At 44.6% G+C, this 71,767-nt stretch overlaps 2 protein-coding genes and 1 pseudogene across 17 annotated transcripts in view; 2 read left to right on the top strand and 1 right to left on the bottom strand.

The window, feature by feature from the left end:
• Window positions 1-21,078: 21,078 nt before the first annotated feature.
• Window positions 21,079-46,853, top strand: ERRFI1 (ERBB receptor feedback inhibitor 1). 13 transcript variants are annotated; one of them, XM_032637105.1, is made up of 7 exons: window positions 21,079-21,253; window positions 26,885-26,950; window positions 28,565-29,252; window positions 30,077-30,346; window positions 31,380-31,577; window positions 31,687-31,760; window positions 32,626-35,308. In XM_032637105.1, exons 5-7 carry the CDS (start codon window positions 31,456-31,458, stop codon window positions 33,807-33,809), a joined length of 1,380 nt encoding a protein of 459 aa, XP_032492996.1. In that variant the 5' UTR covers window positions 21,079-21,253; window positions 26,885-26,950; window positions 28,565-29,252; window positions 30,077-30,346; window positions 31,380-31,455; the 3' UTR covers window positions 33,810-35,308. The 13 variants fall into 13 exon arrangements, 12 of the variants coding, with proteins under 12 accessions (XP_032492996.1, XP_032493007.1, XP_032493034.1 ...); XM_032637116.1 differs by lacking the exon at window positions 26,885-26,950; XM_032637143.1 differs by lacking the exon at window positions 30,077-30,346 and having other exon boundaries at window positions 28,565-28,621.
• Window positions 46,854-51,757: 4,904 nt separating this feature from the next.
• Window positions 51,758-52,676, top strand: LOC116740757 (annotated as a pseudogene).
• A 10,239-nt stretch (window positions 52,677-62,915) lies between these two features.
• The window catches only part of PARK7 (Parkinsonism associated deglycase), a 16,220-nt gene continuing 7,368 nt past the window's right edge, over window positions 62,916-71,767 (bottom strand). For all 4 annotated transcript variants that reach the window (XM_032604992.1, XM_032604983.1, XM_032604974.1 and 1 more), the window contains exons 6-7: window positions 69,253-69,339; window positions 62,916-63,285 (exon numbers count right to left, since the gene is read on the bottom strand). In XM_032604992.1, the coding sequence (XP_032460883.1) occupies window positions 63,125-63,285; window positions 69,253-69,339 (248 nt within the window). In that variant the 3' untranslated portion in view covers window positions 62,916-63,124. The remainder of the gene's footprint in view (window positions 63,286-69,252; window positions 69,340-71,767) is intronic.

Below are 71,767 nucleotides of genomic sequence, written 5' to 3'. Positions count from 1 at the left end.
CAGCTCTCTCTCCTAAAAAGTTTCCAAATTCTAGAACAGAATTTGGTTATATTCTTAGATCCAAATAAAAACCAAAAAATGAGCAAAAATAAAAAGTACCTTGAAGTAATCTAAACCTACACACTATGAAACAGCATCTAGAATGGGATAAAATTCAGAACATGTCAGACTATTTTCACAGTGACTAAGGTACATATAATACCTCAATTTATAAAATGCTGTCTTAAGGTTTAAGTCTTGTTCATTAGGCTCTTGGGGGTGAGAATAGTCTGCCTGGGAACACTGTCATCCATCCCTCAGACTGCTGTGGTTGGCTCGGCTGACTGGTCAGGCCCTACGCATCCCTCCCCAGAGCTCAGGCCCCATCTGGAGGGAGCAGGCTAAGCTTTTCCTGGAGAAGCTGTTGTTCCCTTTACAGAAACTTTACTAAGTTTTCCTTTTTCCTTTTCTTTTTCTAAAATGTCCCTGAAGATGCTCATTTTTAACGAAATCTCATTGTATCTAAACACCGGGTCCAAATTTTTATTCCAGCAGCCTGATAATCAGATTAAAAATGGTGTAGAATCCGTTTTAACAAACAACGATTCTCAGACTCCAGTGAGTGTAAGTGGGTGTCTGGCAGCAGGAGGGATTTCCTGCCTCCTGTGTTTGATGAAATCTCTAGTTATGACATTGTTATGTCACTAAGACGCGTAGCTTGCCAAACCTCATCCAGGACATTTATGTGGGTTTTCCCGAATTCCCTTCAGCAACTTAAATCCTCGATGTGATTGCCAGCTACCAGGGAAATTAAACAGGGAATATTCAGGAAATATAAAGTGACTAACAGTTCATAGTTGCACAATTGTTTCTCACGGGCATTTTCCACGGCTGGGAAACAAACCTGAGGATACAGCAGAACCCCATAAAGTGTTCACAGACTCTGAGGTTCGGAGTCTACGGACGTATGCAGACATTTCTGGTCCTGTTCCTGGAAGGACGGGGTGTTTCTGTCATGATCGTCTCTGCCTGAGGCTTGCTCAGTGATGTCCTAACAGTCACGATTAAACACAATCAGGACTGTGTTAGCAAAGGTCAACGTTTGAAAGTTTTTTAGGTACGTGATCACCGTTCCCTCCTAACAATAATGAATTCCTAATCATCTGAAATCAAGAACTGTCAAAAGAAGCAGAGTAAAATCTTTGCATTCAAGCTCAACATTCCACAATCATTTGAGATTATGTCGTCGTACCCTCAAGACATAAACAAACAAAACCCAGAAAATCTGAATACGAAGTGCTAATTTGTTACACAGAATGGGGGAAATGTTAGGAGTTAGCCAAATCTGGACATTCCCTAACAGTGTGACACAACTTCTCGAGATGAAGGTGCCCAGGAAGGGAGTGTGATTCTTAGGAAAGTAAAGAGATGACCAATGTCAGCTGTCTAAGCTCAAGCTCAAGTGTATGCAAACAGAACAACTGAAGACCCGAAGACACAACATGTCCCTGTTTGAAGTGGACTGAAAAGATATCTTCCACAAGATGGAAAACAGGATTTTTGGACCAGGATCATAGACTTCTGGAATCCCCTCTGTTTTTAGACAAAATAGGAAAAAAAACCTTCTGTGAAAACTTTACTTTTTAAAGTATATATTTATTTATTTATTTGGCTGCGTCAGGTCTTCGTTGTAGCACGTGTGGGTCTTTCATTGTGATGAGCGGGTTTCTCTCTAGTTGTGGCACGAGGGTTCAGTAGTTGTGGTGTGCGGGCTTAGTTGTCCCACAGCATGTGGGATCTTATTTCCCCCACCAGGGATCAAACCCGCATCCCCTGCACTGCAAGGCAGATTCCTTACCACTGGACCACCATGGAAGTCCCAAAACTTTACTTTTATAATAGGCTTGTTTTATCTCAGACTTTCCTGTGGCAGTTAATTTATATTTATATATAAACTGAATTATATATTAAGGTGTTTATTTGCAAAATATGTAGCATGTGCTTTCTCTGTCCCCATTCATCCTGTAACTAACAAAAAGAGGGGGAAAACTCAGAATCTCTAAAATCCTGCTTGGGTGGAGTGTTTTTGTATCTATGGACCGATCCCACAAACTCATCAACTGTTTCACTCCATGCTTGTCTACCCTCCAGGATATATACTGGAGCCAGATGGAAATTCCACTGACTAAATTAAAACACACTAATTGGGCATCAAATTTCTCCTGAAAGTGTTCCTTCCCAGCATCATAGATGAGGTATCGTGTGGGTGTCGGATGTACGACTAAGAGGAAATTGACTCTTTCTGTACAAATAAATCATTCAGATTCACTTTACTCAATTTTCTTATTGACTCCTGGAAATGATCAAACATAGAGTGTGGGAATTTAACTGCTCAAACATTCAAAAGGTTTATTCAGTGAAAGGGAAATAAGAATAATGGAAACAAGACAGCTAAATGGTTTCTAGATGAGATGTATTCCTTTGCAAAACAATACTGAAAATTGAAGGCTACATCTGGGATACAGAGGTGTACAGATGCTCTTACCTTCAGTGGATGCACGCAAGTATTTTTGCAGTTCAAATAATTTGCTAAATGTTTTGAAGAACCAGTTTTAAGACTTTCCGTTCCAACATTAATTTCTAGTTTGTAGTTTCACCAAAAACACACTGTATAACATTAACCTTATAGTTAAACAATTCCCATCAATATATTATTCAGGCCACGAATTGCAATGAATATAACAGTTCTTTAGCTATTGTACAGTTTTTATGATGACTAAAAGATAACTTGAGGGCTTCCCTGGTGGCGCAGTGGTTAAGAATCTGCCTGCCAATGCAGGGGACACAAGTTCAAGCCCTGGTCCGGGCAGATCCCACATGCCGCGGAGCAACTAAGCCCGCGAGCCACAACTACTGAGTCTGTGCTCTAGAGCCCACGAGCCACAACTACTGAAGCCCATGTGCCTAGAGCCCATAGTCCACAACAAGAGAAGCCACCACAATGAGAAGCCCACGCACCTCAATGAAGAGTAGCCTCCACTCACAGCAACCAGAGAAAAGTCCATACGCAGCAACAAAGACCCAATGCAGCCAGAAACAATAAATAAATAAAATAAAATAAATAAATTTTTTTAAAAAAGATAACTTGAACCTCCAAGTTTTGTTCAGAATAGTTGACCTGATCTAAATGCCACGGAGGGTGTTTTTTTTTTAATCTTTATTTTATATTGGACTATATTTGATTCACAATGTTGTGTTAGTTTCAGGTGTACACAAAGTGATTCACTTATACATATACACATATCTATTCTTTTTCAAGTTATTTTCCTATTTAGGTTATTACAGAATATTGAGCAGAGCTCCCTGTGCTATACAGTAAGTCCTTGTTGTTTATCTATTTTATATATAGTAGCGTGTTTCTGTTAATCCCAAACTCCCAGTTTATCCCTCCCCACCCGCTTTTCCCCTTCGGTAACTAAGAGTTTTATTTCCATGTCTGTGAGTCTGTTTCTGTTTTGTAAATAAGTTCATTTGTAACTGATGATATTTATATAGACGTTATAAGGCTCTGTATTCCTCAGATCAAGGTCAACATCAACAATGACAAATCATGTTAATAGCCTGTATCCTTGATAGGAAGTGATGCAAATAGCACTTTCCCTCCATGGTCTTCCTCCCCCAAACCAGTAACATCATAAGAAAAACATTAGATAAATTCCAATAGAGGGACATTTTACAAAATACCTGACCAGTCCTCCTCAAAACTGTCAAGGTCATCAAAAACAAGAAAAATCTAAAAAACTGTCACAGCCCAGAGGAACCTAAGGGGACATGAAGACAAGGCTATATGGTGTCCTGGATGAACTCCTAGAACAGAAAAAGGACATTAGGTAAAAACTAAGGAAATCTGAATAAATGATGGACTTTGGCTGATAATAACATATCAATACTGTTTCATTCATTTTAAGTATGATGTTAATCATAGGGGGCCCTGTGTGCGGGGTAAGTGGGAACTCTGTCCTACTTTCTCAGTTTTTCTGTAAAAATAAAACTGCCCTAAAAAATAAAGTCTATTTTAAACATCTTTATGGCTATTTTTTTAAATGCCATAGCTTCATGTCCATAACTTATAGTCCAAATAAAAATTATGTAGATAGAGAAAACCGAAAAGGAAAAGAATAAGATGAAGGTAATAAAATGTTAATGTTTGAGGACTCTGGGTGAAGGTACTAGGGAATTCCTTGCACCGCTCTCACAACTTTTCTGTAAGTCTGAAATTGTGTCAAAATTTTAAATAATTGTCGTAAATAAAGAGACATATACTAAAATGTATATACATGTATTTGTAACATATGTGACAGACAATGAATTAATTCCTCAATATATAAAACGTAAGAAAAAACAAATGCCACAATAAAAAAGAGAACAAGTATAAGGGCCAATCATCGTATGCGTGTGTATGTATGTATATATGGGTACGTATGCATACATACATATATATTCAACTTCAGTACCAATAAGAGAAATGCACATTTTCTTAAAACTACGATAAAATTTTGCCTAATAAATCAACCCTCAAAAACAAAGAAACAAACTTTAAAAAAAACCCTGAAACTAACCCAAAACTCCAAAGATGGAGAGTGTCACTAACTGAGTGTACTTCTACTAGGTGTCCCGACAATCTGGTTGCCATTTGGCAACTGGAAAAGTTTTGAAAGATGATTTGTCTCTTTGATTCAAGATTTCCTTTACTTGGTAGTATTTATCCTGAGGAAATAAGCAGAGAGACGGAAAATTACATACAATGCAGTTCATTATAATATTATTTATAGTAATATTATGTTCAAAGTCTAATACTCAGGACAGGTCAGACATGAGTCATGCTATATCCGTATGATGGATTACTAAGTCGCTATGAAAAAACCCTGTCGTGAAAGGGTGCTTATTGACAATGGGAATAATATTATAATGCTAACAATATGTACACTGTTAACAGCAGTTATCTTTGGGTGGTGTTATTATTTTGCAAGCAGTAACTTTCAGACACCATGAAAAGAGATTCTACATGCGTCTTAGGGCATAAGCACAGCTGTGATTCTATTCCCAATGGAATGCAATGGCTGTCATGGAGGCTGAGCCTTAGGAAGAGCTGAAGATGAGAAATGGCATGGACTTTACAATAAAATACTGAGTTTTCCCAACTTAAAAAAAAAATTCGGGCTTCCCTGGTGGCACAGTGGTTAAGAATCCACCTGCCAATGCAGAGAACACGGGTTCGAGCCCTGGTCTGGGAAGATCCCACAGGCCACGGAGCAACTAGGCTCGTGTGCCACAACTACTGAAGCCCGCATGCCTAGAGCCCATGCTCTGCAACAAGAGAAGCCACTGCAATGAGAAGCCTGCGCACCGCAATGAAGTGTAGCCTCCACTCGCAGCAACCAGAGAAAGCCTGCACGCAGCAACAAAGACGCAACGCAGTTAAAGATAAAAAAGAAAAAATTCTAGGGGCTTCCCTGGTGGTTCAGTGGGTAAGACTCTGCACTCCCAATGCAGGGGGCCTGGGTTCAATCCTTAGTCAGGGAACTAGATCTCGCATGCATGTCGCAACTAAGAGTTCACACATTGCAACTAAAAGATCCTGCATGCCACAACTAAAGATCCCATGTGCTGCAACTAAGACCCGGAGCAGCCTAAATAAATAAATAAATAAAATTTAAAATAATAATAATTTTAAAATTCTATATATTCATCCATTTTGCAAATATCTGAGTACCTGCTCAGAACAGTAGGATAGGGGCTCTGTGAGAGAAGGAGAAAAGTCTACAAAGTTGGATAAGGGATGTTCTCTGTCCTCAATGAGCCTACAATTTAGCAGGGATGATCAAAACAATTTTATAAATAACTATAATACAAGGCACAACATTGGAGGAGGGAGAGAGTATATCCAGTTGAGATGAAAATAAAGGAGGGACTTCCCTGGTGGCACAGTGGTTAAGACCTGCCAATGCAGGGGACACGGGTTCGAGCTCTGGTCCGGGAAGATCCCACATGCCACGGAGCAACTAAGGCTGTGTGCCACAACTACTGAGCCTGCGCTCTAGAGCCCGCGAGCTACTACTACTGAGTCCATGTGCCACAACTACTGAAGTCCACACACCTAGAGCCCACGCTTCACAACAAGAGAAGCCTCCACAGTGAGAAGCCCATGCACCACAACAGAGTAGCCCCTGCTCACCGCAACTAGAGAAAGCCCACGTGCAGTAACAAAGACCCAACCCAGCCATAAATAAATAAATAAACATTTCAAAACAAGGAAAATACTACCCAACGCAATCTACAGATTCAATGCAATCCTTATCAAACTACCACTGGCATTTTTCACAGAAAACAACAAATTTTAGAACAAAGCAACAAATTTTAGAACAAAAAATTTCACAATTTGTATGGAAACACAAAAGACCCCGAATAGCCAAAGCAATCTTGAGAACGAAAAACGGAGCTGGAGAAATCAGGTTCCCTGACTTCAGACTATACTACAAAGCTACAGTAATCAAGACAGTATGGTACTGGCACAAAAACAGAAAGATAGATCAATGGAACAGGATAGAAAGCCCAGAGATAAACCCATGCACATATGGTCACCTTATCTTTGATAAAGGACGCAGGAATGTACAGTGGAGGAAGGACAGCCTCTTCAATAAGTGGTGCTGGGAAAACTGGACAGGTACCTATAAAAGTATGAGATTAGATCACTCCCTAACACCATACACAAAAATAAGCTCAAAATGGATTAAAGACCTAAATGTAAGGCCCGAAACTATCAAACTCTTAGAGGAAAACATAGGCAGAACACTCTATGACATAAATCACAGCAAGATCCTTCTTGACCCACCTCCTAGAGAAATGAAATAAAAACAAAAATAAACAAATGGGACCTAATGAAACTTCAAAGCTTTTGCACAGCAAAGGAAACCATAAACAAGACCAAAAGACAACCCTCAGAATGGGAGAAAATATTTGCAAATGAAGCAACTGACAAAGGATTAATCTCCAAAATTTATAAGCAGCTCATACAGCTCAATAACAAAAAAACAAACAACCCAATCCAGAAATGGGCAGAAGACCTAAGTAGACATTTCTCCAAAGAAGCTATACAGACTGCCAACAAACACATGAAAGAATGCTCAACATCATTAATCATTAGAGAAATGCAAATCAAAACTACAATGAGATATCATCTCACACCAGTCAGAATGGCCATCATCAAAAAATCTACAAACAATAAATGCTGGAGAGGGTGTGGAGAAAAGGGAACACTCTTGCACTGCTGGTGGGAATGTGAATTGGTACAGCCACTATGGAGAACAGTATGGAGGTTCCTTAAAAAACTACAAATAGAACTGCCATATGACCCAGCAATCCCACTACTGGGCATATACCCAGAGAAAACCATAATTCAAAAAGAGTCATGTACCAAAATGTTCATGGCAGCTCTATTTACAATAGCCAGGAGATGGAAGCAACCTAAGTGTCCATCATCGGATGAATGGATAACGGAGATGTGGCACATATATACAATGGAATATTACCCAGCCATAAAAAGAAATGAAATTGAGCTATTTGTAATGAGGTGGATAGACCTAGAGTCTTTCATACAGAGTGAAGTAAGTCAGAAAGAGAAAGACAAATACCGTACGCTAACACATATATATGGCATTTAAGAAAAAAAAAAATGTCATGAAGAACCTAGGGGTAAGACAGGAATAAAGACACAGACCTACTAGAGAACGGACTTGAGGATATGGGGAGGGGGAAGGGTAAGCTGTGACAAAGTGAGAGAGAGGCATGGACATATATACACTACCAAATGTAAAGTAGATAGCCCGTGGGAAGCAGCCGCATAGCACAGGGAGATCAGCTCGGTGCTTTGTGACCGCCTGGAGGGGTGGGATAGGGAGGGTGGGAGGGAGGGAGACACAAGAGGGAAGAGAGATGGGAACATATGTATATGTATAATTGATTCACTTTGTTATAAGGCAGAAACCAACACACCATTGTAAAGCAATTATGCTCCAATAAAGATGTAAAAAAAAACAAAAGCCAAAAAAAAAAAAAAAAGGAAAATAAAGGAGAGGGTATCTGAAAAGAGAATCTTTTTATTTTTATTTTTTGGCTGCACCATGTAGCATGTGGGATTTTCCCCGACCAGGGATCAAACCCATGTCCCCTGCATTGGGAGCATGGATTCTTAACCACTAGACTGCCAGGGAAATCCAGAGAGAGTCATCTTTTAACTGACTGCTGTTGCCATGGGAAATACTAAGGATGAAATGTGCAAGGATAGTACAGGGAACAGCATGAAATAGGGAGAGAAATGGGGAAAAAAAAAAGCTTATTAAAGAAAGGGAGTAGAGGGAGCTAAGAATTGGAAGATAGCTAAAGGCAGAGAATAAAAAGCCTTAAATGCCCACCTGAGAAGTTTGGACTTAATATGTTAAGCAAGTTGTGGTTATTAAAGGCCTCCCAGCAGTTTGAAAGTCTGAGAAAATCTGCACTAATAAGATGAATTTGACTCCCATTGGCTGACTTCCATCCAGAGAAACCCTCCTGGTGCAGAACAATTCAACTGCAAACAAATATTCTAAAACATCTTTAGAAATACATTGCTGGAACTCGCAAAATAGTAAGTGAAATATTCAGAGACCCTGACAAAAGAAGAAAACATGACTCCAAATAGGTAAGAAAATGTTGAAGTTGGCATCTGCTCTGAGGACATCTGCCAATTCCTGAAGGCCTAGAGCAGAGGTCAGAAAACTATGGCCCAGGGGCTACATCTAGTTTACCTCCTCTTTTTGTAAGTAAAGTTTTATTTGAACCCAACCCCACCCATTTATTTATGTATTGTCCATGGCTGCTTTCATGCTATAAGAGCAGGGATGAGTAGATGCCACAGAGACCATATGGTCTGCAAAGCCTAATACGTCTACTCTCTGGCCCTTTACAAAAAAAGTCTGCTGAATCCTGGCCTTGAGTTTTAATGGGTTGAGTTTATGGGATTTGGGAGACAAAGCCAGGCACCTGCATAGGGTGGGATGCCTTATGAAAGACTGAATAAAGTGACACTTTCAATAGATGAATTAGGAAAATGTTTGCAAGGAGGAGATACTTGCTTGTTCATATCTTAGCTGTGGTAGAAAGGAAAATGTTTCCCCTGAGAATTTCTGCCATAAGCCCATCCTCACACAGGTTAGAACCCACATTATCTATGTGGTGACCAAAAAAAACTCTTAGCCAAAACTTCAGTTTATTCAAGTGATCTTGGCTAAGAAGTGCCCCTAGGTGTCCAGCATAAACAAACACCTATCCTTGAATTCCCATAGATAAAGAGCCAAAGAATAAAAGCTTCAAATCAAAAAGCACAAAATGCATGAGGAAACAAGTTACTAAAAGTAAAGCTAAGCAGAAAAAACAAACAGTAAGAGTAGACCCACAGACTGCAGATATTGGAATTATTAGATACCAAAAATAAAACATTACGTTTACGATAATTAAAAAAAATAAAAGAAAATATCAGAGAAGGAAAAAGATTATTAAAAATGAATGAGCATATTTGAAATAGAACCAAATACAACATCTAAAAATGACAAATATAATAAATGATATCATAAAGTCAATTAATGTTAAGTAGCAGATACAATGAAAGAGAGTAATAACCGACTGGAAGATAGATTTGAAGAAATTACGCAAAATCCAGCACAGAGAAACAGATATAGAAAATAAAAAGAGGGCTTCTCTGGTGGTGCAGTGGTTGGGAATCTGCCTGCCAATGCAGGGGACATGGGTTTGATCCCTGATCTGGGAAGATCCCACATGCTGCAGAGCAACTAAGCTCACAAGCCACAACTACTGAGCCCATATGCCACAACTACTGAAGCCCACGTGCCTAGAGCCTGCACTCCGCAACAAGAGAAGCCACTGCAATGAGAAGCCCACACGCCACAACGAAGAGCAGCCCACACTTGACGCAACTAGAGAAAGCCCACGCACAGCAACGAAGACACAATGCAGCCAAAAAAAAAACTCCACAAAAATCTGACAACTAAGTTTTCATCAATTATGATAATATTAAAATACAATGAAATAATACTTTTAAAGTTCTGAGGAAAAAATTGTCAACATAGAGTTGCATATACATGAAACTATCTTTTGAGAAGGAGGGTGAAAAAAAGACATCTTCAAGCAAACAAAAATTGATAGAGTTTCAACCAATATATCACCCCCTAAGGAACTTTCAAAAGAAATATATTGTAGAGAGATAGAAAACTAACCTCAAAATAACATCTGAGAGACCAAAAAAGCAAGAAAGAAGAAAAAGAAACTCCCTAAAACAAGACAAATAGGAAGTTCAGAATAATATAGTAAAAATGAATTCTAATCACCAGTAAATATATCAGCAATCACAATAATTATTAGTAATTAAACTCTCCATTTAGAAGACAAAGGTTTTTTTTTTAAATCTATCTCTGTGCTTTTACAAGACATACATAAAACTTAAGGGAACTCAAAGATTAAAAAGAAAATATTGGAAAAAGATTCACCAACATACTAAGTAAAAGAAAGCCAGTATGACTATAGTCATATCAAAGAAAACAAACTTGAAAGCAAAACTTATTACTAGAGGTAGAGGTTAATTCCACAGTAACAGAATGTTCAGTTTACCAGACAGGTTTAACAATCCTAAACTTGTGTGCACCGAATAACATAGTCTCAAAATATGTAACTAAAAAATCAACAAAACCACTAGGAGAATAGAGAGGAAGGATAGACTAAGAGCAGAGAGAATAAAGAAAGCTACTATGGTGAGCTATCCAGATTTCCCTTGAGCACTGAAACTCTTACTTCTAGGATTAGTCCCCATGCTTCTAGGATTGCAGCCAGAAAATAGCACTTAGCCATCAATTCTCTTTGCAGATTGCCTCAGCTGAAGAAAACTACCTCGCCCAAGGTTACTACTACTCCCAAGGGCAACTCACATCCAATGACTGGCTGATGAGGATGGAAGGAATACAGGCCCAGCTCCCTTGCCCGAGTTGGGACAATCTGGCTATAGAGCTTTCCATAGGATCAGCAGAGGTCTGTATCACAGCTCAACATCTTCTGCCCAAGTCTGCTTCTTCATCCTCTCTTCCCCAGATCCCAAGTGCAAACTCTAAAAAACATCCTGTCTCAAAGCCTGCTTCTCAAGGAAGGCAATCTGCAACGAATATCCATGGGAGAAGCACTGATAAGAAATTGAAAATATGGAATTAAAGGTCAGGAAGGAAGATAGGGTTACCATTAGATTTTGAGGAAGTTCCTATAGAGGTGATAAAAAAAAGTTCAGGAATTGAATGAGATGGCTAAATTATAAACAAGTAAAGACAGCTTCAACAGATGCCTAGAGCTAAGCATCCAATAAAGAGAAGCCTAGGCGACTTAGGAGAGGCATCAAAACGGTGTAATAGTGTAGTGTCACCAAGGTGAAAGGACAGAAAACAGGAAGAAATTTTAAGTTAATGTTAAATGCTTAATTTATAGGTAAGAAAATTGTTGTTGTGGTTACATAATGTGTACTAACAACACCCGTTTCTCTTTTCTCCTAGTCCATTCTCTAATTTTACTGTAGGAAACTACCACCCCCTCTACTCTTAGCTGATGTGATTTGGATGGCACTGATTCTACCCATGGTTCCAAAGGTGGGCTCATGTTTGGGCTTGGACAGTCAGAGCATTGCATTCCCTGGCCTTCAGTTTGAACTAGTGAGAGTAAAGCTCAAGGGTTTTGTTCAAACCATTAAATGAACTCTTTTTTTTAATTGGCTGACCCTAAGGTTTGCTGGCAGCCACCATGCCACTGAGGAACCTCAAGATGAAGTCAGTATAAAAGAGGACAAAGCCACAGTGAAATAAAGTCCTAATTGGGTGACATCATTTGAGCACCGGAATACAGCTGTGCATGTAGCTAGACATCCTTAGACTTTTCTGTTACTGAACCACTGAATTCCTGTTTTTTTTTTTCCTTTTAATCCAATTTGAGTTGGGTTTTCTTTCACTAGCAAAGTAAAAAATTCTAAGTGATAGCATGAGGATATCTATTCCATATTCGATTTTGTAGTCCACTTTTTTCACTAAACATGATAATGGAAGAATCTGGGGTGATTAAAAGTAAATTAACTGCCTAGGTTTGAGTCCACAGTTAGTAGCTGTGCAACCTTGGGCATATTACTTGACCTCAGTCATAAACTGAGGAATAGCATGTACCTTATAGGGTTGTGAAAGTTAAATTAATATATGCAAAGCCCTAAGACAGTGCCTAATACTTTGTAAATGGTGTAAAAATGTTAGCTATTATTAATTATTATTTCTAATTACAAAATCTTCATAAGCATCATTTTAATAGATGAATGGATATTTCATACTTAGCCAATTGTCCTACTAACAGGCCAGTTTTTCACTATTGTGAATAACACTGCGTTGAACATCTTTGAGCACAAAGCTTACTCTGTATATGATTATTTCCTTAGTTTAGAGTACTAGTGAAAATACCAGTTCAAAGAGTCTATTTGATTCTCAAAGATTTTTAGAGACGTAGAATCTACAGCCTTGCTCCAAAGATACTTCCTTTGCATTTTTTTTTTTTTTTTTTGGTACGCGGGCCTCTCACTGTTGTGGCCTCTCCCGTTGCAGAGCACAGGCTCCGGACATGCAGGCCCAGCGGCTATGGCTCACAGGCCCAGCCTCTCCGCGGCATGTGGGATCTTCCCGGACCGGGGCATGAACCCGCGTCCCCTGCATCGGCAGGCGGACTCTCAAACACTGCGCCACCAGGAAAGCCCTTCCTTTGCATTTTTATACCAATTAGTCTATTTACACTCATCCAAATCTTCCTTCCTGTAATTTAAGCTTAGACCTATGATCAAAAGGAGATATAAAATACAGGCAGACCTTGTTTTACTGCACTTCACTTTATTGCCCTTCGAAGATACTGTGTTTTACACAAATTGAAGGCTTGTGGCAGCCCTGCATCAAGCAAGCCTATCGGTGCTATTTTTCCAACAGCATTTTCTCACTTCACTTCTCTGTGTTATATTTTGGTAATTCTCACAATATTTCAAACATTTTCTTTATTATTATATTTGTTGTGGTGACCTGTGATTAGTGATCTTTGATAGTATGATTGCCAAAAGATTACAACTCACTGAAGGCCCTGATGATGGTTAGCATTTTTTAGCAAGAAAGTATTTTTTAAATTTATTTTATTGAGGTATAATTGATTTACAATTTCTATTTACAGCAAAGTGATTCAGTTATACATATACATACATTCTGTTTCATATTCTTTTCCATTATGGTTTATCACAGGGTACTGAATATAGTTCCCTGTGCTATACAGTAGGACCTTGTTGTTTATCCATTCTATATATAATAATTTGCATCAGCTAACCCCAAACTCCCACTCCATCCCTCTCCCACCGTCCTCCCCCTTGACAACCACAAAGTCTGTTCTCTATGTCTGTGAGTCTGTTTCTGTGTCGTAGATAAGTTTATTGTGTCATATTTTAGATTCCACATATAAGTGATATCATACGGTATTTGTCACAAGAAAGTATTTTTAATGAAGGTATGTACACTGTTTTTACAGACATAATGCTATTGCACGCTTAATAGACTACAGTGTAATGTAGACATACTTTTATATGTACTGGGAAACCAAAAATCACGTGACTTGTTTTATTGGGATATTCGCTTTATTACACTGGTCTGGAACTGAACCTGCAACATCTCTGAGGTCTGCCTGTAAATGAGTCTTTACTAGGATCGTATACTCTAATTAACGAAATGGAATAAATGCTTATAAAGTATTATAGAAATTTTAAAATAGAAACAATCAGAAAGCTCAAATAAGTGGATATTTTCTGAATTTTACTTTGAAAAAATAGAAACCATCAGAAGAATATAGTAGATTGACAATAAATATTTATTGAGTGAATGTGACGATTACCCTAATGTCCTGAAGTGCCTCCTGATGGATGCATCGTTATAGGATGAATTAATAGGGAGTAGACTTTAGTATATTTCTAAATCGGTGAAAACGAAGTTTTTGTTACAGTTTTCCTCAAACAGCCTTCATTAATGACAACACCCTAAAGTCAATTATATCATCACATGTGTTTTACAATGTAAGAAACTGAGCAAAGGAATGGTCACTTGTCTTGATTACACAGTCAAATATGCCTTTTTATTAAAAAAAAAAAACTGGCCACCTTTAAGATATCAGTGATTCACAATCATTATTTTAAGAAAAGTACAATCTGGAAAAAAGATGACTTTATCCCACAGTCTTAAATTGACTAAGGAAGAGATCAGAAACAACTCAGAAGAAATGACAGTGGCAAATTGAACTGAAGTATCAACCAACATTCACCTAACCTTTATAATAGATTTGAAGTTCACACCCTCTCTTATAAAAGGGTCATTGAACCTAAAGCCCTGAGTTCTAGTGGTGCCTCCACTAGAAATCTGTAACTTTTGCAATGTTGTAGACACTGAGGGATTTATTATAAAACACCATGAACCCCAATCTATATTTCCCCAAGCGAGGCCACCAGCCACAGATGCCATTCCTGTCACCCCAAGTGGCTGAAAACCAAGGAGTTGACCAAAAATCTATGCGTTTGTCTCTTTCTTTCTCTTCTTGTTTCCCATCCGCTTCGTAATTACTGCCAAACATTGGTGCAGCTCTCCATGTCCCAGGGTTAGAAGAACTAATGCCCTGGCCAGAATGATAATTCAGAACTAAGAAGATAACTTAGCACCCTCAGCCCCAAATTATAAATCTTCTGGTCGCATAAGGCCTGTGGCAATAAGAGTGACATCTCAACATGCAAACATTTCACTGTCTACTTTAAACCTTTTCGATAGCACCCTCCGCCTATTTTTAGCACCGAGTCTGAACTTCTTCACATGACATGACATATACAGTCAAGTAAAATCTGGCCTCTACTTAACCTCTCCAACCTCACCTCTTACCTTCTTGTCATTGAGAGTGAACTTGACCTCCTCAAATGTCAACATTCTGAACATTTTCTGTTTGCCCTGTTCTCCCTTCATCTTCCCACAGCTGAAGCAACCTTCACCTCTCAGTAGAGACCTCACATGGTCCGAAAAAGCTCTCCTGGCTCCCCCGGGTCTGGGTGGGTGCCTTTCTTATGATTCCCATAGCACCCTGCCAGCCTCTATCACCTTATGGCTTCCTGGGTGCTTGCTTACAGCTCTCACAACTGAAAGTTCTCTGAGGGGAGGGATTGTGTGTCTCTTGGTTACTGATGGGTACCTAGTATGGCCTGGAACATAGGAGCTCAAAAAACATTTATTGATGGATGAACGAATAAAAGTATTAGAAATACAAAAAGCGGGGTGAGGGAGGGTTGGATTGGGAGTTTGGGACTAGCAGATGCAAACTATTATATATAGAATGAATAAACAACAAAGTCCTATTGTATAGCACAGGAAACTATATTCAATACACTATAATAAACCATAACGGAAAAGAACATGAAGAAGAATATATACATATAACTGAATCACTTTGCTGTACACCAGGAATTAACACAATACCGTACGTCAACTATACTTCAGTTTAAAAAAAGGAGAAGAAATACCGAGAGGTGTTGGCGTTCATTCAGTTCTTACAGCCTCTAGTCACTGGGTATATCCCATTACCTTTGCATTCCAGAGAAATGGTAAAGCTGTTCATATTAAAAGTTCTGTAGGGACTTGAAGTTTATGGACAAACCAAACCTATTTTTTTCTAAAGGAAACATGCCTATGGATGTTGATAAGTATGGGCTTACAAGTAAATGTTCCTAGACTTATGACCACTTGTTATCTTCCCTTCAGAGTCACTAGGAAGATTCTCCCTGCCTGTAGATGATCTCTCCAAGAAAGGCTGATGCCTGAAATTTCATTATGACAGATCCCTTTCTTTGGCTTAAGGTTTTATAGCCTCTTAAGTGGAAATACTGCAAAGAAAGCAAAACATTTTATCTTATGAATCATTTATGCTCCTGGAATTTAACAAAACAACCTCCTGGATAAATTAAATCATGTATGCTAATAAGCAGTAGAGAATTTTGGAATCTTAGACTGAAAGGCGTTCAAAAACTCAAAGAATATATAACAGGTAATTCCGTGGCTATCCAGGGGTTAGGACTCCATGCTTTCACTTCTGTGGGCCCCAAGTTCAATCCCTAGTCAGGGAACTAAGATCCTACAAGCCGTACCGCTTGGTCAAAAAAAAAAAAAAGAGAGAAAAAGAATACATAACAACACTAACAATGAGAATAACAATTGATTTAAAAAGCAGCTAACATTTATTGACTCCTGATTGGAGCCAGGTTGTGATCTAAATACTTTTATGTACACAGTATCATTTATCTACCCTATGGAGCAGGACGTACTGTTATCCCCAGCTCACTAGGTGTTGAGAGGTTAGGAGCGTGCCTGAGTCATACAGCTAGTGATAGAATTGGATTCAAACCCAAATCCTCTGAATGCAGACCCTAAGCTCTTCATCCCTACACCATTTTCCTTCTTCTTCTTTTATCCGGAAGAAAAGAAAATATCTGCTACCAAGGGACCAATTTGGTAGAATGATACCAAGTTATTTTAGAACTAAATCCAAAGAAAGAAGCATCTCTGTTTTCTTGTTTTAATATAACAATTTAACTTTCCATATATGTTGTGTTTGCTGAACTATTCGCTTGTGTCTATGTAAACATACCTCACCTGTGTCAATGGCAATGAAGGAGTGAAATATATTTCTGAAATCTCTTAATGAAGAGTTGACCTTAATATTTTTAATTAATTAATTAATTTGACAAGGGACTAGAGCACACCCTACTGGCCAGCTAGTGGGAAATACAGCATTTACTTGGAAGAAAATGTCATGTTAAAATCTGAAGATAAAAATCAGATTAGTGTTTCAAAGAAATTTGAAAAAATTGTCTCGTAAACATCTATATATTAAATTAGTGTATCTATAGGACACTAAAAAATTTCTAAAGGTTATAAGTTCTAGAAATGGGATAAAACTAGAAATATATTAACAGCCAATAGCATCAAATGTTGGTTAAGGGAGCATTAAGTAAATGAAAAAGTGGCTCAGTTAAAACCAAACTATACAAATAGCCCTCCAAAACTCATACTAAGCAAAATCAGGTAAGCCCTGGCCCTAACACTTAAACTAGTAGACGGATAAGTTAAAACCAGTCTCTTCAGTCTTTTCCCGGGCTGAGCATACTCCATGTATTTTTTTCTTTCTTTTCTGTTTTCTGTTGTTTATTTTTTTTTAGGGGAAAAGCTAAGAAGGGGGAGTAATATCCCTAATTAATATCCCTGGGGAAAATGGAAGTTGTGAAGAAATCTTTTTCTGTGCAACTTTTCAAATGGCTGCTAAATTTGAAAGCTCCATGGAGACTTTGATTTGATGAGGCAATTCCCATGGGTGAACCTCGGCTCATATCAGTGCGAGAGTTTAAAGTAATCCACAAAGTTTATTGGAAATACAGTGTAAATATGTGTGTGTGTGTGTGTGTGTGTGTGTGTACGCCCAGATGTCTCCGAAACATAAAGTGACAATTAAACCAATGATCTTGGTGAAATGCAATTCTTCCATTCTCATGTATTTTTTTATTGCATGCATCTATAAATTGGTTTTTTTAAAAGTGCATAACTACATATACTGTGAATAGAAAAGGCTCTAGGACTAAGAGAGTAATGCAGAAAGTGTCTCACTTTAAAATATGTCTCTATAAACAGAGCCCAAACACAAAAACATCTATAATCAAGATGAATAAACACCAAGTTGCGATCCTCTTCTACAGTATTCGCATAATATCCAAATAGAAATTTGGAAGTGTCATAAGGCCCTGTCCAGCACATGTGTGCTTACACATGACTTGCAGGGATACTGGGGGAGGACAGAAAGAAACAATGTCCTTAGGAAAGCAGAGACTGTGATCCTAAGGTTTCTGAGCCAGAACCTCCCCCTGTTCTCACTCCAAGTACAGCCTCTTCTTACTCTGAAAGAAGGGCAAGTGCAAAGTGACAATCTGGGTCAATGTGAAGTAAGTCTAACATTTCAAATGTTACATTTAGGGTTTTTTAATATTAAATAACAATCAGCCAATATAAATTCCTCGGGAGGTGGCCTCAAAATTAGATGAATTGGGGAGATGTAAAAAAAAACATTGTCTGACTTTAACTTTCTTCCTTACTGGAGATAATTTAAAACATGCTAGATTCAGTACAAAGAGGGTATTTTTTCCCTAAACCTCTAGACTAGTGTTCTAATCTGTTAAAAGTCATGCAATGATCATTTGATAAACACAAAATGCTCATTTGAAGTTGCTTAGCATTTTCCTTTTAAACTGTTCCGCAAATACTCCACAATATTATTGACATGTCAGTGTTATTACAAACTATCATTAGTAGAGTCTTAGATAAAAGATATGTGGGGTATAAGTGTTCTCATGTAATTCATCCACAGCTGAGAAAGCCACATTGTATGAGTATTATTGTAAGCAAACTTCAGTAAGCCATCAGCTCTAACTGGTTTTTCCCCCAAAATGAATACATCAAGATGTTTATTTTCCAGGGCCGGGGGGTGGGGGGGGGCGGAAATTTAGGAGTTTGGGATTAAAATATACACACTAGTGTATATAAAATAGATAACCAACAAGGACCTACTGTATAGCACAGGGAACTACACTCAATATCTTGTAACAAGCCATAATGGAAGAGGACAGAAAAAGAATATATATATTCATATAGATATGTATAACTGAATCACTTAGCTGTCCACCTGAAATTGATACATCATAAATCAACTATATTTCAATAAAATTTTTTAAGATGTTTACTTTGCAAGTTTTAAATAGATCAGAAGAAAAAATCAGATTCATCAAGAATGACTCACGTGATTTTGTGATTTTTTTTGATAATTTACCGAAACATTAGCCATCATACAGCTCTCAACCCTATACTGAGTATTCTGTTGATCTTCTTTCTCTAAAGAAGGGGTGTGTTTGATGGTTGCTCTGGTGATTATCACTGTTTAATGAATAGGAGAATGTAAAACATGCCAATAAGGCCAAAGCACAAATTACAGCTGTATTGTGGTTACTTGAAATCGTGCAACCAGGGTGCCTTTTGGATGAAACTTGAGCTTGGCTAGGTCCCCATTCAGTAAATGCTGGACTGTGAGGTCTGAAAAGATGTTCTCTGGCAAGTTCTCAGGCTGATCCTTTTTTTTAATACTGATAGTGTATGGGTAAGCCGTAAACATAAATGAAACCAAAATGGGGAAAAAAAAATCTGGATAGATTGTCTGTGAATAAAAAACCTAGTTAATTTGGTAAGAAAATTAGCGATTAGTTGTGACTAATTTTCATCATCCTAAAATACTACTACATGAATGGCAGTAAGTAAGAAAAGTTAACAGAAAGATGGAATAACTGAGTTCTTAAGTAGCAGAGCAATGAAAATGACCCAAGAAGCCCTGTAGTCCAGAAGGAGCCCATCAGAATGAGGGATAGAGCTCTCTCTGCTAAATGTTTGTTTATCTTGCAAATAAAAGAGAGTTTTGTTTTGTTTTGTTTTTAGTTTGGGTTCCTAAGGCCTTGAATTCAAAATTAAGCCTTTGAATTAAATTTAAAAGAATGTAAGTAAATAATAGGGGAGAAAAGGCAAATCACTTCATGGAGTGTAAAGTTAATAGTTAACCTGATAATGAGGTCGGGAATCTCATTCCATATGTTAAACTACCCCAATTAGGTAGTGCTAAATGTCTAACTATTGGGCATTACTGCTGAAATGCAAGAAGGGCCTCTGAGGAGACCAAAGAGGTCAGCAAGAGGTCTCTGGCCTCTACTCAATAGAGTACCATTCAGGGGATTTCTTCTAGCTAAAACTGGAGGGTTTCTGTCTGTTTGCTTTTTTTCTTACTTTAGTTACTCTTGGTTTGTTATCATTTGTATTATTTATTTTACGGTTAAACTATAAGCCTAAGTTGCATCACCGGCGCCTCGAGAAACCTCCTCCTGCCGGCTTGCTAGTGTTTTGTCCTTGGGCATCAGTGGCTGCCCTGATGCCAAGAGATGTTGAGGTCTGCCTGGGTCTATTAAGTAAACACGAGGTCGGGAAGTCAAGCGGACGCTGTGTTGGGGTGAGGGGGGGCTTCTGGAAGCCCGTGGGCGGCCCTATCCGGGTCAACTGCCACCAGGGCCTGGCCTCCGTTGGCAAACGTGTGGTCAAAGGTGAGGTTGCCGGGCACCCTGCCAGGAAAGGCCCTCACCAATGTGACCTCGCTGCCCCTCGCTGTCTCACACGGTCCCACTCTGCCCTACGCTGTCCCTCAAGGTTCCGATGCCCCACTCTGTCCTTCCTTGTCTTGAGCTGTCCTTGATGTCCCATACTGTCCCACCCTGTCCCGCGCTGTCCCTCCCACGCCGCGGCCCGCGGGCCTCGTGGTGAGCGCGTGGCTGCAAACTGCAGACGCGCCCCCCCACCCTCAGGCCGGCCCAGCAGAAGTTCCGCTTGCCTCCCCCCGGTGCCCTCAGCCCACCCACGCGGCGGCGGCCCGCGGACAGGGGAAGACAAAACCCTCCCTGGGGCTGGAAACGGTGGAAACCCCGCGCGAGGCGCGGTGCCGCCTTTGGGTCGGGCAGGAACTGCGGCCGAGGCCGGGCGGCCCGCACACTTCAGAGGAAGATTCCCTGGAGGGGGTTCTCGGAGCTGGGCAGCGGCCACACGGATCCGGCAGAGGGGAGGCGCCCTGACCGCGGCGGCCCAGAAACACGGCCCTCGGGAGACAAAGTCTGCGTCCCAGCGGGGCCGCGCGACACTGGCGAACCCCACGCGAGCGCCTGCGGACCCCACGCGAGCGCCTCCGCCGCGATATCGCCCCTTTAAGCGGCTCGCGCCCGGAATTGGCTGCGCGGGGGAGGTGGGGCGGCGAGCGGCGACGTCACGGCCCCGCCCACTCGCTATATAGTGAGGCGGCGACGGCGGCCGAGTGCGAGTGGGAAACGCTAGTGGGAAACGCTAGTGGGAGCGGGTGGCCGGCGAGCGGCGAGGCGCCTGCGCGGTGTCCGGGCCCCTGAGCCCGCGGCGCTGAGACAGCCGGGACGGACATGCGCGGGAGGGCGCCGTGGGGCAGCCGCGGCTTCGCTGGGGTAAGGGGCCTGCGGGCTGGGGGGGACGGCGCCGCGTCCCTCAGGGCTCCGGGCGGCTCACTACGCGGGGCGGGTCTCCGGGGCGCGGAGAGGGTCGCCTGGCGCAGAGTCTCCAGGGACGGAGGGAGGGGCCGGCCCGGGGCGCCGGGGCGCCGGGGACGCAGCTCCGGGAGCGGCGAGCCGAGGTCCTGCGTCCGCGGGCTGGCGGCGGCCTCGGGGTCTTTCCTCCTCCCGCTGGGGGCTGCGCTAGTCTGGTCCGCACCGCGCGCCCGCAAGCTCTGTCCTGGGAGCTGCGGGGGGCCGGGATCGGCGCCGGTTCTGACCCGCGGTTCTTCTGCCTAGTCTCGGCGACGACGGTCATCCCCAGTCGGTGTTCTTAATTCATCCGAGCAGCCCCGCGCCCTCCCCCCCCCCTCCTCCCAGGAACGTGCTTCTTTGCTGTGAAGGTCCTAAATGCAGCCTCAGATGGAAGGAACTGCAGAATTCTGTGTTCGAAACGACAACACTTATTGGCCAGTTCTTGTGTGTGTACGTGTGTGTTTATATGTATATCATAGTCTTATACAAATTAGATGACTCCTTTACCAGGATTGATACTGGATTGGTGCTTGCGAAGTCTATATTAAGATTTCGTCATTGCTCGAAAGAAACCAGTGTCTTACCTGATAAAAAAATATGAGTAGAGTGTTAGTCATAAACGTAAGTGCAATCAGAATAGAGACTGTAGCTTTAAAAGAGATGTGTTGGTGACTTTAGGTGCACCTGCAACACAGGTAGGGCAGGACTGGTTTCTAGGCAACTGTCGGGGGTGAAGAAAGGTGAGGTTAAATGCCTTTCCCCCCCACTTCTGGAGAACAAGTGTTCTACAAAGTTTCAGGCTTTTATAAATCTGTTAAGAATGCAACGGGGATACGTTTGTTCAGGAGACTGAAGCATCTAAATAAGTTCACCATATCTAGTTTTGCCTTCTTTTTTAAACTGCATTTCTTTCGTTTTCTTTTTTTTTTTTTAATCTTTACTGGAATTATATAGTTGTAAGTGAAGTTTTCCTTAAACAAAGGCATTTTGGTACTCATTTCAGAAAATGACCAAATTTTGCGAAGACCAAAATAAAAGAAGTCGGTTCCTTGTTAACAGGCCGACTATGATTGGTTATCAGTATGTTATCAATCAAGCTTTTTCCCAGGTATTAGCAAATTTGAAGAGAAATACATATGGGTTTTAGCATGGAGTTCAGACACTGTTCATCATTGCCTTCACTTCATACAGAGGTTTCCTTTTCAGCTGTGTGTTCTTGTGGACACTCACTGGTAGGTGGGAGAGGTCTGGGAGTAATAATTTATAACCTAACAGATGTTAGACTGTAAACTCCTTAAGGGTAGGAACCCTGCCTTGCACAACTTCTGTCTTATGCAGCTTTGCACATAGTTGATGACTGATAAATAATTGCAGGAAAGCATATTTTACATTTTAAAGCTCAGCAGGATAGGACCAGTCGCTGATAAATTTCGGGAAGCAAATCTGTTGTTGTTGGTTTTTAATGGCCGTTATGAAATGTCTGAATTATTCATATTTTGGGCAGATAGGGAAAACCACTGTCGTGATGCACTGGGTTTCCTACTTTCGGTTCACAGTCGATTCTAGTTGCTCTTTCTGTGAGATTTAATTATACTGTAGACTTGAGTTTTTGTGTGAAAATAACTGCTGCTCCTCAGAGGAGCCAGATAATATTTCCTTTCTGCTAATAGTAATGGTAGCTTTTAAAAGCAAGTCACCTGGGACTTCCCTGGTGGTCCAGTGGATAAGACTCCGCACTCCCAGTGCAGGGGGCCCGGGTTCTATCCCTGGTCAGGGAGCTAGATCCCGCGTGCATGCTGCAACTAAGAAGCCCGCATGTTGCAACTAAAGATCCCACGTGCCGCAGCTAAGAGCTGGCACAGCCAAAAAAAAAAAAAATCAAGTCACCTAAATTACAGGTGCAATCTAACATGCTTGAAACTGACTTGAATGTCTACATACCGTGAGGTTGCTTTCAAAAGGTGACCAGAGGAGGGGAAAGGTGGTGCCAGGGGTAATTCCAGGAATTGGAATGTCACAGACTCCCGCCACGGAGGGAGTCTGCTCTTAAGCTAAATGCATTTGAGTGGGTACCTCATCATCAGGATTTCTGTAGCATCCTTTGGTGCTGGTGTTTGGCCATGCGTTATAAAAGCTGATCGGGATAACTCACCAGGTAAACGAAATCCAGTTGTGGCATTCTGGCATTATTCGCACAGTATAAACATGCTTTGTAAAGAGAGGTAAAACTGGTGAGTTTTGGGGTTCTGAACATACGTTACTAGCTTAAATACAGAAGTTCGTTTTAAGGTAGGGGGAAGTTAATGTGGGATTCAGATTTCAGAAAAGGAAAAAGGATTCTGTGATTTGGAGTCCTCGTTTATACTTGAATCCAATTCTTTATACCATAAAATTGGGCAGTATTACCGAAAGGCCATTGAATATATTTTTTAAATGTGGGGCTCTGGATACACGACGTAGCCCTTTTCAACTCCAAAGTGCCGTGATTCAACAAAAGATTACAGTTTAACAGAGGAAACAGTAGGAAGGTCAGGACGAGAAGACATTGTCCAAAAGCTCTTGTTAAAGACCCCCAGAATATGAAACTCGATGAGTCACAGATTGGGATTTGAAAATACTGTTCCTCTCTGCACGGAATGCTCTTCTCCTGACCCTTCTCATGGCTGCCTTTTGTTTCATCGTTTAGATTCAAATTTGAAAAGTCACCTGAGAGAAGCCTTCCCTAGCCACCTGTGTGAACAGGTTCTCCTGCCTCCTTGCCCTCTCCTGTTCTCCGCTCATTCCCTTGGAAGTGACCACAATCGGAAATAGGGCGCTTACCTCTGACCTCTCTCCTCGCTAGACTGAACCTTAGTCAGCACCACCTAGCGTCGTATGTAGTCCAGGATAAGCATCCATCCGATAACTATTTGTGAAAATAATGAAGCCCTGCCCTCTAAAAACCAGTGAGCCAAATGCATGAGCTGAGTTCAGTCTTCTCTGCGCAGCTGACCAGCGCTTGGGTCCTGTCCTTTGTGTCAGTTTCTCCATCTGTAACCAGGAATGTCAGGAGGAGAAACGTGGCTGTCGCCTGAAATGAAGACACTCTAGAAAGGAGAGGTGGTGAAAGTGTACTGGGGAAAATGCTAGATTACCGGGCAGAAGAGCCGCGATGGCCCTTTGCCAACAGGAAGATGCGTAACCTCACTTCATTTCCTCCTCTGCAAAATGGCGACTATAATCCCTGCCTCCTCTTACAGGGATGCCTTGGGGATCAAGTGAGATAACATGTTAGAAAGTGTTTTGTCATCTGTGGACCGCTTTCCAAATACAAGATATTTTATCATTAAATTCTGGATTTTACAATAGAGCCTGATTATCATGCCCCACAGGGATCCGTGCTGGGAGTGGATTAAAAGGAGGCCCCTTGGGTATATGTAGGGACCCCTTTTTACGGGTGGAGACAGACCCGCGTATATCAAATACCATCTTGTAACGGGTTATATCATGGTGGGGCATCCACGTGTCCCTGAAAGTTGATGGTTTCAAAGAACTGTTTGAAGTGGTCACAGAATATCAGACTGATAACCCACCCTTTCCAGAGGATACATAGGACAGACCTGCAAGTAATAACTTGTACAGGAGAAGTTGAGGGAGTTGAAGTATAATAGGAACTTTCATAGGCTAAAGGTTGCCCAAGAAAAAACTATTACCAGGCAGCGAAGCCCCAGGACAGTCTGTCTGAACCACCCTGAAACCTTGAGCATCGTACTGGGTCAGATCTTCCCCCGGTTTAATTAAGAGCTTGGAGAGCCGTGTGGTGTGTGGGAAGAGCCTGGCTCAAGTCTGGGCCCCAAGTTCCTTAGCTCTGTGCTTCCGGTTCCTGGGCTGTAAATGAGGGTGGTAATAGGCACCTACCTCCCAGGGTTGTGGAGAGGATTAAATTAGTTAATACACATAAAGCACTTGGAGCAATGCCTGTCAGATAAGTGTCCAGCGAACTAGTTATTATCCTTTCTGGGTTTCTGTTCACTGTAACAACCTCGAATTACCCATTGGGTGACTTAAACGCTCATTAATTAAATTTGAAGTTTTAGACTCGCTTCCTATCATTAGACTATTGTGCTCATTGTCCTTAAAATTTGAATAGAAATCACGTATCTTTCACAATTAGAAATCTACCGTGTGTATGTCTAAAAGGAATAATGTTTTTCCATCCAGTGTGTCTTTGTGTTCAGCTGATGCTAGTGCTGTGTAGGAAGAGGACAAAGGACAAAAGAATCCATTCCTGCTGTGGGGCGTTTCTGCTCTGTCACCAAAGCCGTGTAGGAGACTGAGGGAATCCAGAGGCTGTCGGTGACCACGGTAGTGGAGGAATACGTTTTCTGTTGGCTTGCCATTTCTTAAAATACTTAGCTGGAGAATATTCTGAATTATTTCAGAGCTTAGGTCACCTAGCTTTGACCGCCACAGTGTGAAGATCAAACATTTTCCTGGTTGCCGTGGTTTTTCCCAGCTACAAATGGGCCATCATGGGCCAGGTGCAGGGCTGCAGGAGGACAAAACGTCCATCCCCACCACACTGGGCCACATGCACATCTTCACTGAAACCACTGAGTTTAGTTACGTGTTACTAACTTCAGATAACACACTTTTAAGCCATCTGGGCATTTAACGCAGCGGCTGTCGATGCTTCCACAGTAGCGGGGCACTCTCCTACCTTGCTGCCCCTCCTCCCTTCCCCCAGATCATGCCTATTAAAGTGAAATCCGAGAAAAACCCTGAATTAGGGCCTGTGATTTTTGAAGAATCTTCTGCTTTTAGTAAATCGGCTCAGGCCACACAACACTGTAGCGATCATAAACACTGAATGTGTTAGGTGAATGTCAAATAAGTTTTCTCCTTTTATTAACGGAAATTAAAATCCTGTAAAAGAGCTAACCTGAGCGTTCAGTGCAGATCGCTTGGCCACCAGTGCTGTAGACACTAATCACAGTAAAAATAGTGAGGTGTGGTTTTGTTTTCTTTGCTTTTTCATTTTCCCGAAGGTGATTATTTTAGGCATCTTCAAAATGAAAGATGAGTTGGTTTACTTGGGGAGGGTCTAAAATCATGGTATTTGTCATGGTCTTAAGTCAGTTTCTTTTCGCAAATTTTGGCTGTGAATATAGTTACCTTATATCTCCCTGGGTATGGAAATAGGTAGGTAGGTAATTGTTATATGCAGCTGAGAAGACCATTTATCACCCTGAATAAACAGAAATCAGGTTCTTAAACCAGATTGAAAGAAGGAAATTACATCACACTTTTAAATAAGGAAGCACTGGGCAGAACTGGATGAGTTGTGTGACAAAAATGTGCCCCTCCCCCTCTCATGGATTGCCTCTGAGATTTATTAATGAGATCTGTGGCCAGGTAAGCCTATCTAGGTTATTGTCTCAAGGTAGCCTGGTTTTTAAAGAATAGTCTCAAAGAGGCTATCCTCAAGCAAAAGGCATGTGGTTTCACCTATTTGATAAAAAATGTGCAATGTGCTTTCGGGTGTAACCCTTTTTTTTTTTTTTTTTTTTTAAGGAAAATGACCTTAAATTTAGCAGCAAAAACACAGGAGGTGCGTTACCATCCAGAAGAGAGGAGAAGGTGAAGTTCACTGTTTCTAGAAAGCATCCCCTGATTGCTTTAAGTAGACATTTAGTAACAGATGCCAGTTGGTAAGGTTACATTGTTAACCATTTAAGCTTCTAATTTTTTTACCCAGTCTCAAACTGTCCACTTTGGATTTTGGAAATGAATTGAGTGAAAATTCCTTGCTGGCTACCTGTCCTAGGCTTGTTCCGTTATAATTGGGCAATGTCAGCAAATGTTAAGTTTATCCCTTATAACACACCTGTGTTCTTCCCCTTCTTCACTGGTTTGTATTCTAAATTACATAAATCTTTCATGTAATTACTTTTTTAAAAATGAGATGAATATTTTCTCAAAATCCACTTACTAAGTATGTGTCAGAAATGAATGAGGTCAGGATCTGTTGGGGCGGTGGGAGTGCTGTCCTAGAAAGTTAGGCTGATAGAAGGGGACCAGGGGCACAGAATAACCGGAGCCCTGGACATCCTCCTCTGGCTTCTCCCAAGGGAGCGGGTTCATGGAGAGGGTGGCCCTGAAGCAATTGATTCCTAACAGCGATTTGGGGAAAGGAGAAGCAAGAGCTTGAGAGAGGTAGATGGGGGCCTCGTTGTGAAGGCCTTCAATGCCAGACCGAGCAGCTTGCACTGAGCAGCCCTTGAAGACTTGGACGAGGTTGGAGCAGTGGGAGATGAGGAACAGTGATCTGGTGTGCAGGGTGGGTGGGGACTTTCAGACCCGAGGCAGATCTGGACGGAAGGAAGATAGGTTTGAGAAACAGCGTCGTAATAAGCTGTGGACCTTGGCGATTGAAGGTACATCTGCTGTAACTCAGGTTAAAAATGGTGCCTTTCGGAGACGTGTGATCTGCTTAGACTGTGAACTGGTTTGGGAAGGGGGAGGGGATGTGCAGTGGGTGACAGGAGGCTTTTGGTTAGTAAAGTTGGAGATGCCGGGGGACCATCCGACTGGAAAGGTAATCACCAGACAATAGGAAATGCAAAGTGGAGGCTTGCGCCTGGGCTGGACTCGGGTTTCGGGAAGCTGTCAATGTAGAGTTGAAGCCCTAGAGGGGGATGAGAACTCCAGGCAGCGCCGGGTTGTAAGGAGAGAAAGTAAAGGGACAGCCTCAAGAAACAAATGGCTTTAGGGGTTTTGTTTTGTTTTGTTTTCCTTGAATTAAAAAAAAAAAAGTGATGTGAACAGGAAAAAGTAGTTCACACCTGGGATGGGTATTTAACAGCATTTTTGACACATAGGCTAAAAATTAGTTCATGTATTTTAGAAAAGTTACTATGCCCAAGGTTATTGAGACCCTGGTCTATATACCAGGCTGAGTGGATTCATATCAGCTTTCGTATTGTTTGCATTTCATCACACAATGCCATCTTGGACTTATAGGTCCTGGTTTTCCCACGTAGGTATCTTTTTTTTTTTTTTTTTACTTTTTCCACGTAGGTATCTTTTTGCAGCCGTTTTCCTAATGAATTGTAAGGTAGAGCTAGTTTTACAGTTATAAGGGAACAAACTTCGAAACACGGCAGCATCAGTTAAATTTCACTTGAGCGCCGTGTTTCTTTTTGACTCGAGGTTGACCAAATTGATTGACTTTTTTTTTTTTTTTTTTTACAGAGGAGTATACATATTGAATACTTCCAGAGTTTTGAAAGAGGCATACAAGAATTCCAGGTGGTTGAGTTTACAACCTGAGGAACACACTTTAAAAGTTTGCTTCCAGACCCCCTGCAGGTTCCCTTTTTTGAGTCTACAGTTGGGAGTTATTTTCCAGAAGAAGAGAGCACACAGTGACACTGCCCTGGGAGCTCCCTGTGCGAGCCAGTGGGAAGTTTGGACAGTTTCATAACATGGCCCATTCACAATTCCCCATTGAAATGTAGAGGCAGGTCACCTTCGATGAATGCACAAAGACACTATTGTGGTCACAAGCGAGCTGCCTCAGTGAACACAATTCTTTTTATACTAAAAAAAAAAATAAGTTTTTTTTTTCTTAAGAAAGCTAACAAGGAGGTGATGGAAACAATGACCGAAAAATAACTTTTTCTAGAACGTGTACATAATGTTAAGGGACCACTGAAATGGAAGTCCAGAATTCCGAGGTCATTTCAAGCAGAGGCGATGGTTACACAATCACCCTGTTGAAAGCGAAGATTTAGATGGCATTCGGAGGCCGACCCACAGTAATTACTGGTAGTTCTTGCTGGCCTGCAGACAGGTGAGGGCTGGGCCTTCGCCATCCCCTGCAGCACTTTCCTGTAATCTGGATGGGCGATCTTCAAACGTGTGCTTTCAAACCAGTCAGGTACCATATTCTTCTTCCTATCTGGCCTTTCAGTTTTCTATCGCCACAGATCTGTCCCTGTCGTCCTGCCAGTGCTTGCAGATTGCTTAGAAACAGCACCCTAGACCACCAGGCAGGGACAGAGAGGGTGCGTCTAGCAATTTTTTGCTAAAGATTTTATCTTAAATTTTTCTTAGAGCTTAACTGCATTCAGGGGAAGTAAAAACACATTTGCTTTGTTCCTGATCTTAAAAACCAACCCTCAGGAACAACAAAAAAAGACCTCCCAATAACTTAGATTTCTGAAATGATGGGTTCCCCCCCCCCTTCTTAATCACCTATCTTTAGGGACCGATGAAAGAAAGATAAAGCTTGACTATTAGAAATAATATTTTAAACCTGTTGAAATCTCTGCCTAGTATATGAAAACAGCTGACTTCGGGAGAGTAAAAAGCTGAGAAGGGCTGATCGGACGCCGTCCTCCTTTGTCACTGAAGCATTAACTGTCTGCATTCCTTTTTACGTGAAAAAAAATGAATCATAAACATTTGCAGAGTACTTTTTTAGACCCTCAGCTTTAAAAAAAACAAAAAATAAACCCTATGCCTTACATATTGTATACATTCAGTTGATGCTGGCAATACTAATAGATGGCGTTGTACAAACGTTCACTTACTGAGCACCTGCTAACGGTCAGGTGGTGATAATTAATGAGTGGGGCGCAGCCTCTCTCCTGAGCTCACAGTCTTGTAGGGGGTGACGGATTTGACCCTGAAACAAAACTCTGACCTGTGTGCCCCTCCCCCAGCACAGCACCCATCTCACTCGTCTTGTGTCACCCACAGTCCTCAGCACGGCACCCAGCTCTCGGTTTGTGCGAAAATACTTGCCAAGAGGATGAGAAAGCGTTAGAAAGTGTATGTACACGTCGCACAAGGGGTCAATGTGACACGGAGACTTGACAAGTGACGTGCTCACCTTATTCTAAGCAGACATGCGTATCTGAAGACAGGGCAGACGTGGACGCTAAAAACGAATACACCGCGGTAATGAATACGGAAGATGGGGACTGGGGACTCCAGACACATCTGACGAGGGGGCGGAGGGGTCTGAAGGTGAGGAACTGCTGGGTTAAGAAAACTGTGATCCATGCCTCGCAGCTAGGCAGGACAGACATAAATTACTAGGCACTTCACAGGGGAGAATGTGGAGAATGCAGTCTTCAGTTTGCCTTTAAAAGGGAGGATGCTATCCAGGTCTCTGCCGAAGCCAGTCACCGTGCAGAACTTGATTTCCACGGGAGAATGGAAATGAGTATCTTCATATGTAACGAGTTCTTTTTTCTCGCAAAAGTAGTAACTGGAGAATTCGTCTTCCCGGGGCCCACCCCGAGATACAGAATCCAAGTAAATGCTGGGCTTGTGGGGTTGGTTATCAGGGGCCGAGTGTAGACTCTCCTGCTTCATCAAAGCGTTGGGTCTTAGAGAATATTAGTGTTGCAGATTGGAACCCAGTAATTTCTGAAATTACTTGTGTAGCTCGGGGGTCGGGGTGGGATGAGCTCCACTCTCAACACAACCACACACTGGAAGGTCCGTGTGTGTGCTCTGGCGGGTGAGGCCGCTGTGTTGTGCCACTGTCAGCGTGCAGGACCTCTGCCTCGGCTGGCAACGGTCTGTTTCCCATTGGCTGAAAGCATCTCACATCCTGGATTAGTACCCCCGCCCCCCAAAAAAGACTTATAATGTCTACATTTACGTACCCTCGTGAAAAGTTAAGAGCTAGGTAACATAAAAATGGAAGAACTGGGCTTCCCTGGTGGCGCAGTGGTTGAGAGTCCGCCTGCCGATGCAGGGGACGCGGGTTCGTGCCCCGGTCCGGGAAGATCCCGCATGCCGCGGAGCGGCTGGGCCCGTGAGCCATGGCCACTGAGCCTGCGCGTCCGGAGCCTGTGCTCCGCAACGGGAGAGGCCACAGCAATGAGAGGCCCGCGTACCGCAAAAAAAAAAAAAAAAAAAAAATGGAAGAACTGAGTGGAAGTCGGTCGTGGAACGTTTCTATTCCACAGCCCCCGAAATTCTCTCACCGTGGCGAGTTGCGCGTGTTTCGGGATTGTTCCCTTTACTCTCTCCTCTGTATCCCCTCTAGGAAATGAAAGCCACTGGCTGACCACACATCCCTCCCTGGGCTTCACGAGTTTTAAGACTTCCCAGAATAAGGCACAATGTCCATGGCCGGAGTCGCTGCTCAGGAGATCAGAGTCCCGTTAAAAACCGGGTTTCTGCACGATGGCCAAGCCCTGGGGAGCCTGAAGGCCTGCTGGGGGGGCCGCGGCGAGTTTGAGAAGTAAGTGCAGGACGTGGGGCCGCTGGAGCCTGAGTGTGTGACGTCCGAGTGAGGGCGGGGACGCGATTGCTGCCTGTTTGTCACCAAGGTGTCTGTCCTTTCCTTTCAGCGACTTTTTGAACATCGACCCCATAACCATGGCCTACAGTCTGAACTCGACGGCGGAGCACCTAACATCCATAGGTATGTGTCCTGAAAGCCCAAGCGCCCCTGGCACTGGGGGAGGAGGGTGGTGGCAGCCCCTCGCGTGAGCTTGGCCTCCAGCGTTATTTGCTAAATGAGGGAACGACCTGAGCTGTTTCCGACAGGAGCCAGTCCCCTAGTGGCGACAGATTCTGAAGCTAAGCGTGTTCTTAGCCGCCTTTGCACCTCAGCCTGAGTCACTGGGACTCCCTCCCCGTGGGGGTGTGAGCTTCTAAAGGCGTCCCAGCGATGAGACATAATAACTTTCAGTAACCCCAGACAGGATCTCTCTTCTTCCTGACGAGCCTCGAATGCCTGTTTGAAAGTGACAAAGCGGTATAAGTGTTGACAAAAACTTAGAAGAGTGTGTGTATGTTAGTCCTTCTAACGTGAACCTGGTGTTCCTTAGATTTTTGCCAAGGGCTGCTTGTCCCATCGCAGGCGAGTCTCTGGCTCGCGGTATCGCAAGGGGCCTGGTGAGGCTCTGTCCTATCTCAGGGCCACCCTGAGTGTGCTGTGTGGTCCACCTCTCAAAGGGCCAGGTTGGTGCAGGCTGGCACTCGCGTAAGTTACATGCTGCTGGCCTTCTGTGGATTCTGCACACGTCACGGAACTTGTCTGGGGCGTGTGGGTATGCACCGCGCACACGTCCAAGGCAGATAGAAGAGGTCATTTGTTCTTTGAACCAGATCAGGTGCGTTCCCCACCTCCGGGCCCTAATTACGCCCGTGGTGCTTGCCTGGGTGTGCTCGGCGTTCCAGCGGCTGGGTGTTTGGCCAGGAGCGACCCGGCAGAAGGTGGCAGGAGCGCGGGCAGCTGAGGGCGAGCGTGGTCGATCTTGGGTAACCTCTCGGGTTCCTTCCAGGGCGCGCTTCCAGGTCTGCTCCGATGAACGGCAGCCACTTTCCGGAGCACGGCCCCTCCGCCAAGTCTCGCCTGCCCCCTCTCATCATCCCCCCGAGTGAAGGCTGGGGGCAGCAGGAGGAGGGTCGGGTGGCGTGTGGATTGAAGAAGCTGGCAGTGAACGGGGTCTGTGCCTCCACGCCCCCGCTCACCCCCATCAAGACGCCCCCGTCCCTCTTCCCTGGCGTGGCTCCCTGCGAGCGGGGCTCTAGGCCCCTGCCACCACTGCCCATCTCCGAAGACCTCTCCCTGGACGAGACGGACTGCGAGGTCGAGTTCCTGACCAGCTCGGACACGGACTTCCTTCTAGAAGACTGCGCGATCTCCGAGTTCAGAGCCGACGGCCCTGGCAGGCGCAGCTTCCGAGGGTGCGGACAGATCAACTATGCGTATTTCGATACCCCGGCCGTCTCGGCCGCGGATCTCAGCCAGGCGCACGACCAGGCTGCCGAGGGGACGAGTGCCAACCCCCCTCTGCCCCAGGCCCACCGGAGACTGAGGAGGTCTCACTCAGGCCCCGCAGGGTCCTTTAACAAGCCGGCCATCAGGATCTCCAGCTACGTGCACAGGGCTTCTCCCAACTCCGATGACGACAAGCCCGAGGTGCCCCCCCGGGTCCCCATCCCTCCCCGGCCGGCCAAGCCGGACTACAGAAGGTGGTCGGCCGAAGTCACTTCCAGCACCTACAGCGACGAGGACAGGCCCCCCAAAGTCCCGCCGAGAGAACCCTTGTCCCGGAGTAACTCCCGCACCCCGAGCCCCAAAAGTCTCCCGTCTTACCTCAACGGGGTCATGCCCCCCACGCAGAGCTTTGCCCCCGACCCCAAGTATGTGAGCAGCAAAGCCCTGCAGAGACAGCACAGCGAGGGGGCCACCGGTAAGGTGCCCTGCATCCTGCCCATCATTGAAAACGGGAAGAAGGTGAGCTCAACCCATTATTACCTGCTCCCCGAGAGGCCGCCCTACCTGGACAAATACGAAAAGTTCTTTAGGGAAGCAGAAGAGACACACGCGAGCACCCCCATCCAGCCCTTCCCTGCCGACGGTGGCGTCTTTTCGGCCCCAGAAAAGCTGGACTTGAGACCAAGAGTGGATCTGGCAGGCCACGTGAAGCGCAGACATTTCTCCTACGTGGTTTCCCCTTAGACCCTGGGTCCTGGCTCAGCAGAGGTGCCGCAGCAGCCAGCGGTTCTCCTGCAGTTCTCCAGCCTGATGGTGGTTCCCAGGAAGACGGGGCAGGTCGCAGGGTCAGAGAGTCGAACTGTCTGTCTTAAAGAGAAGGGTTTAGAGGGTCGTGAGGTGCTGCCTTGCTGAGCATCCCTGACTGTGTTAGTGGTGGAGAAAAGTCTGCTCAAGTCTGTGATTTAAAGATGTGATGCGGGAAGGAAGGATGGGGACATTTCTGTACGTACTCACGTTATGCACCCGTACCTACACTTGTGGTAAAATCGTAGATCCTAGTTGCAAGTTAACCAAGTAGTTGCTATCTTAGAGTAATATATATTTAGAATAATAAAAACTAAAGCTGGAGGATGGCTCCTGATAGACTGAAAATTGAGCACATGGAAGAGAATACAGAATACGGTATTGTTTAGATCAAAATCATTTAAAAAAAAACAAAAAAACTATTTCTGCTTACTAAGTTTGAGGATTTCTGGCTCTGAGGCCTGTTCTGTTTTGTCTCATTCATTCATCTTTGCAAGCAGTTTTTCCATGGAGGGCAGGGCATTCGTTCTTTCCGTGATTTAACCTGCCTCGTTCAAGTCATCCCAAGACCTAAATCCTTTAGGTCTTGCTTTCTGGTCTGTTGAGGGGAGGGATGGCCACATATTTGGTACCGTATTCTCACCTGTCCGTGTCTCACATCTTGAAAAATGGGAAGGTAACAGAATTAGTCAATCATTTTTCCTTACCATTCCTGCTGTATTCTACCCCCCACCCCCACCCCACCCCGAAACACAGGGCGCTCGGGGGGAAAGCAAATTGAACTCTTCGCCAGTGTTGAGGATGTCAGTTGAAGCAATAATGAAACAGCAATGCGGTTGAGAGGATCTGTGTGGGGACGTGTGTCTTTTTGTTTTGTTTGTTTCTTGTTTTTTTGTCTTGGGTTTTTTTCCCTCCCCTTTTTTAGACTGTATAAATAAACGAATACAACACAAGCTGGCCTTGTGTTGCTGGTTCCTCTTCAGTATTTCCTGGGGATTGTTTGCTTTTTAAGTAAAACACTTCTGACCAACAGCCCAGTATGTCTTAAGAGCAGAGGTCACCTCAGCACCTGCTTTGGAGACTCTCACAGTCGGCTGCTCCGCTCGGAGAGCTCACATTCCCATTTTCACAAGCTTCGCTGTATTTATCTCGTGTAGGGCCGCACAAAGGAGATGGTGCTCAGTAACAGAAGTACCTTACTGCGATGTTCTTCATATTAAACAAGCTGTTTACAGTTTAAACTGCTGAGTGATGTTATTTGAGTTATTTAAAGCTTATATTTTAGTATGAACTAAATGAAGGTTAAAACATGCTTTAGAAAAATGCACTGATTTCTGCATTTATGTGTACAGTATTGGACAAAGGATTTTATTCATGTTTGTTGCATTATTTTGAATATTGTCTTTTCATTTTAATAAAGTTATAATACTTATTTATGACACCGTGAATAATGTTTCTTGCCTACACTCTTATAAAATTTTGTGTCTCGAGGGAGGGGGAGGAGAGGTGTAAAAAAAAAAAATTTGTGTCTCGAGTAATATGACAACATGACCGTTTTTAAGCACAAGGGCAGGTTTTTAAGCAGTCCAACATAGGCTTGAAATTTACCACCATTCCCTAAAATGACAAACGATTTAAGCAATGTACATTTAGGTAGTATACAGACAGTGAAAACGAGCCGTTTGTATGTATCTATAACAATTAAGAAGGTGCATCTGAATTGATGCTGGTTCGTTGCTGTGGAAACAGGTTCCTTCTGGGTAGGGGCGTCCCCATCAAAGGGGCTCTAACAGGAAGCAGCCAGCTCTGACATGGACCTGATGTGACGCACTTTGAGTTTGAGGACTAGGTCTGGGTTGCCCTGGGCCCTTGGGGAGGCTCTGCTTCTTGCTTGATGCAAGGCCACCAAAGGAAGCCCAGCCTGCCCTGGCTTCTCATTGAGTCATAGGTTTGGGAGGCAGGAGGAGGCTGGGATGCCGTCGGGGAGGGTGCCTGTCCGGTGTCGCCTGGTCCTTTGCCTGTTCACCTCCCTTTCCTCTGCCCTGTCGCTGAAATCCAGCTGCCTGCCGTCCCCCGCCCCCGGCCCTCGACACTCCCCAGCTTCCTGGGTGACGGCAAAGCTCTCCATGACTTTAACTGCACCCCTGCCTGTGCTTGGTTCCTTCCAGAGTAAGGAGTGAGGACTCGGAAATGGAATATCTGGGCTGAAAGTCCAACTCCAGCTCTTTCTAATGACGTGTTGGGCAGATTCTTCGAAATCTCTGTACCTCAGTTTTCTCATTGGTAAAACCGGGGGAGAGGGTGACAACTACGATCGGGAATTATCTGTGACAACTGCGTATAAACCAGTAGCTGGTACACAGTGAGGGCCCCGTCTGTGGATTGATTTCATCCTCACCCCACAAGTTGGGCGTTATTTCTGGCAATTGACAGATGAAGAAATGGGTTTGAGGAGTTCCTCCAACAGACGTTTGTTGAATAACTACCAAGTGCTAGATCCTCGGAAAACACACCCAGGCCCTTACGGAATTTGAAGCAGTACCTAGTGACCATTTGTGATAAACGCTGGAAAGGAATGAACAGTGGTGGTGACAGAATGACAAAAGGGCCCCCACCTCTCTGAGGTGATGAGATCTGAAGGGAGGGAATCTGAGCCGAAGGAAGCACAGTGAACTGGGAGGCCCAGGACGGGGACCGCAAGGCTGGAGGGAAGCTGGGCATTCGCCAGGGGCCGGAAGTTACCCAGCGAGAGCAACAACGGGGAAGGGTAGCGGATGCCACTCAAAGGTCTAAGCAGGGGATGGATGGGATGGGATGTGTTTCGAGAAGACCAAGGGCTGTTGCATGCAGAACGGATTGGAAAGGGGGAGGCTTCAGAACAGAGGCTGTCAGAACTGAGATACGAGTGTCCGGCGGTGGAGACGGAGAAACACTGGCTTTGAAGATACTTGGAGGCAGAAATAGCAGGTGGTGATCTCAGGTGGGAGGCAGACCCAGGTGTGTGGCCCGGGCCGCTGTGCCTGTCCCCCGGGGGCTCCTGATCACGGCACTGACACCGCACCATGTGCAGCTCGTAGTTTTTGCCTGTTTTTCCCACTCCACTGCCTTTTCTTTGTACTGTGGTCAAGACCATCTTTAATTCATTGCGTACTTGCTTCCCTCTCACCTTCATGTTGTTCCTTGATTTTGCGAGACTATTATCTTTTCCTGTTTCTTCCTGGCCGGTGCCACTAGTGACCAGAACGCTATCCATAGCACCGCTTGCCAACTCAGTCCTTGGCCAGCACACAGAGCAGATGGAATTCTAAGCGCTCCCCTGGCCCAGGGCAGCCCTGGGCCTGTTCTCTTAGTGTTGATAAGACCGTTACGGGCGAGGAGATAGCCGGCTCTCAGCTGCCACTGAATGCACTGTTGAGTCCTCACTTAAAGACGGGCCTTACCTAGTTAACAAAGCTCTGGCCTAAAGTCGGGAAGTGCAGGCTCATCTCAACCTCCCACATCCTCCAGGAAGGATTCCCTGAGCGTCCCTTCCCCATCAACGGGAGACCACAGCAGAGCAGGGCCCAGCCCTATGCAAACAGAAGGAATTTATTATGAGGGACCGTTTCATGGCAGAAAGCAGAAGCTAAGTTCAAGAGGACTCCTTTGTTAAGTCAACCCAAAATCTGGATAATATTAAATTCCAAGCCTCTTTAGGCTGCGATAATCAAGTATGCCTTGCCGATCTTACTAAATTCCACATTCTAATGGAAGTTTAATCTTGTTTATGCGTTGCTTATTTCTCTTTAGGTCTCAAGGGATGTCTTAACTGTGTTATGAAAAGATCTTTTAAAAGGGTGTTTCTTCAATGCTAGGGGCCCTAGTCAAAACAACAGAGCCATAGATTTTTCTAGAGCAATTCATAGTCGGAGAAAAGAGAACTACATCCACCTACTGGTTTAAGAATCAAAATATATATTAAACTATTCTCTATTTTAGTTCTTTTTAAAAATTTTTTATTCATTTTATTTTTTGGCTGTACTGCATGGCTTGCGGGATCTTAGTTCCCCAACCAGGGATCGAAACCCGTGTCCCCTGCAGTGGAAACACGGAGTCTTAACCACTGGACCGCCAGGGAAGTCCCTCTATTTTAGTTCTTAATTTCATCACATAATTTATTATATTAGGGTATATGGAGACATTTTCTTAAAAATAAGCTCCTAGCATGGTTATTTCATACATAGCTTTGTTTTTGTTTTTGACTTTTCGTTTTGAGATTAATTATAGATTCAAAAGTTTCAAAAACAGTACAGAGAGGTCCCCTGTACCCATTACTCAGATTTCCCCGATGATAACATATAATCATAGTCCATAATCAAAGCCAGGAGATTGACATTGCCACAACACACACACACACACACACACACACACACACACACACACACACACACATATACAGTATTTTATTCAGCAATAGTTACTATCAAAATGGACTTAGGGCCTACTTTGTAAAATTAACTTAGAAATTCATTTCAGCATTCTGTTAGGCATTTTGTGAAAAGCTAATAAAACTTTAAAACTATGTTGCCGTGTAAAAATATCTACACTATGGTAACAGCAACTGAGAAGATAAAACTGACTCAGGTTGGTTCTGACCTGCCAAGATTTTCCACAAGATTAATTTGCATTAGCTCTAGTAAAGATGTTACTTCAAACTTTGAGGATTCTTGAATGATTTTTCCTTTAAAGGCCTTCGGATAGACAGACTGAGGTTCCACACCTTTGAATCTGAATCGTGTAACAAACCAGGAGGCAAACTGTGAATTTCCAATCCAGTACTAAAGCTTGGGAGTGGGGGGCATGGTGGTGGTATGGATTCTTGTTTTTAAGAAAATAAGCTTAGGTCAAACTAAGATACACTCAGAGACTGGTTTGCTTTGCAGACTAGACCATTTGAAAAACGTTCTGACCCTTTTCCTCTCCACATTTGAATCATACACCTTTTAAGAGAAGTTTTGGTGTTTTATTTGGAAAGTAGAGAGAGGAGAGAATAGGGCAGAAGGTTCAAGTGTATCCGAAATCAGCTAGCCTGATTGTACTAAGCGAAACAATGTAACTGAAGCATGTCTAATGCAATCTGAGGGTGTGAATTTTCATGCTTGCTTTTCACTTGAATGTATCAAACTTCAAGATACTTCTACCTAAGCAGCCCAGATGTGTTACTAGAGCATGTTTAGACAGGCTCACCTCGGCTTTCACGTGATCTGCCCAGAATTCAGTGGCAAAGGTAGGTATAGTGTTTACGTTTTCCAGCACCTGCAGAAATGCTTTCACATCAGAGCAGCCCTTGACGGCCCTTTGCTTCTCAGGCCCATGGCCACCTGGCAGGGCCGCAGGTGGGGTTTGGGATGGAGAGGGGGCTGGGGATGGTTGGGAAGGTTTTCCCTGCCTAGAAAGAGAGCTGCTGGCAGGCCATTGGGCTTACACGTGCCTCCACTATGCCGTCATCCTTCACCCTGCGATCCCATCAAATGGCCTGGAACCCAAAGCAAGCCCACCCGTAGCAAGTTCTCTAAAACAGCATCCATGATGGCACGTAAATCTTCTCTTCCTCCCTCCCCCAACCAAAGTAAAAGGGGGAACCGAGGGGTTATAACCAAGGGACTGGTCCTTGGGAACGTACGAGCATTCGTCATCTTGAACTCTGTGCCCCGATGGGAAAAGGCAGCGCCTTCATTCCTTGGAAATAACTTTGGATCCATGTCAAATAAACATCTTAATCACATGCTTCTTGCATGTTTCCTCATTTCGCAGTTATGAGGGATTAGCCCAGCGCCTCCCCTGGGACCGCGTGACTTTTGTACACTCCCCTCTTGTGTAAGGCTGGATGAGTCTGTCTGTCAGGCCTGAGCTCTGAGTGGCCCTGGGCTCAGCACACAGGAAGCTGTATTTTGCCTGTGCCAACTCCTCGGCCGTGCTGAAGTTCTTGCAGGCACTAGTGTCCTGTACACAGTTTTCTACCTAGTAACCGATCACAGCTCTTGGCTAAGCAGAAGCCGGGGCCGGATCCTGAGGTTCAGGGAGACCTGGGAGCCCGGCTCAGCGCACCCACAGCAGCCCACATGCATGATAAGACCTGTCTGAGTATCGCCCCGGCCTGGGAGGCTCTAATTACACGTCTGGGGCTCGCAGGAGCCCAGGTGGCCCGGCTCACAAGATCCCAGAACTGTGAAGATAGCACGGGCACAGTTCTCACTGCCTGGGCAGCCAGATCAGGGAGGCTTCTCTGAGCCCCGTGCGTCATTTCAATACGAATTATGACAACCGCCTTCCAAAGACAACAGTCCATTTACCCAGGCGGCTCTTCTGCAAGCACTGCCACAATTTTATCCTCCCATCAAGGTTTCAGGCTCTACCTTCCTGGTCTTTCCAGTTCAACTTTCCACCTGCCCCCTTACTGGCACAGCAGAAAACTGCTGGGCATCGCGGCAGAGTCAGTGCAAAAAAGCACAATATCGAGGCCCCAGGCAGCCGTGTTCCCCCCACTCAAGGTAGCTTTGGCCTGAGAGGTGGCTCGCGGATGCCACTTTGACTGATTGAACCTGTTCCTGCATTTCCCTGACCGTGTTAACAGTCACCAGTTATCAGAAACGTGCCCTTTGCCAGTGGCGGTGCTGGGCACACGGAGATCTTGCGTGAAGCTACCAGCATCTGCCTTACAACCAAGCGACCTGGTTCAAAAGAAAAGATGCTTGGGACTTCCCTGACGGTCCAGTGGTTGGGACTCCGTTCTTCCACTGCGGGGGGTGGGGGTGGGGGGGGGCGGCGGGTTCGATCCCTGGTTGGGGAACTAGGATCCTGCATGCCGCGTGGTATGGCCAAAAAAAAAAAAGAAGAAAAGAAAAAGGACACTTGTACGGAGCCGCGCGAGAAAGTCACTGTCACTGGGACCAAAATCCTGATTTGGCACACGTCAGAGGCTCATTGAGGAAAGAAAGGTGTGTCATGGGAGCAGGTAACACAACAGGTGTTCAACCTGTCATCAGTCAGCTGTGTGGGAGGATTTTGTGGACAGCAGCCAGAAATCTGTTTTTATTTTTGTTTTCGAGGCTAGTTTTTTTTTTTTTTCTTCCAAGCTTACTGGATGCTGAATCGGTTCAGTTTTTTCCTTTTGCAAGAATCCGCACAGTTTAACGGTAATAGGTTGGCACTTATTTGGTTACTGATGAGGATCTTACAAAGAAATTGATTTACCAAACTGAAATTGTCATTTTTTATAGTTGATTTAGATGTGGTACATATATACAATGGAATATTAGCCATTAAAAAGAACAAGACAATGCCATTTGCAGCAACGTGGATGGACTTAGAGATTATCATACCGAGTGAAGTAAGTCAGACAGACTAAGACAGGTGCCATATGACGTCACGTATATGTGGAATCTAAAACAAAAGGCTACAAATGAATTTATCTACAAAACAGAATTAGAGTTACAGATGTAGAAAATAAATTTATGGTTACCGGTGGGTAAGGGGGGGAGGGATAAACTGGGAGATTGGGATTGACACATATACACTACTATATATAAAATAGACAACTAATAGAACCTCTAGTGTAGCACAGGGAACTCTACTCAATACTCTGTAATGACCTATATGGGAAAAGAATCTTAAAAAGAGTGGATATATGTATACGTATAACTGATTCACTTTGCTGTACACTTGAAATCCTCATTTTCTTTCTTTTTTAAAAAAAATTTATTTATTTTTGGCTGCATTGGGTCTTTGTTGCTGCGCGTGGGCTTTCTCTAGTTGCGGCGAGTGGGGGCTACTCTTTGTTGCGGGCTTCTCATTGCAGTGGCTTCTCTTGTTGCAGAACACGGGCTCTAGGCGCATGGGCTTCAGTAGTTGTGGCACTCGGGCTTCCGTAGTTGTGGCTTGCAGGCTTTAGAGCGCAGGCTCAGTAGTTGTGGCGTGCGGGCTTCGTTGCTCTGCAGCATGTGGGATCTTCCCGGACCAGGGCTCGAACCCGTGTGCCCTGCATTGACAGGTGGATTCCCAACCACTGCGCCCCCAGGGAAGCCCCAAATCCTCATTTTCAATGTTTTCCTCTAAAACCTGGAGTATCATCAGTCTATAGACATCTTCTATTCATGTCTTTTTTTTTTTTTTTCTTAAATCATATTCTTAATGGTTCTATGTATTCAGTAATCCTAAAAAGACAGCTTTCTGGATACAGAGTTTTCTCTGAACAGCCTTACAGGCAAAAAGAGGTGTTACCGTCCCACCCAGCGTGCATTATAATTCTGTCATTGCTTAATCCCCACCCAAATGCCCATTTCCAGCTATACAAACTCATATTATTCTTTCTGAATCATACATACATGCCACACCCTGAGTTGCACGTAAAACTTTGCTGTGTTATTTCTACATCACTGTGTCCTGACGCGAGCTGTGGCTGACTTAGAAGCCCTTGTATACTTTTCTGGACTCATTTATCACCTCAATTCCCCGTAACTGGTTCTAGGTGGGAATTTCATGGAAAGATTTTCTTCTGAAATTCTGTAGCCTAATGTTGAGGATATGTTTTCAACCCCTCTCCTGGTTGCTAATCCTGATGTCAGCAGATCTTTCTCCTTTAAGTTTGAACCTCAGCCAGGACAAGAGACACAGTATTATTCGGAGGGGTGCAGAGCCCCTACCCTGTGGTCCACAACCAGGAATGTGATGCAGGCGAGCTGCGGGGACCCATCCATGGCCCAACGCAGGTGGGCCTCCTGCCTCCCTGGTAAACATATCCTGGAGTCCCCTGAAGTCAAGAATAAACCTGGGACCTCCCTGGCGGTCCAGTGGTGAGGACTCCGCGCTCCCACTGCCGTGGGCCTGGGTTCAGTCCCTGGCTGGGGAACTAAGATCCCGCAAGCCACGCGGTGAGGCCCGCCCCCCGCCAGAAAAAAAAACACACAAAAAAACTGTAAGTAAAAACCCAAAATGTCTATTGGCATACCGGACTGTTTCAGGAATTCATGAAAGATACAGAGTAGATAGGTGTGGTTTGATGGAGAAATAGGATCAAAGGAAAAGGAAGCCTAAAATATTCACAGGCAGTGACTTCTGTGAAAGCAGTCCAAGAGTTCTGAGAAAGTTCTGTGTTTATGGAAATGGAACAGGAAGCAGCCCTGGGGCAGTAGTCAGGGTGATTATCTGGAGAACCACTTTCGGAGTATCCGCTGGCTAGCGGCTCCCACTCCCTTCCCTGTACTAAACCCGTGCCAGTGAGTGTCTGCCTCCAGGCTAGAGCATTAGTGTCCAAGAGACAGGCAAGGCCCCAGGCAGCAGGAAGTCTCTAGGTGGGATGGAAAGCCCTTCCCGATGAAGAGGAACCATCCCCACTGCACACCCTGTCAGAAGCACAGACCCTCCTCTTCCAAGCACATGTGATCAGAGCCTGGATCCACAGACAGCAGAATTGGGGGTTTTCAAACACAAATAGGAGCATAAGATTAAAAATCACCAAACATTTGAAAACCAATGAATGTCAAGAAGATCACACAACTCTATAAACAGAGACCAGCACCCATGCAAAGATTTCACAAAGTAAACAGGTGTGAAAATAATCCTCAGACACAATATTACAAGACACAAAACCAAGGTATTATGGGAAAAGTCCGAGGAACAGCAAATGAGGAGAAAAGTAAAGAGGCATTTAGAATCTGAGGAGACAGGAATAGAGAGTGCCATGAAAGAAATAATTAAAACATAATGGGGGCTTCCCTGGTGGCGCAGTGGTTGAGAGTCTGCCTGCCGATGCAGGGGACACGGGTTCGTGCCCCGGTCTGGGAGGATCCCACATGCCGCGGAGCGGCTGGGCCCGTGAGCCATGGCCGCTGGGCCTGCGCGTCCGGAGCCTGTCCTCCGCAACGGGAGGGGCCACAGCAGTGAGAGGCCCGCGTAACGCATAAAAAAAAAAAAAAAAAAAAAAAAAAACATAATGGAAGAAAATTTCCCAGATCTGAAGAAAGATACAGGTCTTCACATGGAAAGGGCCCTCGGGTGACAAAATGACTTACTTGGAAATAAGACACACCCTTACACATTTCCCAAAACTTCAGAATACCAAGAGAAAAACAAAAACAAAAAACAACACCGTTTCCAAAGGAAAATAAGCATAAAATTACCCTCAAAGAAGTAAGAATTATATGAGCCCCAGCAACATAGGACGCTGGTGGAAAATGGAGCAATGTCATCAAGGTTCTAAGAAAAAATGACTTTGAACCCAGAGTCCTTTACTCAGCCAAATTAGCATTCACGTGAAAGGTCACAGCTAAATACTTGGGGCATATAAACCTCAGGAAGTCTGTCACTCTCAGATTTGCTCCCTGAAGGAATTTCTCAAGGATTGCCACATAGCAAGACACAAAGAATCCAAGAAGGAGGTAGCTATGGTATCCAATGGGCAGTGGCAAACAGAGCAGCCATTACAGCTTATAGTGAAGTTTAAATAGTTTTTATGCATAGCTAAAAAATGAATAATAATAGAGAACTAAGATCCCGGATTAATTCAAGGAAAAGGATAATGAGAAGGGAAGTGAAAACAGACTCAGGTTTTGGTCTTTTTGGAGGAGAGGATAGAACTGATTAATTCTGGATATTATTGAATACTATTAGTGTACATTAAAAATCTAGAGGAGGGGCTTCCCTGGAGGTCCAGTGGGTAAGACTCTACGCTCCCAACGCAGGGGGCCCAGGTTTGATCCCTGGTCGGGGAACTAGGTCCTGCACGCATGCCGCAACTAAGAAGTCCGCATTCCACAACTAAAAGATCCCACGTGCCGCAACTAAGACCCGGCACAGCCTAAATAAATAAATAAGAAGTGTCAGGCTCCCTAGGAAACCATTAAAAATGAAGCTGTAAAATATAGAGAGTGGCATGGGAATTTAAAAAAAAAAAATCTAGAGGATAGGAGACGATTTCTGAAGTAGGTTCCCGCTTCTCCATTCTTTGCCCACTGAATAAAGCTTGTGCTGTTCCAGTCTCAAAAGAAAAAAATCTAGAGGGTAAGTTCCACCTCAGGTAATAGCACAGAAGCTACTGAGAGTTAGAAACTCGGGAAAAACATAAAAAACAACTAGGTGAAGGCACAGTGCCCTAGACGGAAGGAATCTCGGGGTGGTCCACCTCATCTTACAGGGCTGAAAAGACAGAAGCTGGATTTAAGGGCTGCCAGAGTAGCTGGGAATTGAGGGAGGGCAGATCCTGAAAGGAGGGAGCCCCCAGATCTCTGTAAAAATACCCCTTCAAGCCTGGGCTGACTGCTGAACCAGGTATGTATGGGTCATGCCTCCAAGGAGCCCAGTTGAAAGTGCCAAGTGGAGAGGCAGAGGACCGAGCAGAGATTTCAGGAGCTGCCCGACTGCAGACTCAGAGTTTGGAATTCAAGTCCACCCTAGTTCGAGGTGTTTGGCTTTATACTAAAACCCCAGAAAGGCCATGTTTTAGAAGTGAGGCCCACATCCCGCACTGAGGGCAAAACTGAAACAAACATACCCTAACAAAGCCTAGAACTAAGCTGCCACAGGACCAAGTTTATCTGCCAGTAATTTAACGGCCTTCTAGAACAAAGTTCATCACTTTTCAGAGGAAGTTGACAGAAACTATGTGTCTGTCATAACGTATCACCCATAATGTGCAGTGTACGATCAGAATGTATGAGACACGCAGAGAAGCAGGAGACTGCATCCCATAATCAAGAGAGAAAAGCGGACCCACAGCAAAGCCAGACACTAGAATTAGCGAAGACTCAAAAATAAGTATTATAAATATGTTAAAGATTTGACAGGAAAAGATGGATATAATGGGTGAAGGTATAGGGATGACTTTTTAGGAGCAATACAGAAACACTAAAAAAGAGCCAAATGGAAATCTTAGACCTGAAAAATGCTGTATCTGAAAGAAAAAATTTTAGGAGATTGAAAGCTGACTGGATACTGCAAAAGAAAGGATCGTAATGTGAACATAAAAACAGGTAAGTAGAAGGTGTTCAAACTACAGCACAAAAAGAAAATCGATTGGAAAATTGTCCCAAGTGGGATGGTAGAAGTTGGCTGTACACCTTCTAAAACACTTGAAGAAAAAGAAAATGAAACTGTAAGAGAATGGGCAATCCAAGAAATGGTAAGAGGAGAAATTTAATATGAAAAATCAGGGTGAAAAGCGAACATAAAAGAAGATAGCAAGAGTAAGTCAAAACATTCCAGTAATCACAAAAGGGGTATGAATTAAATTCCCATTCCCACTCTTTGGCAGAAATTGCAGCAATTTCTCTTTAGATCCATCTCCTAGAGTAATGGAAATAAAAACAAAAATAAACAAATGGGACCTAATGAAACTTGAGCTTTTGCACAGCAAAGGAAACCATAAATAAAACAAAAAGATAACCTACAGAATGGGAGAAAATATTTGCAAATGATGCAACCAACAAGGGATTAATTTCCAAAATATACAAGGAGCTCATACAGCTCAATAACAAAAAAACAAACAACCCAATAAAAAATGGGCAGAAGACCTAACAGACATTTCTCCAAAGAAATCACACAGATAGGGCTTCCCTGGTGGCGCAGTGGTTGAGAGTCCGCCTACCGATGCAGGGGACACGGGTTCGTGTCCCGGTCCGGAAAGATCCCACATGCCGCGGAGCGGCCGGGCCCGTGAGCCATGGCCGCTGAGCCTGCGCGTCCGGAGCCTGTGCTCCGCAACGGGAGAGGCCGCGACAGTGAGAGGCCCGCGTACCGCAAAAAAAAAAAAAAAAAAAAGAAAGCAAGAAAAGAAAAGAAAAAAAGAAATCACACAGATAGCCAACAGGTACATGAAAAAATGCTCAACATCACTACTTATTAGAGAAATGCAAATCAAAACTACAATGAGGTATCACCTCACTCTGGTCAGAATGGCCATCAGCAAAAAGTCTACAAATAATAAATGCTGGAGAAGGTGTAGAGAAAGAGGAGCCCTCTCGCACTGCTGGTGGGAATGTAAATTGGTGCAGCCACTATGGAGAACAGTATGGAGGTTCCTTAAAAAACTGAAAATAGAGCTACCATACGACCCAGCAATCCCACTCCTGGGCATATATCTGGAGAAAACCACAATTCAAAAAGATACCTGCACCCCAATGTTCATTGCAGCACTATTTACAATAGCCAAGACATGGAAGCAACCTATGTGTCCATCAACAGATGAATGGATAGAGAAGATGTGAGATATATACACACACACATACATACATACATACATACATACATACATACACACAATGGAATATTATTCAGCCATAAAAAAGAATGAAATAGTGCCATTTGCAGCAACATGGATAGACGTAGATATCATCACACAGAATGAAGTAAGCCAGACAAAGACAAATATATGATATTGCTTATATATGGAATCTAAAAAAAAAAGATACAGATGAACTTATTTACAAAACAGAAATAGACCCACAGACATAGAAAACAAATGTATGGTTACCAAAGGGGAAAGGGGGGTAGGGATAAATTAGGAGGTTGGGATTAATGTATACACACTACTCTATATAAAATAGATAGCCAACAAGGACAGGGAACTCTACCCCATATTTTGTAATAACCTACAAGAGAAAAGAATCTGAAAAATAATATATATGTATGTAGATATGTATGTATAACTGAATCACTGTGCTGTACACCTGAAACTAATAGGACATTGTAAATCAACCACACTTCAATAAAATAAAATTTATGTAAACAACAGCAAAAAAGATGAAGGTGACATTAAAAATAGAGACTTTCAGGGCTTCCCTGGTGGCGCAGTGGTTGAGAGTCCGCCTGCCGATGCAGGGGACACAGGTTCGTGCCCCGGTCCGGGAAGATCCCGCATGCCGCAGAGCGGCTGAGCCCGTGAGCCATGGCCGCTGAGCCTGCGTGTCCGGAGCCTGTGCTCCGCAACGGGAGAGGCCACAGCAGTGAGAGGCCCGCGTACCGCAAAAAAAAAAAAAAAAAAAAATAGAGACTTTCAGATCAACGACAACCAAATTGATATGTTATTCACAGAAGACGCACGTAAAAAGAAAGTTATATGTTAGTTGGAACTGCTTTTGAATACAAATAACAGAAACACCAACTACAGTGGCTAACAGTGGGTTTATTTTTCTTGTAGAAGTCTGGAAGCGTGTGGCTGCTGGTGTTGGTTCGTCAGTGTAGGGGTGGCATCTCAGCAGTTCTCCTGGCCCTTTCTTCATGGTCACAGAATGGCTGCCAAGGCTTTAGGCATTACATCCACATGGAAAGCAGGAATGGGAAAAAAACAACACTGGTCACATGGCTTCCTCTTTCAGGAAAAGCAAAAACCTTCCCAGAGTTCTCAACAGACTTCTGCTGGTGTTTCAGTAATCAAAACTGTTGTCAGGGCTTCCCTGGTGGCACAGTGGTTGAGAGTCCACCTGCCGATGCAGGGGACACGGGATCGTGCCCCGGTCCGGGAAGATCCCACATGCCGTGGAGCGGCTGGGCCCGTGAGCCATGGCCGCTGAGCCTGCGCGCCCGGAGCCTGTGCTCGGCAGCGGGAGAGGCCACAACAGTGAGAGGCCCGCGTACCGCAAAAAAAAACAAAAAACAAAAAACTGTTGTCAGCTGGCAAGAGGGGAGGTCACCCCAGCTTATTTAGTAAAGGCAGACAAGAGATAAGGGATTTTGAAATGAATGTTCCGTAGCCAGTGAATAGTGTCTCACACAGGTTCAAAATACAGGGATGGAAAAGATACACTAGGCACAGGCCGACAAAAGGGTAACAAGAACTGAGAGGCTGCAGAGCGGTGAGAAGCTACCCAGTAGCTCTGAGCAGGTCATGATCGATGGACTCAGCACACTTTTCAACTCCTGTATTGTAGAGGCTGGAAGGTAAAAGCCTAATTTCTGATGCACTTTTGCAGCTAGACTCTAGACATGAATTAGGTTCTCCCAACTGCATGGGCCTGCATGAGATTTGGTAGCTGGAATTGAGGCCAAGACTGTCGTTCTGCTGGCAACCAAGGTCATGACGAGGAGTGTAAAAGATTGGCAGTGGCCAGACTCAGCATTTCAGGGTTTTATCAGCAGCTTTGTGGGTAGATATGGTCATTATGGTAACAGCGGCAGCAGCAGTGGCCACCTAACTCTGGCTTCCTTATGCCTGAGTCAAAACTACATTGATGTGGTCTTCAACTCAACAGTTCCAGGGGAGGTTTCCTGATTTACCACACCTCCAGTTTTTCCAGTGATTTTATAAGCACCTAATTCCCTGTTTTAAACCCCTTTCTGCTTAAAGTACACTGAGTGGTTTCTATTTCCTGCACTGAACTCTGAAACTGGTAACACACACAACCACTCAGGTCTTAGAATGATAGGGCCCCTCAGGTGACTTTCAGAAGTAGTGTAAACCCTCTCTGGGAAGAGCTCAAACTCAGTCTGAACCTCAAAGAATCCTATAGAATTAACAATAAAATAAAGGAAAATGAACACTTCCCAAGCAAAAACCACAAAACACACAGGGAAACAAAGCACCATAAACAAAAACAGCAGGAACCACAGACAGCAGAGACAGAACTGCAAAGCCTTGGGATTTGAGAATTATCAGACACACACTGCTATATTTAAAATAGATAACCAGTGAGGACCTACTGTAGAGCACAGGGAACTCTGCTCAACACTGTGTAACAACCTAAGTGGGAAAAGAATTTGAAAAAGAATAGTTACATATATATGTGTAACTGAATCACTTTGCTGTACACCTGAAACTAACACAACATTGTTAACCAACTATACTCCAATATAAAATAAAAATTTTTTTAAAAACACGTTTTGTATATTTAAATAAATAAACATGTACATACAACAAATAGATTTGAAAAAGAATAAAACATTTTAAAGTAAAATTAATATGTAACAGGGCTTCCCTGGTGGCGCAGTGGTTGAGAGTCCGCCTGCCCATGCAGGGGACACGGGTTCGTGCCCCGGTCTGGGAGGATCCCACATGCTGCAGAGCAGCTGGGCCCGTGGGCCACGGCCGCTGAGCCTGCGCGTCCGGAGCCTGTGCTCCGCAACGGGAAAGGCCACAGCAATGAGAGGCCCGCGTACCGCAAAAAAAAACAAAAAAGCAAAGAAACCTAAACAAAACAAAACAAAAAAATGGAAAAAGAGAGGTCAAGAGATATGAAACATAATAAAAGGAGGTAAATTACATTATCTGGAAGGAGAGACAAGAGGGAATGAGGAAGAAGCAATATTTGAAAAGATAATGGATGAGAATTTGCCAGAATTGTTGAAATATACCAAGGCTCAAATCCAGAAATTCTAATAAATCCCAGCAGATTAAAAGGAAAGAAGGAAGGAAGGAAGGAAATAAATCCACAAATCATGGATTTGCAGTGCAAAACACCAGAGGAAAGGAAAAGTTTTAGAAGCAGCCAAAGCAGGAGAAAAAAAAAAAAAATCACCTACAAAGGAATAACAATTAGATGACTAAATTCTCAGCTGCAACAATGGGAGTCAGAAGAAAAATGCTAGTTAAAAGAAAACATTGTTGGGGACCTCCCTGGTGGTCTAGTGGTTGAGATTCCGCACTTCCACTGCAGGGGGCGGGTGTTTGGGGAACTAAGATCCTGCATGCCGCATGGTGTGGCCAAAAAAAAACACCATTGTTGGGCCAGATTTTTTAAAAAATAATTCTTCTCTATGCTATTCATAAGAAGTGCTTCCAAAACATAAAGACACTAAAAATTTGAAAATATAGAAAAAGGTAAACCACTAAGTAGTGGCCAAGAGAAGGCTGAAATAGCTTATTAAACATCAGACAAAGGCTTCCCTGGTGGCGCAGTGGTTGAGAATCTGCCTGCTAATGCAGGGGACACGGGTTCGAGCCCTGGTCTGGGAGGATCCCACATGCCGCAGAGCAACTGAGTCCGTGAGCCACAACTACTGAGCCTCCGCGTCTGGAGCCTGTGCTCCGCAACAAGAGAGGCCGCGATGGTGAGAGGCCCGCGCACCGTGATGAAGAGTGGCCCCCGCCTGCCACAACTAGAGAAAGCCCTCGCACAGAAACGAAGACCCAACACAGCAAAAGTAAATAAATAAATTAATAAACAGAAACAGAAAATTATCAAAAAAAAAAATCAGACAAAGTAGACATTAAAGCAAAGAGCAATAAAGAGGACTACTACACAGTGATTTTTTTAAAATCCAGTTTACCAGGAGATAACAATTCTGAACTTATATGTATCTAATAATATAGCCTCAAGATATACAAAGCAAATATTTACGCATCTAGGAGAAGAAACTGACAAAGCCACCATTACGGTGGGAAAGTTGAACAGACTTCTCTCAGTAACTGACATATCAAGCATATAAGAAATAGGTACGGACAGAGAAGATGTGACAGTTAAGCACAGTTAAGACACTTGATGTAATGAATATATAAACATTGCACCCAGCAACTAAAGAACAGATGTTTTTACTGAAGTAAGTATAGTTGATTTACAATGTTTCAGGTGTACAGCAAAGTTATTAAGAATATATACATATACTCTTTCAGATTCTTTCCCAAGAATAGACTTTTTTTTTTTTTTTTTTTTTTGCGGTACGCGGGCCTCTCACTGCTGTGGCCTCTCCCGTTGCGGAGCACAGGCTCCGGACGCGCAGGCTCAGCGGCCACGGCTCACGGGCTTAGTTGCTCCGCGGCATGTGGGATCCTCCCGGACCGGGGCACGAACCCGTGTCCCCTGCATCAGCAGGCGGACTCTCAACCACTGCGCCACCAGGGAAGCCCAAGAATAGACATTTTAAAACTAAACTTTTAACTGAATGAGAACATAAATAGAGAAGAGAACACAGATCAAAACTATATGACTCGACAGTCCTCGCGGAGAGTCGCCGCGGTTTCTTGCTTCAACAGTGCTTGGACGGAACCCGGCGCTCGTCCCCCGCTCCGGCCGGCCGCTCAGAGCCAGCCCTCGCCACCACCTCACGGCGTCCTCCGACCGCCCCAAGGTCCCCGCCGCTGTCGTTACAGCGCCGCGCAGCCACCGCCACCGTTTCACCTCAGCCGCCCGCCATGACGACCGCGTCCCCCTCGCAGGTGCGCCAGAACTACCACCAGGACTCGGAGGCTGCCATCAACCACCAGATCAACCTGGAGCTCCACGCGTCCTACGTCTACCTGTCCATGTCGTACTATTTTGACCGCGATGATGTGGCTTTGAAGAACTTGGCCAAATACTTTCTTCCCCAATCTCGTGAGGAGAGGGAACATGCTGAGAATCTGATGAAGCTGCAGAACCAACGGGGTGGCCGAATCTTCCTTCAGGATATCAAGAAACCAGACTGTGATGACTGGGAGAATGGGCTGAATGCAATGGAATGTGCGCTACACTTGGAAAAAAGTGTGACTCAGTCACTACTGGAACTGCACCAACTGGCCACGGAGAAAAATGACCCCCATTGGTGTGACTTCATTGAGACTCATTATCTGAACGAGCAGGTGAAATCCATTAAAGAATTGGGTGATCACGTAACCAACTTGCGCACGATGGGGGCCCCCGAATCTGGCATGGCACAGTATCTCTTGGACAAGTACACCCTGGGAAATAGTGATAATGAGAGCTAAGCCTTAGGCTGGCTTCCCGTAGCCACAGGGGTGACTTCCCTGGTCACAAAGACAGTGCATGCATGTTTGGGTTACCTTACCTTTTCTGTAAGTTGTACCAAAATATCTACAAGTCCTTTCCTTAGTACCATTCCTTCAAATAAAGTAATTTGGTACCCCCCCCCCCCCCAAAATATATATATATGACTCAACGATTTCTCACAAAGTGGACACACTGCAGATCCAGGACTTGGATTAAATCAGGAAATGGAAACTTACAGCACCCCAGAACCCCCTTTCTTGCTGCTCTGCCCCACCCCCAGTCACAATCCATGCTATAGGTAACCATCATCCTGGCTTCTAACACCACAGATTAATTTTGTCCCTTTTTACTTTATATAAGTGGAATCATATAGTAGTACTCTTTTGTATCTCTTTGGCTCAATATTATATTTGTGAGATTTAAGCATGTAGAAATGTCTTCTTTGTTCTTCCATTATATGAATAAACCACAAGATGTTTATCTCTTGTTTCACTGGCGGATGTTTAGATAGTTTCCTCCTCGCAGCTAATACAAATGATGCTGAGATGAACATTCCTGGACATGTCTTTGGATGATCATGTGTACACATTTCTGCTGAGTAGTTCGAGCTCACGTTTAGTTATTATGCAGATACTGCCAAAAAATTTCCCCAAACGGTTGTAGCAATTTGTATTCCCACCAGCATCGTGAGTGTTCCAGGTGCTCCCCCATCATCCATGCTCAATATTACCCTACTGTCTTCATCTTAGCCATTCTGATGGGTGTGAGAAGACCCATTCTTCTCCATCACACATGAAATATTTACAAAACTGACCAAATGGTAAGGTTCAACAAAATTCAAAAGACTGTTACCCTACAGACCAGGCTCTCTGACCACGTTACAATTAAGTTGGAAATCAATAGCAAAATTATAGCTGGATAAATTGAAAAAAAAGATGCAAGCACTCGGAAATAATCAGAACCAAATGCTAACACAAACTGACATCAATATATATATATTTTTTAAAAAGTAGAGCCTTGAATGTTTATATTAGAAAAGAAGAAAATCTCAAAAGTAGGGAGCCAAGCATCTAAGTGTAGAGATTGAAAAGTCTGGAAAGAGTAAGAAATTTCTGAAAAGTAGGGAGAACGTAAAATAGAAAGTATTATCAAAGCCAAAAGTTGATTCTTTGAAAAGACTAATTAAATAGACAAATCCCTTGCGTGATTATTAGTCAAAGAAAATAAAAGGAGAAAGCACAAAAAAACAATAAGAATGAAAAGAGGGACACGATTCCAGGTGGCTGCCAAGATTAAAAACATTCTAAGCGATTATAAACCAGTTTATGCCAATAAATTTGCAAACTTAAGTAATGAAGATAAAGTCCTAGACAAATACAACTTTACCAAAACCATCTCAGGAAGATAAAAGAACCTGACTAATCCTATTGCCTGCAAAGAATTTGAAGGGCGGTTCCTCAAGCAGTTAAACGTAGAGTGACTGAACCCATAGAAAACCCAGTAATTCCATGCTCTAAAATGGTTCATATTATGTTATATGAATTTCAGCTCAGTTAAAACAGAAATCTCACCACAAAGAAAACACTGGGTCTAGATTGATTTAGAGGGAAATTTCATCAAACATTCAAAGAATATATAAGTTTAATCCTTCACAAATGATTCTATAGAAAAGAAAAAAATGGGGGTGGGGGGCGGATATTCCCCAACTCAAATTATGACCTTAGCACAAGCTTGATACCAAAATTGTACAAGAAAGGAAACTTCCAGTTCAACCTTACACGTGAGATGCAAAAAAATCCTAAAATAAATACTTAGCAAACAGAATCTGGTAATGAATAAAAAAGATAAAACATGATGACTAAGTTGGGTTTATCTAGGCATGCAAGAGATTAGTAGATTAGAAAATCTACTAATTTAATTCACCACATTAACAGATCAAAGGACAAAAACCTTTAATGATCTCAACTGCTATGGGAAAAGCATTTAATAAATTTCAACATCCATTCATGACACAAATTTAGCACGCAAAGAATGGAAGTGTATTTCCTTACCTAATAAAGAATATGATGACGGCAGGCAGAATAATGCTCCCACCCCCCCCCCCCCCAAAGATGTCCCTGTTCTAATCTCCAGAACCTAGAGGTTACCATTAATGGCAAAAGAGACTCTGAGGATATGATTAAGGCTCAGGACCTCAAAATGGGAGATAATTTTGGGTTATCGCGGTGGGCCCAAACCAGTCATACAAATCCTTAAAAGTGGAGAAACTTTGCTGGCTGCAGTCAGTCAGAGAGGGCCATGTGACCACAGAAGAACAGTCAGGGAGATGCTGTGCTGCTGGCTTTGAGGATGGAGGACTGGGCCACGAGCCTAGGACTGCAGGGGGCCTCTAGAAGCTGGAAAAGGCAAAGAGATAGATTCTCCTCTAGCGTTTCCGGAAGGAAACACACACCGGCCCACACCTTGATTTTAGCCCAGTGAGACCAGTGTCAGAGGTCTGACCTTCAGAACTGTAAGATAATATACTTGTGTTGTTAAACCACTAAAATTGTGGTAATTTGTTACAACAATAGAAACCTAATAACAACATAACAACAACAAAAGAACTCTACAGTAGGGCTTTGCTGGTGGCACAGTGGTTGAGAGTCTGCCTGCCGATGCAGGGGACACGGGTTCGTGCCCCGGTCCGGGAAGATCCCACATGCCGCGTAGCGGCTGGGCCCGTGAGCCATGGCCGCTGAGTCTGTGCGTCCGGAGCCTGTGCTCCGCAACGGGAGAGGCCACAACAGTGAGAGGCCCACGTACCGCAAAAAAAAAAAAAAAAAAAAAAAATCCAGTACCACTTAAGATGGCTATTGTTACCACCTGAATTTAGAATTTTACTAAATTCAGATCCTAACCAGGATAGAATGGCAAGATAAAGCCAAACATCTAAGGACTGGAAAGAGAGAAATAAATTGTCATTCTTTGCTGATGATGTGAATGTCTACATAAAAAATTCTGTATAATTTATAGCTAATTATTTATAGCTAGTTATATTAGAATAAGAGAGTTTAAAAGCCTGAGTACATGATCAATATATAAAAGTATCTGCATTTCTATATGCCAGCAACAATCTGAAAACATTTTTTCAAAGGTATTTACATATCAGAAGAAAGAAAGACAGAAAGAATGAAAGGAAAAAAGAGAGAGGAGGAAAAAGAAGAAGGGGGGAGGGGGAAGGGAAGGGAGAAAGATTTAAAGAATCTAACAAAAGATGTGCAAGCTCTTGATAGAGAAATCAGAAAAGTTTATTAAAGACAGATATTAAAGAAGACACAGAAAGGTAGAGAGTATACTCTGTTCTTAGTTAAGAAGGATCAACATCAGAAAGACGTCAACTTTCCCTAAATTGCTCTACAAATTCAATCAAAAATTGAAAAATCAAAAAATCCCAATGGTATGTTTTGTGAGACGTGATAAGCTGATTCTAATATTTATCTGGAAGAGCCAAGGCTACGAATTGCCAAGGGACTTCTGAAGATGTTGGGAGAATTACCTCCACCAGGTAAAGAAATTAGCCTGTGTGGTACCGATGCAGACACAGACCAATAGATTGATGAAACAGAATAGAGCCCCTAAACAAAGATAAACGCTATGGAAATCTGAGTTAGGACAGAACTAGAATTGCAGATTAGTGGGGAAAAGATGGACCATTCACCAACTGGTGCTGGGACAACTAATTAACCATTTGGAACAAAGAGAAATCAGATCCATACCTCACACATACACAAAGTTAATTCCAGATGGCTTAAAGGCTTACAGGTGGAATGCAAAACTGTAAAAAATTTAGTAGACAATACAAGTGGACATCTTTACAATCTTGAGATAGAAAAGAGTTTAGCACAAACTATAAAGACAAACATTGAGATTCTACTATATTAAAATTAAGAATTTCTGTTTATCAGAGATGCCATAAAGAATGAAAAGGCTACTCAGCCATAAATAAAAGAATGAAATAATGCCATTTGCAGCAACATGGATGGACGTAGAGATCATCACAGCAAGTGAAGTAAGTCAGAGAAAGACAAATATCATGATTTCACTTATATGTGGAAACTAAAAAATGATACAAATGAACTAATTTACAGAACAGAAATAGACTCACAGGCATAGAAAGCAATCTTATGGTTACCAAAGGGGGAGTCTGAGATGAACAGATACAAACTACTATACATAAAATAGATTAACAATAAGGACCTACTATATAGCACAGGGAACTATATTCAATATCTTGTAATAACCTATAAAGGAAAAGAATCTGATACATATAACTGAATCACTTTGCTGTATGCCTGAAGCTAACAGAACATTGTAAACCAACTATACTTCATTAAAAAAAAAAAATCTTAAAAAAAAAAAGTGAAAAGGCAAGCCACAATCCAGAAGATATTTGCAAAACAAATAAATAACAGGGTTTTTTTCTTCTTTATTTAAACTAAAATCAAAAGCAGTTCACTCATTTCTCCCAATTTCTTCTCATATAAATGATAGTGATTAATATTCAGAATGTATAAAAAATTCCTACAAATCAAAAAGATGAAAACCCAACGGGAAAATGAGCAAACGAGAGTCATTACACAGAAGAAACCATAAGAAAAATGCTTCCTGAGTTACCAGGAAAATGCAAATTAAAGCCTCAAGGAGATACCATTTCACACCCACCAAATTGGCAATAACTTAAGAGTTGGACAGTAGCTAATGGTGACAGGATATGAAGCAACAGTCATTCTTATTCACCGCTCGTGGAGAATAAATTCCCCGAACTGTTTGGGAAGTGGCTTAGCGTGTCCTAGCGCAAGACTTCTTAACCTGGGGCACGTGGTTAGAGTTCAGGGGGCGTCTGTGTGCTCGAATGGGAAAAAAAGTATGTCTGTGTTGTCACTAATCTCTAACTGAAACTTGCTATTTCCTTCCATTAGGAACCAAACCTTTGTGTTACTAGCACTGTACCTGTGACTTGTACCAACCAAGAGAATACAGATTTTGTGTATCACATTGAATTTGTTGCAGATATCTCAAAATACCGTTTATGCTCACCAGAACTTCAAAATTATGGTCGCTGTTAGACCAATGGCTAAATATGACCATTTAATGGTAGGAGGACATGTATAGCTTTATCACAAATCTGTATTTTTAACATTTTGAAAACTATATTCCAATACGATTGGTTTCCCTTGTAATCCAATGTATTTTATGTATTTTAAAATGTTATTCTAAAAAGTCATCCAAGACTTCACTACTGTACCAAAGGGGTCCATGAAACAAAAAAGCAAATACTAAAATAAGTGGTCCTTAACAAAATGTCTACCCTGGAGAAACTCTTGCCCATATGCATCAGGAGATACGAGTAAAACCCTGGGAGACTGGAAAGGGCCCAAACGCTCACCAGCAATACAATGGATACATTGTAGAATGCAGTACAATTAAAGTTTTTAAAAAGTGCTTGTAGACGCGGGTGGCACTGAGCTAGATGTCTCATGGGCTAATGACATAGTATTATCCACAATCCAGAGGCAGTTTACTCTGTCGTAAGTAGGCTGAGCGTCCCGTCATTCTTGGATGATGGAAGGAGCATAACCAAGTATTAAAAGAGAGGGTGAGTTCATTCTTGCTTGCAAACTTGTCCATTATTCTTGCATTGATTTGCTGCTTAAGGCAAACCAAGGGGATGGTCTAAGGCTCTAAGGCATGACTATCAGTTTCTGCCTCATCATCCTTTACCTGCCTCTCACCTGGCAAGTTATCCCTAACAAGATTGCCACCTTATCTCCCTACATCCGCAGGGCTAGTCATTCAGCAAGGCTAATGGGAGAGAGACTGCTTTTTGTGTAACTGACCACACATCACGTTGGGGGCCTGAGGCTCAAGGCAGGTGGGCCCCAAGACCTCCCCACAACAGGCTGGAGTGGGGTCGGGGCTGGAGGGACAAGCCCTCAGGACGCAGGAATTCAGGACTGACACCGGTTACATTCCATGTGTCTTTTAAAACAAAGCACAACTCGCTCTTCAGTAAACTCTGTGAAATATTATTCTCCCCTTGAACAAAGAAACCTTTACGGCATACTCACTTTTGCTTGGCTTTTAAGAAAACCTCTCAAGCAAAGCTGTGACATCGACTGAGGCCCAGCGTTCCGATCCTGGGCGGGATTCCGTCACCGCCAACCCAAAGTCTGTGTCTGCATATGGCTCCTCTGTTACCCGCAACTTTTTTCCTTTTTAAGACAATGAACTTTCCACTCTAATATTATTTTTAATCCAAGGAAAAATCTCCAAGAGCAGGCTGAATTCAAAAACAAAACAACAAAAAATAAACTTTTTAAAAGAGAAAACCCGAGAACGTGATCACACGCAGAACTGAAAAAGCAAAATAAAGCAGCTGAGTTGTGAGGCCCGGAGCGGGGATCGCATCTGATCTGACGATGGATAGCCGCTGGCCCAGGACTTGGGGAACCTGAAATAGCCCCTGCGGGCTGCAGGAAGCAAAGATGGTGATGCTGATGGCAATGGTGATAATGATGGTGATGGCAATCCTGCCACAGCGCCTGGCCTCAAGAGAGCCCTGGCCCTCTGGCCCTGGGTGCCTTGAGGCTGGAGCTGGGGTCTGGGGGGAGGGGCTAGCTCCAGGATCCCACGCTAGGAGCCAGCAGGGTGTGTCCAGCCCAGATACTCCTCAGCCCCTTCCTGTGCACCTCACTGACTCTGACCTCACACGCGAGGGGAGAATGTCAGTGGCCCTGACCCCCTGCTGCTCCTCGGGCACCCAGGTCCCCTGACCAAGGGCAAAGGCAGGGAGTTGTTTTTTGTTTTTTTTTTTTAAAAAGCAAAACTATGAGATGATTGCTCAGGAAAATTGAATGTTCTCCTCATTCCTTAGGGAAGCAACAGCCTAGAATATAGAACACACAACCAGACTCTAAGACGATAGAGTCGGCTACACTAAAATCACACTTTACATCTAATGTTTCACAGTTTAAGAAATGTACTTCCCCCCTTCATGGCTGCCTCTGATCTTCGGACAACCCTACAGCACAGGACCGAGAGACGACAATTTTCTCTTCTTTTTACAACGGATGCCAATGGCCACTTTGTCAGGACGTTGGGAGAATTGAGTTGCATGATGTAGCCAGCACGTAGATCTCCGCATGCTGGCAGAGAAAAGGTTCTCTAAGATAACAATCAGTGAAAAAGCAGGGGGAGAACAGTGACATATGTAATGACTCCGTCTGCATCCAGTGTGAAAGGTTAGCCACCCAGCTTGACGCTCGGTCCGCCCTGGACCCTCCCTGTTGTACTACTTAGCCCCTGGGAAACAACCGCCCTAAGCCCCCCCTTCATTTATTCATCAGGCTTTCACCAGACACCAGTCACAATCACTAACTCTTTGGAAGAGCAGTTTGGCCGTCCCTTCCCTGGGGCAACAGTGACCCCCTGGCCAGCCGAGCCTGGCCACCTCTGCCCAGTGCCGGGAAAGCCACGGCCCTGACCTGCTCACCCGGGCTGGGCTCCGGGTAAGAGATTTGACTTCCAGACCCCATCTCCTCCCTAACTCTGCAAGCGGCCTTGGGCAGACACCGGAGCTCCAGAAGCCACAGCTACTGTCACAAAGGTGAGAGTGAAGGAAATGATGCCCAAAGTGGGGTGACCCCTGGGTGAGGAGGCCCGTCTAGCTGGATGGGCCACACACTTAAAACTCCAAGTCCAGGTCACTTTGAAATGTAGCCAGCCGCCCCCCTCCTTCAGTTCCCAAGTTCTCTTTGTCGGCACCACTGTCCCGCACCCCCTGCCCCCCTACTTCCTAGAAGGAAGAGAGCAGGTGTGTTTAGCATAGGAAAGAAGCCGGCAGATTGACAGGGTGTAGGCTTTTAGATGCTATCGATCTGCCTGAAGCCAGTAATTCTTGACCTGGCCAGAAAAGGTCTAAGGTTTAGATAAAGCAGGTCCTGGAGCCCCTGCCCCAAACACTGTCGGGGGGGGGGGGGGGGGGGGGGGGGGGGGGGGGGCGGAATCTTCGCTAAGCCTGGAGTCTGATAAACTGAGTCTCTTAAAAATGCTCTTTCCTTTTTGTCCATCTGGAATCACCTTTCCCTGCCGCCCCAAAGGCACAAAAATTCAAAGAGCTAATCTCTTGAATAGTTCCCTTCCTGCAGATCAAATTCCAGGGAGCTCAATCAGAGGTAGGGGCTGCTAGTAAGATACGCCATGACTTGTCTCTCTTTCTTTTTCTTAATTTTTATTTTTTGGCAGCGCAGCACGCGGGATCCCAGTTCCCCAACCAGGGATCGAACCTGCACCCCCTGCAGTGGAAGCGCAGGGTCCTAACCGCCAGGGAAGTCACGCAGGAATTTTTACTGTTCACTCTTAACGATGAATTACTTAAACGTCAGTAAACCGGGACTTTCAAAGTAACAGGTTTTGAGTTTTTCTTTCTTTATTGAAAGTGTGTTTTATAGACCTCTTGAATTCATCAATCTGCACTCCAAATTCACCCCTCCTACCCCACGGGCTCCTTCTCCAGCTCAGGACACAAGATCTCCATTTGACCTTGTGTTCAAGTTGGAAACATGGGAATGGCCTTCTCACCCACATGGGCGCCCACCTCTGGGGTCCTCCCCCCTGCTCCCCATGGGGTCCCCTCTCAACAGAGAACCTCTGAACCGAGAGAGATCAGGGTCCTCCTCCAGGGCTCCCCATCTAGGTGCCAGCTAGCTCTCCAACCCCACCCCCAGCCAGCCGCCCTCCACACCCCATTGATCCTGCCCCAGGGCCTTTACTCTTTCTGTTTCTTCTTCCTGGAATGCTCTTAGCAGACCTGCCTTACTCAACACCGGATCTCTCCAGGTTTCCCCTCAGGTCCCTTTTCACAGAGGTCTCCTATATACACCCTGCGGGGAAACATCCCCTTCACTGCCCCCTTACCTTGCTTCTCTTCATAGAACGTAGATGTTTTCCAATCTCTCCCAATCCCACATATTAGCTCTAAGAGGACAGACTGTGTCTCCCAATGGCTCTTGCAGCACCAGGAATGGGCTGGGCACAGAGCAGGTCCAGCACAGCCAACGGCTGCTGAAGGGGCAAACCTGACCTTTCCTCAGGTCTCGGCTGAAACCTCACCTCAGAGGCCCCCCACCCCTCATGCAGTCTCTCCTGTTCCCCCCCCCCCGCCCCCCCGCATCCTCTTTACACCATCAGTGCTTATCAAAACCTGCAATTCCGTTTGCATTTTTCATCAGTAACATCTGCCTTGCCTTCTGGTTCAGGGGTAGGCAAACTGCAGCCCGAGGGTCCAACCCCCACTGCTGCCTGGTTTGATAAAGGTTTTGCTGCACGGCCATCCTGCCTGCCTGGTGGAGTGGCTGCGGCTGCTTTTGTGCTACTAGGACAGAGCTGAGTAGTTGCGACAGAAACCTCACAGCCCACACGTCTAAAGGGCCAGGAGGGAGGGAAGGAGGAACAGGAGGGAGGGGGGAAGGAGAGACGGGGGTGGGGTGGGGCGCAAGGGGGGACAGGCAGCAAAGCACACTGGTGGTACGGCAGTTTTACTCAGCGGCTCGGCCCTCCACCTTCAGGAGCCTGCCCACTACCTCGTTCCTCTGTGTCCCATCAGTCACTCATAAATAGTGAAACAAAAAAGCCACGGGGATTTGTTGGCTCCTGTTCGCAAGTCCAGGTGTTGCCTGCTTCAGGGGCAGATGGATCTTGGGTCAAGCACGTTCTGAGCTTTCCGCCGGTCGTGCTGGAGGCCACGTTCGGCCAGGCCTTCTTCCTCCAGGTTCACTGCCAGCCCTCCTGACCACCCAGCAGAGAACCCCAGCGGGCAGGGCGCAGGCCCCGGCACTGAACCCCACTGGCTGACGGTCCCACCTGGGTCAGGGTGCGTCAGGCTTTGACTGGCTGGGCCTGGGCTGTGTGCCCAGCCCTGGTGTGCATCCCACCCACTGCACACGGGAGCCGGGCGGCTCGTGGGGTGAAACAGCCAGGTACTGTTACCCAAGGAAGGGAGGGCAGGCTAGGCCAGCCTTGGGAAGTTTTCAATTCCACCTCAGGACTCTTCTCTGCAATGGGAGACGAGGGATTAGCTTACAAAAATTCACCAGTGCAGCCAACTTCGTTGGTATCTTTTACTCGCACATTAGAGATACAGTTAATGGACGGGAGAGAAGTCACAAGCCTTTTCAATCTCTGTTTTATGCTTTTCCTCCCTGCTGTGTAAAATGCGTTTCCTACTCATTTACTTCAGCGGCTGTATCAATAGTTAAGAGCTGCAAACGAAGCTGACAATCACTTGGTTTCACACGAGAAAACAGAGACCAGAAGTGAAAGAGGGAGCCATCAGTAGTTTTGCTAAATGCCCCATTTATTCTGCAATCAAGGTTCAGAAATGTGGGGACACAAGTGCAGGTTGAGGAATCTCTGTGCAGCCGTCACGTCACAGCCACACTTGAGGGGGGATGGTGATGACGGCGTCTCTGCACAGTAATCCCACTTCTTTTGTTTAAAGCGAACACAGTGAGGATGGATTACCCATCACCAAACCTCTCTGCTCTAATCTTTAAGAACCAGCGGGGCCTTCACTTGTTCGGCCACCTCCTTGCCGGCCAGCGCCTCGACAATCGCCAGGGCAAACTCGAAGCTGGTTCCCGGCCCCCGGCTGGTGACGATCAGGCCGTCCCTTTCCACGCGGTTCTCTGAGTAGCTGTAATGATCTTCGAAATAAAAACAAAAAAGGGTTATGTCCCAGTGGGCTACGCTGGACAGCAAGGAACGCCACTCAGCAGTCCCATTCCCTTGCAGCACTACTACTGGTCTCAAGAAAATCAAAACAAGAACAAGCAAAAACCCCCAGGACAACGAGGTGGCCAGTCACTCGCGACCCTCCGGCACTCCCAGCTCTCGGCGCACAGCGGGAAGATACCGAGGCTGCCACGCACAGCACAGAGCAGGAGGCGCCACCAGCCGCTGAGATGAAGTGTGTGAACACATGTGACTTCAACGCAGCTGCAGCAGCCATCGTACGTGTGAGGGGGATGCCAGAGTGAATGCTAAGCATTCACGTTTCTATTCCACAACACACGCAAGTGTCAATTCTGTGAAGTGAGGGGGAGAGAATACGCACTCGAAAGTATGACTGCAGGAGTTCAGGAAATGCCACCCCAAAATAGGCTGCTTTGCTTTACTGATTATTTTGAGCTAAAAGCACTTGAAAAACAGCACAGGCAGGGAGAGGGAGTGGCTTCTTCGGAATCTCCTTTCCTGCCTAAAGACAGATCATCCGGAAGGAACTCAGAAATCCCCTCCCGGGAGTCTCATCAACCAGGAGAGAAATCTAGAAGTTGACACCACACCCAGACAAACTCTGTCACAACTACTATTCCTCCCATCTACTCTTCGAAGGGTCCCTTCAACTTTCCTAAAAGCCAATTACGCTCCCCTGAGAGGCCTACCTCCCCGTCTCCTTTCTCTATTAAGATGGTATTTAAGCCAGAATTCTAAACCATCTCAGGGAGTTACTCCCTTTTCCCTGGGTATCTCCCATGTATACATGTTAAACTTGTTTTTCTCTGGTCAATCTGTTTTTTTTTTTCAGGGGTCTCAACTAAGAAATCAGAAGGGTAGAGGGAAAATTACTTTTCCTTCTCTACAAAATGCTGGAGGAAAGGGGGATGAGGGTGAACTGGTGTTGAAGGTAGAAACTACCTGTGATACAGACCACCTAGGTAACGCACACACACGCACTCTGCTGCCTCAAAATCAAACAAGCACAAGCTACACATAAGGGATCGGGAGCGGAGGGAGGCGCAGAGGAGGGACCACTCACTCGTCAGGGGTTATTCTCCTCTGTGGCCCCAGCTGGCTGTATTTTTGCAAATGTGGTAAGAAATGTGCTTCTCCTATATTCCCAGGAAGTAAACGACACTACCTCCGGGCAAGCCTCAGGGCACAAAGCTGGGATGCCCCGCACCAGCCCCCACAGCTCTCACCCTCCACGCCAGGCAGGCGTCAGCAGACCCTCCCTCCACGCGCGCGCGCGCGCGCGCAGCACCACCACCCCATGCAGCCTGCCCCACTGCCCTCTCGTGCCGGGAGCTGCTGCCGGCCCCACGGGGGGCCTGGGCTGCTCCCTCTGCCCAGGAAGCTTTTCTCAGCAACTTGCTCTTTCAATTTCAGCATGAGCTCCAAGCCCTCGGAGAGGGCACCTGTGAGCCCTCTCTAAACCAGGTCCCTCAGGTCACTCCATCACAGCGCCCTCCCAGCGCCGAGGAAACAATACGTCTCCTGTTTACTGTCTATTCTGTAAAACGCTGAGCCTTCACCTGCCCGTCTGGCCCAGGGTATTAATGGCACCAAGGAGGTGCCCCCGAGGACCAGGTAAATGAAAGAATGAATGAATGTTCCTCCGCCTGCTGCCTTATCGCGGGACCTCTGCGTCCAGCCTCCCTTCTGGCTGCCCTTCCCTCCACACTCAGCACCACCAAAGGGGGAACCTTTCCAAAGCGCAAATCAGAGCACACCCAGTTCCCCCAGGAGAAGCCTTCGCCAACTTTCTCCAGCACCTTGAGGTGACCCTGAACTCCATGTCACGGTGCACAAACCCCGGGGCCTGGCCTGCGCACAGAGACTGGACCAGAAGGAACCAGAGGGGAGACGGAAAAGAAGCCGCATCCAGGTGGGAGCAAACGGTGACATGGATGGGACAGCGGCAACGGAGAGGAAATGAAGGTCTGAGATGTACCTTGGAGATAAAATGCCCAGGCCTTGGGGAAAGACTCGATGTGGAGAGACATCAAGGATGACTCCCAGTCGCCTGTCCTGGGCAACTGGGTGGGCGGGTGGTGGCACCACTCAGCGACGTGGGACACGAAGGACAGAGGGTCCTCTGTGAGATCCTGCCACGCCCAGTCCCCGCAGGGAGAGCCAGGCACACACCGCCTCTGAACCCCTCCCCTCCCCCATGCTCAGTGCAGACCTCCTGCCAGTCCCCCCCCCCCCCCCCCCGCAGAACACCTGAGGACGTGGCTCTATCTTGTTCCCTTTTCTGTTCCCAGAGCCTAAGGAAGAGCTCAGGAAATGCCTGTTCAGTGAACACATACAGAAAAACGTCTCCAGTCCAGTGGTTAAGAATCCGCCTTCCAATGCAGGGGACATGTGTTTGACCCCTGGCCGGGGAACTAAGATCCCACATGCCGTGGGGCAACTAAGCCCGCGCGCTGCAACTACTGAGCCTGCGCACTGCAACTAAGACCCAACGCAGCCAAAAAAAAAGAAAAGAAAAGAAAAGAAGTCTCCTGAGCAAGATGCTTCCGCTGCGTTAACGAGCTTCAGAAACCACGTCCTGATGCTCGTGTCCTTCCAAAGTGGATGAATAACACCTGCAGTGATTGATGTCTTCCCAAACCTCATTAAAAATCACGTCACCCACTGAAACAACTGACTACAGTACGTGAAACATTTCCTAGTTACACTTTTTTAGAAGAAAAGTGGATCCCTGGTTTGAGGGCGAGAGGTTTTCCTAATCTAACCTCATTTCCTGATGGTTAAAGATCATTTTAAATGCTGAACTAGGAAACCGGCTGGGCTGGGTCTCCTGGAGCTGAGACGGACAGGTCAGCGGGAGGCACGGCTCTCAATGGTTCACTTAACAACCTCTTTGTGGGTAAAGTATTACAAATACAGCCTAAACTGGTTAAAGATGTTTAAAGGTTCCATGGTTCTAAGAATCTCAACCAGAAAGAGCAAAAGGTCTACTTACGGACCACCTCCACCTAGTGGAGACAATGAAGAAAACTCCCCGCGCACCAGCCAATTCCCGGCCAACCCGCAGGAGGCATTCATTCTGTTAACTTTAAGCAAACACCCCAAAGCCTCTCTCAAAGCCCAGAGATCAAACACCTGGGGAGGCCAGGGGCCAGGGGGCAGCAACGAACGGCAGCTTTTACCTGCACACCCCTCACCTACGTGGTCTGGGCGCCACAGGTGGAGGAGTCGCCACAGAGACGGGGCGTCCCAGAGAGCCCGAGATATTTACTATCTGGCCCTTCAAGGAAAAGCCGCCGACCCCTGAGCACAGCAGTTCTGGGTTCAAATCCAGTTCTGCCATCCAGTAGCTGTCTGACCCCTCTGAGCCTCCTTTTTCTCTTCTGTAAAATGGGGATGATACCAACCTAAGAGGATGATCATGGGAACCCAGCCGAACCAAACGCCAGCAGAAAGTGGTGGTGTCACTACCGCAGACATGGCCAGGCAAGGGCAGCCTGTTCACTGCGGCGTCCCCAGCACTCAGCACACAGCCAGGCCTACTGATCTTAACACGACGTTCACCACGAGGACGAGACAGAGGGCCTCCCGGAGGAGACACCCAGGAAGCGATTACAGCTCCACCTCTCAGAATGTTCTGAAGGGGCAGAAACTGCAAACATTTTTCTCTTACAAGAGGACTTACGTGTAAGAGGACAGAATGCAATGCTGGTAACTTAGGCATGTGGGGGGCCTCACCAGGACAGAGGCGCCCGAGAGTTAACAATCTTATCTTTTTCTAGTTCTGATCAGCCTCAACTTCCTGAGGCATTACAAGGAAAGAGCCACAAAGATACACGTGCAGATAACGGGGAACATGTTCCACTCCTTCTTCCATCTCATGTGTCATAACTACTAAAGGAAGCCCGATTCTGTTCTTTCTAACCCTCCAAAACCCCTCCATTAGCTCAAAGTAAATTAAATCCCTACACTAAAAATTCCCAGAAACCAGAGCCTTTAAAAGAAAAGATCAATTTTCACAAAGATGGTTTTACTGACAACTTAGTATCTTTCTGCCAACTAAACTCATAGGTTTTCCAAGAAAATACTACTTTGGATCAGATTTAAGAATACACAGAATCTGCAACACCGAGCGTGAACCCGGACATAAACTACGGACTCTGGGTGACGATGACACGGCAGCGCGGGTTCATCGACTGCAGCAAAGGCACCGTCTGGTGGGGGAAACAAAGCTGACGGTGAGGGGGATGGGGTGGGGTACTGGGGGTTTAGGGAACCGCTGTACTTTTTTGCTTAATTTTGCTGTGAACATAACACTCCTCTAAAAAATAAGGTCTATTAATCTTTTTAAAAAGGCAGTGAATGAAAAATGCATCACTTTACTTTGCGATGAAAGCATTAACATAAGAAAAAATGTACTTGCCCTACTTTTAGTTCAGAATAAGTCCAGAGCAGAACAGAGATAGACAAGAAAATCCATCAGTCGCGCGGCTGTTTTCAAATCCGCTTTTGATACCATTAGTCTTTTATTTTTTTTCCAACATCTTTATTGGAGTATAATTGCTCTACAACGGTGTGTTAGTTTCTGCTGTATAACAAAGTGAATCAGCTGTACGTGTACATATATCCCCATATCTCCTCCCTCTTGCGTCTCCCTCCCACCCTCCCTAACTATTAGTCTTTTTATTTAGCCACTGGTTTTTGGTTGGTGGGTGTTTTAAACAGAGCCGGTCACTCGGTCTCCCTGCTGGCTGAACGCCAGTCGAACCACTTTTGCCTTCTAAGTGGGAATCTGTGATTCCCTGCACTTATCCACACCAGCGTGATTTTCCTCTCTCTCTGCATGTTCCAGGGTCTCTGCCTCCCTGTGATATGCACTCCAGGGACAGAGGAAGATACCACCTGACCAAACACACTACCTGGCTGGTGCTCTGAATGTCACGCTGAGAAGCGGCGGCTACACAGCTGTACGTCCAGGAGCTTGGTTACATTGTTTTGCTGTTAATTACACACTGCCTCATATTTTTAAGTCTGATGCACATCTCTGCAAGCTGTTAACTCTTGGAGGGCAGAGACAATGACGTGCTTTTTAAAAATAATCTCCAAGGGACAAGCAACAGTATGAGAATTTTTTTAAAAGTTGATCAATTATAGGTTATACTATTAGGTTAAAAAAGCAAGCTGTAGGATGTACTTACTAGATCTCATGTGAGTAACAATATTAAACTGCAAGGAATAATGAGTATGTGCAGAGAAAGTTCTAGAGTTTCACAGGAAAACTTAATAGAAGTTAAATGTGAAAAGTAGAAAGGTGCTGGGGAAGTTAGAGAGAAGAGAAACACTTCCTTTTACTTCACCCCTTTCTGTACTGTTTGCATTTTTTTTTTACCATGAATAGAAATTGTTTTCATAAAAATAAATGAATGAAAGTTAAACATCTAGCTGATATTTATAAAAGAAGCCCATGAGCGAAGGAACAGGCCTGCCTGCCACCCGGGCCTCCTCTGGAAGAAGAGAGCAATGTCCATTTTACTTTCGACTGTGGGCAAAAGGGCACATTCTGAAATCGCTATCAAGGTTTAAAATTTACCCTCAGGCCGCTGGCAAAGTATTGAGTAAAAATACTCGTTAAATTGGCATTTTGCGCCACTCCGAGCCAGGCCGGCCTTTGGCTCAGCGCCTGCGTTCCCGTTAGGGTGCATGTCTGCAGACCCACACCGTCAGGGGGCGCACACGTAGACACCCACACCATTAGCCCGTCTCTCTCACTGAAACACTTGCAAAGAAAGTGAGGAACACATCACACCCCAACCCACAGAGAATCCCTACGTACTACTGTCTACCAAGTGGGAGACAATGCTATAGCACAGCTTTCTGAGTAGGTCTTTTGGCACATTACAATATAAGCATGTACTTACTTCCGTCCATCATTTTGTCTTTAGCAAGTGGGTGTGTTGTAACTTTGCTTCCAAAACCTATTTCATGAGCCAACAGAGCCGTAGGTCCTAAAAAGAAGATAAATAAAAAGCCTTAAATGTAGACACAGAAAAACCCATGTTTTAAAAATCGCAGCAGCAAAACTGTTCTTCAAAATCAGGGGCTCTTACCTAAAATATGCTTACGATTCTGAAACTAAACACTTCTTAGTATGAGAGGTAAAGTATGTTTATAATAAACCATCTGCTGAGCACATGCGGCAAAAATGCACGAACTTAAAACACGTCAATAACCATTTAATCAAAAATATCTACTTTTATAGCTGAGGAGCAAACAGATAAATAGAACATGCCCCCTCGAGGGACAGGCTGCAAGTGTAACAGGGTACAAAGGAGGGGGAGACCATGGAGGGCAAAACGTCCTGCCTTACCCTTTGCACATGGAAGATTTAGTTACATATTAAAGGCAACTAATACTCTCTGAACCCCTGGGCTTGACTGCTATTGTAGAGACTAGTTTTATTTTTCTACTTGAGAATGAAAAATTAGCACTCATCCGTCTGTCTATCCAAATGTATCAGGTGGTAGGATTATTAAAATGAATGGGACATTGTCCCAGCCCCGAAGGAGACACCTGTGAAATGCCCACGTCTGAGATACAAAGGCACTGGCGTTTCTGTCTTACAACGACGCACTTAAGAACCCTGCGCAAATGCCCCCTGTGGTCCTCTACATGCTCCCTCTTAAAATGAAGGTTAAAAAAAAATATACCGCTGCTAACGTGAGATTTTTATGAATGGTCAACTTCACTGATAATCACAAGCGTATTTTGTAGGTCACAGTCCTCAAATAGGGACTAAGACAAAAAAGTCCCTATTTGTTATCTTAAAACTTTTAGAAAAGTAGTTTTTCTACCTTTTTCCTCTAAGCCACCAGAAAGTAACAGAAGAAAAACTTTCTAAGGCCTAATGTCACACCTAGAAAAACTTCAGAAGAGCACCGTGGCCTTCTAAATGGTTAGGGCACTGTGGTTAACATCCCAGGACGGACTCTGCACACTTTAACTCCAGCAAACCCAAGCACTTGCTCTCATGACCTTTCGTTTTACAGCACCGTTCCAAGGATAAAGTGGTTATATAACGGACCTACCTACAGGCTACTCAGATCTTACCTGCTACTAACAGGAAGATCAAACAAATGATACGTAATTACATAAGCTTTCTGTCTTAACGTCTGGTGTCAGTTTCATACCAAGTCCTCACTTATATCTTAACTGGAGGGCCTCTTAAATATACTTGACGCCCCCTTCCTCCTTACTTGTATGCTGCATACGAGAGCTATGTTTGGTAGCAAATCCTAAGAGTGTGTAAAAATTGAGTAATTATCTCAATTTTTATTTGATGTACTCATGAATTACCTTTAATTCTTATTTTGTAAGATTTTAAGAAAAAATAATTTCCTACATCATATATTTTAAAGCAAATTTCAAGCGAGGACTGATCGTACATGAGGACAGCAGGTCATACAGTGAGCAAGGAATTTTTAGGCCGCTCCCTCCAGGTGATAAAATGGCTGCCTATAACATCAATAGCTGTACGGTAAGCTCATAATTACTGCTTGCCGGGGCTTCAGAATCCTAGCTGGAAAACTCGAGGGGACACTTAACTGCTCCTATTACTTGAGATTCCGGTGGATGAAATGTGGCCGAGTCTGCAACAGGGGTCCAGCTCTGAGCAGGGAGCAGAAGGTTCAGGGAACAGAGAGGGTCCAGTGGACAGAATCGCCTTGGGAGGCCCAGAGGCAAAAGCCAACAGCGCCACCGTGTGGTGATGTACAGAGGGAACAGCACGCCCGGCAACCGCCCCCAGCTTGCACCTGCAGCCCAGCGCTCGCCCGCAGCCTGCTCGTCACCTCCAGGCTTCCTTCCCCTGCCCCACCCAGAGTGAATCTCGTTTTCTTTTCTTCTCAAGGCAGCCTCCCTTCCAATTTCTGTCTCTCCCATTCACTCCACATTAGGGGTTAAGTTAACATTCCTTCAGTTCAATAAACTGTTCCCAATTCCTAACTGCGACATTTAAGAATCATCTTGTTCTCATCTGCTGATTTAAACACCCGAATCTCTCCCATCACTCGTCCCAACCTCGCTGCAATCTCCTCCACACGCCATCACGCTTCTCCTACTTTGTGCAGCACCCAGAGGGGCAGTGCAGGACATTCAACAGGACAACAGGTCACTAGCTCCGTTCACTTTACAATGTGGATGCAAATGACGACAAGGCCTGTGTGTCTTAGCAGCGTGGGATTCAAGTCTGCCTGAACACAACACCCTGAACCAGACATGGCTGATAATTCTGCTACTTTGGTGACACAAAAGGACAAACTGATATGCGGTTTTTACTTGCAACACAGTCCTAAGAGGACAAACCCAGCCCAAACCCTTCCTTTCTTCCTTTAGGTAAAGCACTAAAAATGAGGCAGAGGGGAGGGTCAGCACATG

This window comes from Phocoena sinus, chromosome 1, assembly GCF_008692025.1.
Source record: "Phocoena sinus isolate mPhoSin1 chromosome 1, mPhoSin1.pri, whole genome shotgun sequence".
In the NCBI taxonomy this organism is placed as follows: domain Eukaryota; kingdom Metazoa; phylum Chordata; class Mammalia; order Artiodactyla; family Phocoenidae; genus Phocoena; species Phocoena sinus.
The sequence above is the reverse complement of the archived record's forward strand: the minus strand, read 5'-3'. Positions and strand labels throughout refer to the sequence as shown.

Excerpts from the sequence above, each read along its gene's own strand:
- ERRFI1 (XM_032637068.1), top strand. The coding sequence starts at position 31,456 with ATGTCCATGGCCGGAGTCGCTGCTCAGGAGATCAGAGTCCCGTTAAAA. Across the intron at positions 31,578-31,686 it reads GGCCGCGGCGAGTTTGAGAA|CGACTTTTTGAACATCGACC; the intron begins GTAAGTGCAGGA and ends CTTTCCTTTCAG. Across the intron at positions 31,761-32,625 it reads GGAGCACCTAACATCCATAG|GGCGCGCTTCCAGGTCTGCT; the intron begins GTATGTGTCCTG and ends GGTTCCTTCCAG.